This window comes from Seriola lalandi, unplaced genomic scaffold (genome assembly GCF_002814215.2).
Source record: "Seriola lalandi dorsalis isolate HSWRI2012SDOR001 ecotype SW California unplaced genomic scaffold, Sedor1 jcf7180002054929, whole genome shotgun sequence".
Classification (NCBI taxonomy): Eukaryota; Metazoa; Chordata; class Actinopteri; order Carangiformes; family Carangidae; genus Seriola; species Seriola lalandi.
Window position 1 is genome coordinate 969,523 of NW_019525481.1, and position 72,089 is coordinate 1,041,611.

The 72,089-nt window shown below is 41.0% G+C and overlaps 2 protein-coding genes across 3 annotated transcripts; one reads left to right on the forward strand and one right to left on the reverse strand.

The window, feature by feature from the left end:
• Nucleotides 1-8,758: 8,758 nt before the first annotated feature.
• kcna4 (potassium voltage-gated channel, shaker-related subfamily, member 4) lies at nt 8,759-58,332 on the reverse strand. 2 transcript variants are annotated; one of them, XM_087170124.1, is made up of 2 exons: nt 55,067-58,332; nt 8,759-16,155 (listed from the first exon to the last, which is right to left on the reverse strand). In XM_087170124.1, exon 1 carries the CDS (start codon nt 58,330-58,332, stop codon nt 56,233-56,235), a length of 2,100 nt encoding a protein of 699 aa, XP_087026250.1. In that variant the 3' UTR covers nt 8,759-16,155; nt 55,067-56,232. The 2 variants fall into 2 exon arrangements, with proteins under 2 accessions (XP_087026250.1, XP_023248871.1); XM_023393103.2 differs by having other exon boundaries at nt 8,759-18,216.
• An 11,236-nt stretch (nt 58,333-69,568) lies between these two features.
• On the forward strand, nt 69,569-71,630 carry LOC111644337 (gonadotropin subunit beta-1-like). Its single transcript, XM_023393182.2, has 2 exons — nt 69,569-70,115; nt 71,353-71,630. Exons 1-2 carry the CDS (start codon nt 69,957-69,959, stop codon nt 71,554-71,556), a joined length of 363 nt encoding a protein of 120 aa, XP_023248950.1. The 5' UTR covers nt 69,569-69,956; the 3' UTR covers nt 71,557-71,630.
• The last annotated feature ends 459 nt before the right edge of the window (nt 71,631-72,089 follow it).

Consider the following 72,089-nt stretch of genomic DNA (forward strand, 5'->3'; position numbering starts at 1 on the left):
CCAAATATTTGCATAATAGTAGTTAAATTCAGTTAAAATTGTTTTTTATTTGAGTTTGGAGGACATTATAAAGGGCATTTTTCACCATTTCCTCTCATTTTAACTTTTTTATGATAAATATAGAAGCTCAATGGTTTGTTTGGTGTCTTTACTTGAAAAGTGACAAAATTTCTGCCGATTCATTAATCAAATAACCATTTCAGCTCTGAAAATACTCACTTTTGGTCGGCTGACGTGTGAGTTAAAAACTGTATAACAAGACGCCTCAATCACAGTGTACACCAAACACAGTTTAACTACCTGAGATGGGAATCTTTAAGATTTTAATGGTACTACAACTTTAATCGATTAAAATTTGTGCTAATTGTGGAAGGAAACCAAATCAGACTAAGCTGTGTGTCTTGTGTTATCCTCAGAAGGCTCAATGTGTCTTTATAAATAAAATTAAAATAAACTCCCATTAGCAGCAGCAGCACAGAACATTTCTCAAAATATCTGTATCAGTGTATGACATCTGGACGTTTCAAATCTTTTTCCTGCTGAAGTTTTCCTCGCAGCGCGAAACACCCGGCTCGTCTCGCTCCACTTTGCCGCCGCTCTGCTCTGTTCGGTGTTGCGTCATCGCGAGCAGCGGCGGAGAAACTGTTCCCTCCACCTAGTAGTGCTCAGTGGGCCCACAACCATCACAGTGTCTGCTCATGTTGAACAAAATGGACAGAGGAGTATCTAAAGGCTTATCACTGGCATTGTATTACCCACAATTCCTTTTGCCTGTGCTATGCTCATCTCTCTCGCTCCTGATCCACATTTGGCATGGCTGGATGGTCATTTTGCCAGAGGAGAATTGGAAGAGATTGTGTGCAGCCCTTCAGTATGTTCTCCCTTCAAGTCCTTGGATGTTTCGCTGGAGCAGAGAAGCAGCTAAGCAACAGTCTAGAGAGCAGTAATTGCTTCCTGGTGATGAGATGAATTGACACTCACTTGGCCGCGGCGCTGTTTATTTCCCCGTCTGCCCTCTCCACCGAACGTAGAAGCCAAGTCAGGAGTGTGCGCGACTGAAATGCATCACCTCTTTCTTGAATTAATACAATATATGGGTCTGTGACTGTGCGAACGTCCACTACGCTATTCAAATTGATACAGGATCGTCCATCCAAAGTGAAGGAGAGTGGTTTCTCCTCGGCTAACGCACTCTTTGATGGGTATCTCTTACCATCATGCTCCAGTGCATCTGAGCGTTTCTTGCCTCCAGACGCAGTGAAGAGTGAAGAACACATCCTGCAGAACTGACAGGGTTTATTCTTTTTACTGTCAGAGCTATTTGTAAAACAACTATTCTTTGGTGATAATTCTTTGAATATTAAACATGTGCACTTCTGTTTTTTATTTGTTTTTGAAATCTCTGCCAGATGGTTTCATTCTGCACAATGAAAGCTGAACACAGGTAACACCAAAATAGACTGACAGCTTCTTATGGGGGGGTGGGGGGGTGGGTGGAGGCTGCAGGTTGGGCAGGAGGGTGGGGGTAGGGATAAGTTCTTCTAAACATTTCTATAACATTACCTTCACAGCTTGGCATTCATCTGCTTAGTTGACTCGTCATGTCTGCGGCTTCACCGCAATAAATTCATTAGCAGACAGAAGCTGAAATGAAATAAACGTCTTTTTCTGCTTCATCAGTAAGATTCAAACTGAGCGTGAGTTACGTAAGCTCTGCTAAATTTATCAATGCTCATTTTATGCAAAGCCTGAGCTCCCAGGCGCAGACTGTGTGATGTTCAGAATGGGAGGAAGGCTTTTGTTTCCCTGCGAGCCATTTTTTTTTTTTTTTTCTTTTTCTATTTTTGTGCCTGGAAAAAACAAGATTTTTAAAAAGGTCGTGCTAATTTTAGCCGTGTTTTCTTGAAGGGAAGGGAGATGTGTGGCGCACAGACAATCAAAGCAGACTTCAGTCAGTTTACAGCTGCGGTGGCACAGGGGATTACAGTCGAGAGTGAATGGCAGGCACATGCTACTTCTGCATATGCTGCTTTCTTCAGTCACTCTCACTGTCATCTTGTGTGTGTGTGTGTGTGTGTGTGTGTGTGTGTGTGTGTGTGTGTGTGTGTGTGAGGCAGAGACGGAGATTGAGAGTGTGTTTTTCCGGTGTGTACCTTGAAGGAAAAAGGTGTTTTGATTGTGTAGGAATCTCTCTGAGTCTCTCTGTTCCGCTTCATTCACGGTGGAAAAAAGTCTGAGTTGTCGGATTCAAACGTGGAGAGTCCCAGATCTCACACAGGATCTTTGTAGTCAAACAAGGCGGTTTCCCTGCTTTTTGATACGCTGTCTCCTCTTCCTCCTCCTCCTCCTCCTCCTCCTCCTCCTCCTCCTCCGTTTAAACACACACACACACACACACTTGTCTTACTACACTTCTGACGACCTCCGCTGACAACAGTCACCTCCTTGAACAGTAACCTTAAACCCCTGTCTATTCCTAATTCCATGCTTTAATCCCCATCCAAACCTGAACTTAATCCTAATTCTTGGCAGGTTATTTTCCATTTCCTGCGTTAGACTTTGAGACTTTGTATTTGTCACTCGTGTGGGGTTTGTTTTTATCCGTCTATTTATATCACAGTGGGCAAGAGGTGAGGTGAACTGTGGTCTATCACAGGCAGATTTGGATTTTCCGATTCACTTAAGCTGCATGTTTTTGCAGTGTTAGTGGAAACACAGGGAGAACATGCAAATTCCTCACAAAGTCGAACCCTTGACTTTCATGTTTGGGTGTAACTCAAATCACTGTGTCACAGTTTTTCTATTTTAAATCAAAAATACAAAATAAGACATTTTTCATTCAACAGGCAATTAATTTAATAATAAAACAGGTTATGGAGTGATTCTCGTTTCTGTACTTTGTTATAATAATTTGGTTCAAACAGAGAACAGACGTCATTGCATCCACCGATACCGATCATAGATGAGTGATATCGGCCAATACCGATCATTTTTGTCATGTATTGCAGATGTTGTACGTTACATCACGTCTCTCACACCTTTGTAAAAGTTCCACACTGCCGACATCTCAGCCGCAGACAGCAGAGTATTAACCAGGTAATCGGTGACTAGAAGCATTAATTCACATCTACTGATCACGTATTTGTAATGAAAATCAAGACGATCAATCCCTAATTGCTAGGCCTCTACAGTAAAACTGCAAAGTATTTGCTTCCATTAGTCCAAAATGTATTATCCTTTGAGGTACAGGTTACAGGGCAGGGAAGCAAGAATAAAATATCAAAATAATATCAGAATCCATCTACAGTCACTCAGCCCTGCAGAAAATACATTTATTCTGCAGAAATCCTGCAGGATATCGTTTAGACGACGTGAGGAAAGTGTTCAACAAAGGTTGAAATCATATTTATCATATTGAAGTGGTTTTAGTCCTCAGACCATGAGAGCAATGTTTACACTTGATGGTGCTTTAAAGTCTGGCTCTCGCGTTATTCGGTGGAACCCTTACAGTAAATTTTACTGCTGTTGACATTTCTTTCTCTCACCTTTACGCATGGTTTCATTGAAATCCCACACACCACGAAAAGAAATGCCTTTCTCACAACAATTCAATGACTCACCTCCCATTTACGAAGCCCACATCCATCCACCCTGATAGTACTACAGCCGAGTCTCACATATGTAGCTCTGCCTGTTTCCCTTCAGCCCGACTGATCTGTGTGTTTCATATGATTCGCAGCAGCACGCATCATTAGACATTTGCAACACGATCGGCTTTCCCACGTTCAAAATGGAGGAGGAGAGCCGTGCAGCGAGGAGCCGCTGGATCCTGATCAAGCCTCTATGCTAGGGATGTGTTTTTGCTACAGACCACATTGCCTGTTACCATGACAACAAACAGAAATTTCCCTTCATACACTTCACCCAAGTGCTTTTCAACACTAAAACCATCCTCCCCTCCTCACTCTCTCTCTCTCTCTCTCTCTCTCTCTCTCTCTCTCCCTCCCTCTCTCTCTCTCTCTCTCTCTCTCCCCCTCCCTCTCTCTCTCTCCCTCTCTCTCTCTCTCTCTCCCTCCCTCTCTCCCCACTCCTCCTCCCCCCTTGAAGTTACTACCCGCTTCTCTGCTCCCAGCATCCTCGGGAGTTTGGGGAATACACTTCAATTGATCTCCTGCAGATGAGCGGAGCGAGAACTGATCACATGACTAATTCAGATGTCAGCAAGATCCCTGCCTCGTTTCCCCTCTGTTTTCAATTTGAGAACGAGAGACTCAACGAGAAACAAAATGAACTGAGCCGCTATTCACAAACACGTCGCAGCGGAGAGGCGCTCGGCGGCGACCCGACTGTGAGAGCGCCGCGGGTTATCATGCATCACGGTCTGAGGAAGCTGTGTGGGGGAAACGCTCCGTCTGGCCTGCGGTGGAGAAGGACACACTCAGTCACCTGCTCGGGCTCTTCCACCACATTTTTTCTTTATCTTTTTTTTTTTTTTTTTTTTAGTCTCTAAACAGAAATAGACTCTCCTCCACCTTACCTTGGAGACAGCGGTGACGATTGGCAGCGAGGATACACTTACACACCGTGGGAGGCCCTGACACCGAGATACCAGGCCTGCTGAGTACAGACGCCAGGCCAGACCTGGGCCTGTTTTGGACACTTTGCCCCTTTGACCTCCATCCGTCACACCTTGAAGTGTCAGAGATGGATGAAGATCTGTCAGAGGTTCTATTCTTGGAGGAGTGCAGTGCTGAGATTTGACATTTTGACAATGCCTGGCACTTTCTGTCTTTTAAAAAATATTGAACGCCAAAAAAAAAAAACAAGTGTACAGCAAAAAAAAAAAAAAACAAAACAAAAAACATCACAAATATTTGGATTAAACAGTTCCTTTTGAACCTAAAAACATGTCTGACAGTATCCATTTCCTCACTGACTGTAAGAAAGCTGCGAGAAGAGAAACACATTTGGATTGAATTCACACTTAGGACAGTCTTATCAGATTAATAACACTGTTCCTGACAACCAGAACTGTGATTTCTTCTCACTTTGTGTGCAGAAAGATTTGAAACCTAACAAGCTGCTTAAGCCTCCCGACTTCAAAGCAGCTGTTGGGCTGTGAGATAAATCCAATGGAAATCACTGATGGTTTGATGTGAGTTGCTTGATTTGGGATTGCACTGCTGTTTCTTGCCTCCTTCTTCTTCCAGCTCGTTTTTTCCCTCTCACTGTCCCTGAGAATCGATCTTATGCTGCAGTTTGTTGGGATGTTTGCATTTAGTGGATTTAGTAGATCTATTTTTACATTGTTCGATCCATTTATCCACGTCTCTTTGTCAATCTCTATTTCTATCCTGTAAATTCATCATCGCAGACGTAGATAAATATTACAGCAATTGTAAAACGCTACACGTATCCTTGACGACACATCTATCCACTGTCATTGACTGTCAAATTTAATAAATTGAGAGTGAAAGGAGGGATGCCAGGGGAGTAAGTCCAAGGTCAGCGCCACTGGATCTAAGTGCAGAAGCTGGTAAATGTTCCCCTGGGGAGGTCACTGGCCTGAGTCATGCTGAATTTGTCTGGCAGAAGGCCTACTGACATTTCCAGGATGTAAAAGAACAGTTTGTCTATGGCAGCAAACACAATTGTTGCTGACAACTTTTCCGTCCGCAGCCCTGCGACAGGCCTGTTGTTTGTGAAGGAGCGGGGCAGGTACCTTTTGGGACTTTGGGCCGATCGGGTTTCAGGGGACGGGCGGCAGCGGTGGCGGCGTTGGGTTTCCATGCAGAGGGGAAACGGCGAACGCCAAATTCAACGGCATGAATGTATGAGAGCAGCCTCTGAGTATGTGCCGAGATATTGTTCCCTGTCAGGTGTCGTTTTACACCTCTGAGTGATGGGGTCTTTTCCTACAGTAGCAGACACTGACAGAAGCAACAGAAGCTGTGACAAGTGTGAAGCTGAGACTTTGCTGTGGCAGCACTCTGACTTGTTTTCCTCTGTATGCATGTTTTGCATTTATAATTAAACTAAGAATATGATGCTTCTGCTGCAGCTCAGATACACTGCAAAAATGTTAACCTTTGTTTTCAAGTTGAATCAACATGATTCTTTTCACAGAAACAGATTTTTTAAACATGCAGCACTGTATTTTCATATTCCCACAATGTACAAACTGTTACCTTTTAATCAAAAGTGCAGTTTTGAGGTTCCACTTCCTGAACTTGCCCCTAATCACTAAGTCTAAATAATACAAGTGTGGAAACATAACAGTGGTTATAATGCAAGAACACACATAAAACTAGAATTATCTCTAATACAAGATATTTAATGCAAATAAGAAATAACACTTTGCTCATAATCCAAAATAAAAATCTTAAACTGTAAGAGCAAATGAATGATTTTAGACTGTTAGCATTAAAATAGCATTGATGTACTTTTTGTTTGTGGAGAAAATCCAACACGTAACAAATGTTTTGCAACTACCTCAGACTGACTCATCTGTTCATATTCATAGTTTATGTTTTTTTGAAGGTACAACAACAGGAGCAAAACAGCAAATGACATGTTCTACATCACTGCTTCTTCAGGTTCAGTCACAATGACGAAGCAGTCATCCGAATGAGTTGGTCTGGGTGTGTGGCGAGCATTTACTGCTTGTTAGTGTTTGCGGCTGCTTCGAGCGTGTGTGCCTCTGCGATTGTGTCGGATAGACCTTGTGTACCTTGTCTCGTTTTATGGAGACGGCTCTAAAGGGTGAGCTACTATATATATCTTCAACGCTGGTCTAATTTTCTTCACCGTGACCTGATCCGGGCGTCATTCATCGACCTTTCAGGGTCGCTGTCATGCACAAACAAACTTATGACAAACTCCTTTTTAGTTTCTCAAAGGTTTCTGGAGCATTAAAAATAATAAATAATGTTGAGTATTTGTTGCTTCTCTCTGGTCTGTGGAGATTTTGTTGAAGGTGAATAGATTGCATCCTCACAGGACTGTGTGTGTTTTGCAGCGAGGAGGCAAAGCACAAGCCGGCTGCGGTGTGTGTGTCCATCACCGGCTTGATGGATGAACTGGTGCTTGTCCAAGAGTCAAGTAATTGCACACAACGGACCCATTTAAAATATTTAAACAGTGTTGAACATGAATGGCTCAGGCGTCGAGTTTCAAAAGCAACCACCGTAAAAGGCCACTGTGGATGAAAATGCTCTGTCACTGGGATACTCAGCCTCTGCTGACAGAGCTGATTCTGACTGAGGGACACAAGTGATGTACATAAACATCTCCCCACAGTTCAACTCACAGCAAACAGAACTGTTGCAGTGAGGGCGGCAGATATGCTGAGCTTTAACAAATTAGCTTCTCTATATGCAGGCACCAAGGACTGGACTGCATGACATTACAAATATTTACACTTTTGAATGAAACGATGTTTAATGTACTGTATAGTTCTTAATGAATGAATGAAATGAATCTTGCTGCTTTTGCTGTCGTGCTTGGTCGATCAAAAGGATGATCAAATTTTTATCTGAGAAGCCACTACTTGACCATAGAGGAGAATAATCTGCTTCACTCTGTTTTTTTATTTATTTATTTTTTAGATTTTTCACACCATGGTCACACCTGTGTAAAGAAGCAAGGAATAAGAGTATTCCTAAGAGTATAACAAGTTCCCTCTTTTATGAAGACTCAATTTGGCTGCTAATAAGGCTGCTGATACCAGCTTCGCTTAAAGGTTAAACATTGTTGGATCTTTTATTTGAGAAGGTATGAAAGTCCTGTGACTGGACTAAATTTCTCAGCTATTTTATGTATTGTGCTCTTTCTACCAACACTGCTGTTACTTACACAGTCGAAAGGAAAGCATTTGAATAGTGAGTGAAAGCAGTAGAGCTGCCGTCTTACTTTAACCCGTCAGTTGAGAAGCCCTTCAGTTTTTTTTTTTTTTGTTAGCTAAGTCATTGGACACTGAGCAACGCAGGAACTACAGGTGCGACTTGTTTTTCTTTGCTGCTCTGATGTTCTCAGCACAGTTTATGAGTTGCTCATTGTCAGACAGTACAGTCAGCAGCCAATCAGGAGATAGGAAATCTTTATTTTTCACATCACACATGAAAAAGGCCTTAAAGGGGTAATCTGTAAGAATTGGCCAACTGTTAAATTGATACTCCAAACAAATAGGGCACAGCATATTACCTCTCCCTGCCCCTGTGCCACGGTCAGACTGGCCTTTGGGCATACAGGGACAAATCCAAAAAACTTTTTTATCATCCCGCTTTGTGTGCCTATCATTCGGGGTGCACAACACAGGTTTATAGCCGACTACAGGTACTACTTCTTCATTCTCTCATGGTGAACTGAGGGTAGACTGGATACTACAGTGACTCACTATCAGCTCTTGAAGGTACAAAGTTGTATTGCGAAACAGGACGGGCCCGGGGCTAGCTCGTTAGCATGCTAACTTCAGTATCTCATCACTATACATGCTCATCTTTGACATGTCATCAAAACTGTTATTTCTTCAGGTTCATTTGATAATCTTTGCACATTTTTGAATGTTTTAAACTAGGTTTTGGTGGACTCTGTTTCTCAAAGAGGTTTTGAGTATTAATAAAAACAAAAATGTGCACAGATGAATTAGTACAGACTTACTATGCAGGCTTATAAGTGAGATGCCATTAAAACTAGATTCATGTATGACAGCAAACTCTAAACAAGTTCACCCCTGACAAAAAAGCACATCTTCAAACACTTGTTTTCTGAATTTTTATTGAATATATTATATTTTTCTTTAATCAACATTGCACATATTCCATTTTCAATCACATCTCATATTGCTGTCTACAAAATGTTATGAATGTAGAAAATCCAGAAGTTGGAAGGTTTACCAAAAAATAAAAGAAAGAAGAAAACAACAAAGGAGAATTAAGGTAAGAAGTGACAAGCTCCAAAGATACAGAGAGAGAGAGAGAGAGAGAGAGAGAGAGAGAGAGAGTGATAGAGAAGGAGAGGAGCACCCTTAGGAAAAAAATACAAACATACCTTGGGTTAAGATGCATTTTTCTCAAAACAAAGCATCATGCAGAATAAAAGCAAGGCTGGCCAAAACCTCACATGGATAATTCTCAACACCTGAACTGTAGAAATATTATACATGTTCATTAATAGTTACTGTCAGTTTTCCTTTTGTTGATTGATAAACGATTTCCCTCCTTTTTTCTTATGAGTCAAGACAAGGCAGTGGCAAGTGAACAGTTTGAATATTAAACATACACGTAACGTGAAGCAGTAACATTAAAACAACCACCATTGTCCCAAGAGCAAAGCTTTTAGCCACCGCAGCAACATCTATGCTGGCTGCATGGAGATAGTTTACCTCTCTGCAGGTGAGATGATGGTGAGAATCATAATGACTAATGTAGATTGACTTGCACCGTAACGTCCGTGTAATAAATGCGACCGTGGCCTCGGCTGACTGAATCGCACCAGCTTGCATAGACACCTGAATATCGTGGGTTTGAATCCCATCCTTGTTCTGTTTAATTCACATCTAAGTGTATTCTTCATCTGTGTGTTCTTGTCTGTTTTGTGGCCGTCCCTCATCAAGCTCTTGTGGTCGTGAAGTTGAGAAACCACAACAAGAACAATCCACCGCCAATTAACAGCTCAAGATTTAAATGAAGATTATATCGTAGATTTATGAATCGGAGACATCTTGTGAAAAATAAAAAAGGCAATTTACATTAGTCACAATAGTCAGAATTAAACATGCTCAATGATTCTTGGCCCATAAACTTTGAAGGCTTGTTGTGGGGGAAAATATGCCATGCCGCACATGACAAAAGATCTGCTACAACTACCAACTGTCACTAGAGTAATTGGTCTATAACAGGCTAAAGTACACAGCCTCTATTTGTGCTCTGCGCTTCTAAAAAAGAGCGTTTGCATCATTACCAGCAGGCTGTTAATTCAAGAGTTACGGCGGCCCTGCAGAGCTCAGTGCACTGCAGTTAAAGAAACAAATGAAGCAAACAACTCCACCAATTTGATCTTGCACATAGAAACAGAACAGAACACAACCAACAATCTTTGTTGTCAAATTGGTGAAAGTGTTTTCTTCATTTGCTTGTTTTTTGTTGTTGTTGTTGTCTATGTACATGTTTAGCTGCAGTGCGTTTATCTCACAGCGCTTCGAGCACTTAACTTTTATTACTTGTTTATTACCTGCCACGTCACAGAGCAGACATTACATAGTAATACTCTAAAATCCCTGTTGTTTTCCATTGTGATTGTTTTCATTGCTGAGTAATCTGCTAGTTATTTTGTTGATTAATCAATTAATGTCCAAGGATATTTATTCAAGTTGCTTGTTTTATTCGGCGGCCCATAACTCAAATATTCAGTTTTCTATCATATGCGGCAAATTGAAAACGTCAAACCACGTTTTTAGAAGCTGGAACCAGAGGATGTTTTGTCAGTTTTGCTCGAAAAAGAAGAGACTAAAACCATTATCAAAAGAGTTGCCAATTAATTTTCTGTCAATCAACATTGCGGCTCTGTTCCCAAACACAAACGAAGAGATCTCTGTTTGATTTCACTTCCTCTAAAGCTCATATTTGAATGTGCAGTAGCTTGATGAACGACGGCCCGCGTAATTAACGTCTCTGAAAAACAGCAGCCAGGAGAAGCAGTGCTGAAGCAAGCAGAGGCCGCTTTGCTCAAGGAAACTGCGGCAGCACTGAACTCACTGGCTGTTGTGACTCTCCAGGTGCTCTGACCACGAGATGTGCATGATGGTGTGCGTTTACTGTTTTTGTATTTAAACCACACCCTACTCTACACTTAATCAGATCTGATCATTAAATAGGAGGAAATACTAATTCACTCCTTCATGAGCCAGAAAAATTAAAGGTGTTCCAATACAACCAAGTTAAATCTGGGTGATGTTTAAGCTAATGAAGGCTATCATCATTTAATCAATATCATAATCTATGAAAGAATCTGTCATTTGATAACCAAAACCAAAATTGCAGCTTTAAGTATTGATCATCGAGCATTTCTCAGATCAAGTGACCCGTGGTAACCCTGTCATTAACCCAGTAATTCGTGCATTACCTGTATAAACCGAGGCCTTTCAGCAAACATGATTAAACTTTGCAAAGGATTTCATTTGTCTCCTACATGAAACAATTTCCTAAATACAGATGTGGCCAGGCAAACACTGTAATCACTGTATTTGCAGCAAAGAGCTCTAATACTTTTCTGCAGGAGGCAGATGGTGCAAAACAAAACCTGAAATCCAGTCAGCCACGAAACATCCAGCACGAATACAAACTGCGTCACCGTTCAACAGCGTTGCAGTGCTCCTCGTGAGCCACCTTGTTTATAAGGAGATTAAGACATAAAACGGGTTCCTGGTGTTATCTAACGCTGAGGATAAAAACTAGAGTGTTTACTGTAACATCCACAGACGAATGCATCAGTTTTATTTATGTAAATGTACGTAATATCAAACTGAGCCGTACGGAAACGTCTGCAGTGTGAAGATACTGGGCTTAGTCAGGTTGTTTTTAAATCATCAAATTCAATATATGGACAATTAATTCCGATCAACACGTCCCTCCTGATCACTATGGGGGGAAACAGCAGGAAGTGGTGCCAGATTGGGCAGTTTGGTTACTCGATATTTGATTGGACGGGTAAAGTTTGATGTTTAACAGATAACAGATAATCATTAACAACATTTCAGTTTATTACAGCTGGGTTGAGACTTTTTTTTCTTCCTATCCAAGTTAATATTCAGTTATATCACCAATAAAAGCTTAGTCTTGTTTTTTATAAGTGGAAATTTTAACTTTTGATACCTGAAAGAAACTTTTTCATTGTTATAAGCTTGTTCTGGCGGTTTGGGGTTTTCCTAATTGTACAAATAAAACAGAGGAACTTCCTGACACTCCTTCCCAGCACTTATTTTATATATGGAAATTAAAACCTGGACGAAACTTCAGGATCTGGTGTGTGTGTGTTCTTCAAAGCAGTGCATGTACGTCGCTAAATCTCAACACTGGGCTTTAGATCTGCGGTCAACTTGGTTGTTCTCTGGCAGAAATCCTTTGTCATTGATTAGGGGAGGCATTCATTTTAAAGTTAATCTTGCCTAGTTGGTCTGCGGGGGACTGGAGGAGTCTCAGAGTTGTTCAGGCCTCAGAAATACATGAGCTTCAACATAACAGCAGTTTCTCACAATGTGGACACATCCAGTGAAATCGCTTCCCAGCCAGAGTTTCCTTTTGAATGAGTTCAATTCTTTTGAAAATGATTTCACATCATAAGTGAAAATGATTAAACTGTGTGTTTGGTGAATCTCCTCCTCGTCCTCCTCAGGCCAGTAGCTATGATAGTGAGAAACATTAGACATGTAGCCCCAGTGCGTTTTCCAGCTCAGAGGTGATCATAATTAGAATTTTCTCCTCTCGCCTTGTTCTGTGTGTTATCTAATGTCCCCACACAGACTAACTGTTAACATCCCTAACAGCTTTTTAAATCTACTCAGTGGCCATGCTGAATCACAGCAGTTATCTCAAAAGGTCCTACTGCAGGTAATTCTAACATCCACAGGAAAATCTAGCACTACTAAGTCCAAGAAAATTGGATTTGTTGTCAAGTCTTTAGGATATTTTTCCACTCATCCTTTTCCGCTCATGATACGACCCGGATGACCTGAAATTTTGATAAATATCCACGTGGATAACTCTGGATTATGATCTTTTTTATTTAGTGTACAAGTCTCATTCAGCTCACACAAGGGGATAAATTTATTTTCCTTCCTACAAAATTCAATCTGCTTCAAAATCGATCTTTTATTATCTTCTGGCTTCATACATCACAGCGCACTGCCCCTCACTGGGTTACTACTGATCTCCTGATGAAAGCAGATTTAAGTGAGGGCACTGTGTCAGTGCAACTTGACATAATTGCAGCCTCGAACCAAATAAATTATTTTAATTAATAGATTGAGGAAAAGGGTTGCACTGCCCAGCTTAACAGATTTCTTTCAGTCCGCTTTTGTTCTAGTTTGTTCTGCTTGATTGGATGCGGTGGCCTCGAGGATCAATTCTCTGGCTGATCCACTTCCCGCTCTCTGTACTAACCTGTGGGCATATTCCTCTTTGGCTTAGCTTCTTCAGTGCTGCTCTGTGATAATACGGAGCTGTAGAGGAACATATCACTCGACAGATTAATTTGTCTATTACAACTCTATCAGTATTGTTGCAGTGCAGCTTCTGGCCACTGCTGGCTCCTGGTATGATAGCTCTGTATCTGGGCTAGCTACAGCTCAGATCTTTATGTGGGCCAACATTCAGCCTGAAATCTTCAGGAACAAATGGAAACTCCAGGCCAGAACTGAGACCTCTGCCCGGGATCTAATCTGAAAATGTACTTCTACACGCAGGTTTTTTATTTCATCTATACCTTAAAGCAGTGGTTTGACAGTTTGGAAATACGTTTATAAATTTTCTTACTGAGATATTGAGACAACAGGATCGATCACGCTCTCATGTCTGTGCAGAAAATATGTAGCTACCACAAGCAGCTGGTTAGCCTAGCTTAGCACAGAGACTGAAACAGGGGGAAACAGCTAGCCTGATCCCAAAGTCTTAACAACAAAAAGTTATGTTGGACTATTACTTGGCAGAACTTTTAAAGTGATAAAATGTTGTTATGAAAAGTGTCTTTATGCTAAGCTACGATATCCAGCTGCAATTAATCTTATCATCTAACTTTTGACAAGAAAACAAATATGGATATTACACAGAATATAAATCTATTCCTTTAATCTGAAAAGTTAAATTGACTTCTGCTGTTTTGTGTTTGTTTGTTTTTAAATTTTGATTTACTTAAATCTTCATATTATCAAGTGTTTTCTATTATCGGTTGTTTATTCATTCTCAAGTTATTTGATTAAAAAACTGTCATTGAGGGAGCAGTTTTGCATTTAATCTCTCACTGATGATTTGACTCAGCTGTTGAATCACCAGAAAAAAATGCTGATAAATTGTTGTAAGATTTGTTTGTTTTGTTTTATTACTTTATTACTTTTCAACTCTCAGACTTATAGGACTAATACTGCATGTTTACATTCACCTGATTTTTAAACAATTGCTTTCCAAATAAACATATTATGTTACAGCTACAACGTGATATTAGAATCCAAGTTTCCTTCAGCTTAAATATTTATTCTGGAGTATACTGGTGTTCCTGGTCAAGCTGCTGGTGCTGGTCCTTCCCATTAACACCCTCCCCATAAAGGATTTCTCAAGTAGAGTATTGACATCTATTTTAAAAGTACTGTGGCTATTTTGTTGGTGCATGTTTTTCCGACACTACAGAAATATCTGGAACATTCAGTTAACAGCTTTTCTGAGGGATACTATTATTGAGGTAATTACAGATACGAATTTTTGGATTTTCTTTAGACGGTGAGGAAACGGAAACTAAGATAAGGAGCTCTAAATTTAAGTGCTATTATAGCTAACACAGTATGTAAAGGGTATTTTTTTTTTTTTTTTAAAGGAAAATATAGGAAAATAAAATCACTGTCTTAAAAAATATTGTAACTGCTTCTGAAAACTAAAATAAAACTGGCATGTTAGTAGATATTTCTAATCATTTCATTCATGGGGCAACATCACGGATCTAACAGAGGTAAAGAAATCCAATCAGCACATACATCATCAGCGACCTTATGGGTGGGTTTTCAGTGGGCAGCGTGTAACAACAAAAAAAAAAACAAGAAGAAGAAAAAAAACGGCGAAAAACATGACAATGAAAAATGTTGGAGCAGCATTCGCAACAATACGAAGGACATGATTGTATCAGCGAGGACGAAACAAACACATCGTGATTATGGTTGATGGTCGTAACAGTCAAAGAAAGTAAAGTCTCAAATTACTCTATCTGCAACACATCTTAGGACACACAAGTATAAACGTCTGTTATTTACATTTTTTTCCTATTCAGTGTGCATCTATATCACAACATTTTCCAGAAGTCCACAACATACAATAAATTCAGGGTTTCACCTTTGGTTATGTAATTATCAAGGCTAGGTTTAAAAAAATATAGAACACACGTCCATGTTACTTTTGCATACAGTTAAATTCAAAGAGAAAACATATCAACAAAGCAGCTGGTCAGCTCTAAATTTGCATCTGAGAAAAAAACCTAAGGTATTTCATCTTTACTTCGATGACTCTCTGGGCGGCGGAAGCCCGGCGAGTTTCATCCGCTGTTTTTCTGTGATAATAGAAAGTGAGTGTGGCAGATATTTTATGACGGTGTTTATGTGCCTGACATCTTTGCTTTAGTGTAAGTGGGTCTTAATGTAAGAGGATATTCTTCTGATGTATTTCATTGTGTCGCATTGAGCCAGTCAATATTTGTTTCCCAACCCTCTATACACTTTCTGAATGAGGATTTTCGTGTGTATGTTTATGACATGATGTGACTTAAGTTTTTAAGTTGCCAGCGTTTGAGTGAGCAACTCAGGCCAGCCTTGTTTGGTTGACAATATGAAACAAGATAAAAATAGATTAAGTCGTACTGCTGACTGCACATAAGCAGAGAGCAAACTCACCATTTAGTAACCAATGACGCCTACGAAGCCGACCCAACTAAAACATTATGTCGACGTTACAACCAAACATTAACTCTATCATATTAAAATATTCACATCTGTTCCTTACAAGACACTTTTTCACATGTAAAGAAAACATCTTTGAACTTGTATAAGTCTCTTAAGTTTCATCACTTCATACATCTGTATATGTGTAGTAATTAAGGCAATCATTTTGGGCCACGACTTACTCATTTGCCAACTTCAGTCTCAACCCTCCGGGGTTTTGTTCACTGACGTCACACAGTCGCTCTCGTCTCCGCTCGTCCAAACGCCGAGTCCTGTCCGGTCGATGTTGACGTTGTCGTTGTTGTTGTTGCTTTTCAGTGTCCGCTCGTGCTCAAGATGACCGGTCACTATGTTTTCGCTTGTTCTCTGCAATTTCCAGAGATGTGTGGTGCTGTTGGTGGTGGTAGTTGTGGTGGTAGTTGTGGTGGTGGGGGGGGTACTCCCTCTCCCTGTAACTGGTAGCGCTGCAACACACAGAGGGAGAGGGAAACAGGAAACGGATGCAACTCTATCATCATCATTCTTGAGAAAGTGGCACCCTGAAGATGGAGCAATTTTGCCCAAACGCCAAACTGATACTGCGCATATTTTCCTTTCCCACCCAGTGTTTGGGGCCAAATGCATCCCACTCCAGATAATCATCAGGGTCATTAAGCAGCAGCACTCTGGGAGGGGATAGGTCTGAGGTTTGTTAAGCACATACACAGTGGAGTAGTTCTTACATACAAGTTTAATTACATGATAAATAAGTTGTCAGTTTTACCCCTTAACATAAAGTTTGCCCATTTGTTTCCCCTTAAGTAGCTGAAAGGTTGTTAAAATCATCTTATCTCACTCTGTCTGACAGTATCTCTGGCACCATTTCATAAACATATTGTGTGTCTCCACTTGAGTTGAGATGAGTCTCTGTTGGTTTGAACAGAGTGAGGCTGTGCAGCTTCCTGACGGGCAGCTGGATGGTAAAATTCGGTTCGTTTCCATAAGAGGAATTAGTGCTGAGTTGTTTTTTTTATAACCTGGTATCTGTTTACTAGAGCCTCATTCAACCTGTGCTCCTTTATTATCCTTTAGTATATTACATAGAAGGCAGTTTTGTCCGTCAGCATGTATATGACTCCCACGGTTCATCTTTTATGTTTGAAACTAGCTATAAATATGAGTTTTTATAAGCTTTTTTCATATGTTTTATAAATAGTCTCAGTCTTCCGATCATTTAGATACACTGGAATGATGTATATTGTATTGAAGAAACTTCCTTTTATAGAAAATGTTTTGTTCTTACTCTACTTACTCTCTACTTTTTGAATTTTGAATTCTATTTTATTTATTCTCACACAAAACATTAGAAATACATTGTACATGTGTTTTGTTTTTTTTTTGCAGGTGAGGTAAGAAAACCCATCGAGGGCTTATGTTAAACCTCAACGTAAAAATAAAAATGACATCATACAAAATGAGAAAGGAAAGAAAGACAGGAAGACAGATAAAAAAGAAAGAGGGAAAACAAACAGCATAAACAACACAATATATACAGTATCTAATTAGTTTGGTCACTTCACGTCATATCGACTCATGTTTTCCACTGTGGACAAACCTTTATTTTAAAGCTTTTATATACTGGATACTTTTGAGCCCTGTATTTTCACCTCTGGTCACAGATGTTCTCTAGGACTGTCTTTAACTCCATGTATGACATGTAAAATACTATATTATACTATGTAATATCTCTTATTGTGTAGCAGTAGGAGCTGACTGGGGGGAAAAGCAACTGTTAATCATAAAGTTAAAACAATCAAAAGCATTGAGCTTAAAAATCACATGTAGAATTGGTAATAATATATACATAAAAAAATAGATATCTCAATTAAAGGAAAATAAAAAAAAGCACAGTGACCCTCTGTAGCTGTTTTATCTCAAATGTGAATTCTTTCTTCATAAAGTGTTTATGTTATTCCGGCTACTCCCTGCAGGGCAGAGCATTTCACAGAATAACTGTACTGTGTCATAGCTATTTGTGCTTATTAAGATGCAGACTATTAGAGACAAGCATCCTCTTTAAACAGAGCAGCTGTTGTATAATTCTCCACCTCAATAATCTGAGGATTTCCACATAGTCTCCCAGGAGCTGAAGACACCGTGTATGCAATCATAGCTGTAGCAGGCACAAGGCAATTACGACAAACATACAGTGTTTTCCTTTTTTGGTTTTTGGTTTTTTATTGAATTCCCTTATTAAGACTTAAGGAGCTAAACCTGTGGTTGTTTACATGTCAGGGTTTGTTTGTTTGTTTGTTTGTTTGGGAGCTGCTTTAGGGAACGCACACAGGTCCTATGTCCTGTATCTACCCCTCAAACATCAATGCGCTCGTAATGATAAGAGGACAAATATAGAATTCAATATTCAAGTTGGCACAAACACTGAATATACAGAGTGTTAGAGACGTTTAAATTGAATTCAGAGATCAGAGGATAGCCTTGAAATGATTCAGTGTCTTCTTCCGAGGCTGAAATGTCACCGTGTGGCTCTGAGGAAAGAAAATGAAGAAAGTTGTTTACATAGTGGTTTTCTCTGCACCACTTTATACTCCCACTGTCTGTCTCAGGTGTGTGTGTGTGTGTGTGTGTGTGTGTGTGTGTGTGTAGAAGTAAATGTGTGTACAGTTTGAAGTAGGCAACCTACAGCTGGAGGGAAACAGGGCAACACCACGACTACAGACTACAGCAGCAAAAACACACCTGAATAAAAGGTTGATACGTGCCACATGAGACACAGGTGACCCTTCTCTGTTATTACCTTAAAGTATGAAGACGTTTTAAAAAAAAAAAAAAAAAAAAAAAAAAGACCTGTCTGTGATTTTTATGAGCGGATATCAGGGCAACAAATTAAGTGTAATTTCTTTCTAATGCGAGGCTGTGGTGCAATGAGTTTACTAAAGATGATTAATGCACTGACGGGCCGAGGAGTTTTAGTTTCGGAGCCTGGCTGGTAAATTTTAGTTGCCAAAGTTGACACTTTACTAAAGTGAAATAATTGTTACTGAAATAATAACGATTTAATAACGAGGGCAAATATTTGACATTAAAATGGTAAAAGGTTCAAATTTATGTGACACAAAAATCTTCATTCTGTGTTTTTATATTCCTGCACATGAATAGAGCCGTAATTATTTTCATTATTGATTAACGCAGTGATTTTTGTTTTCGATAAATCAGTTAATTGTTTGGTCTCTGAAACATCAGCTGGCAAATCTCTACGACCCGCTGTGCAGACGACAGTTTCTCATTAGAGCCTCAGTAATAAACCACCAGCGGAAAGAGAAATGTCTCCTCGGAGATCTCCTGACGTTCAACGACCCAAACCTCACACCATGTTTGACTCTGGCTAAATACCTCGCTGTAGTGGAGCTGAGAGTCTAGACAATAAAGAGAGAAGTGACTTCATTCATTTGCTTTCTAAGACTACAACAGGAAAATCCACAGAATAATCCCCTGAGCCATAACTGTCGATCTGCAAGTCCTGTACCTGGCTCACCTGCTGTGTGGCTCAGCGGGAGGCAGCGCTGCTTTCGGTGCCACATGCACAAATCCATTCATCCCACAGTCCCCTCACTTTAGGTTACTGACTGCTCAAGGCTAAGCCAGGAGCACCAGGTTAAACCTGTTCAGATCTGCAAAAGCACCTGCTACCCAGAAGCTATCACTATTCACAACTCCAGAGCCCAGGAGCCGTTTCTTTCCACCGGCCTGGATTTAAAATCATTATGGTGTTTGCAGAGAGCGGCCAGTTGAGACTGGAACTGCAGGTACAACATTATGTGAGGGAGGATTGCTACAGCCTCAAAGCACAAAATGATATTAACATAACTGCAGGGGGTTGATGGAGCTGATACAACTCCACAGTTATTCCTGAAACTCACTTTACGACTTTGGGACAAACACTTTTTGATTCCAAACGATCCCCACGTTTTCTCTCCATGTGGTCTGAGTTTTGTTTCATGCAGATGTTGTATCAGTGCGCACATCTCATCCTACGTCCACACGACTCCTCTGTTTTCAAGCACCGAAAACTGAGACTTTTGAAAACTCTGCGGTCGCTCCCTGGTTTTAGGTCTCATCAGCCTCGACTGCCAGTGGTGAATACAACACGGATAATGAACTACAAGTGTTGCTGAGCTTGTTGTTTTTGCTAGCAGCTGTTGAGGAGTTAAATTCTGTATTTTAACACCACAACTGTGTTTGTTGTTCTTTATTTGTAGTATTTTTTGCAACTTATTAACTGCTTCCTGTTTACACCGGTGTATGTGATTGCTCAGGTGTGTATGTGTTTTCAGGTGTGTTAGTCTTGATGGTGATTGTTCTCGTTTGAAAATGCTGTTTTCAGTCGTGTGGACGTAGTATCAGGTTTGTTTTGCAAATCATTCAGCTCTGTTATTGTGGGGAGGCATTAAGAAAAGGGTCAACTTGTATTCATGAAACGAAACAAGAGAAAAACTGAAACAAACATGGATGGGATCAAGACAGCTTCATTTATAGAACGATACAAGTCTCTCAAATGTGAGAAACACTAAGTGAACTGCTCCAAACAACAGCTCCTGCAGTGTCTGTGTATTGATGGAACTGACTTGAGCTATAAAATAGTTTTTCAGTATGATTATCAGGTTATGTCTGAGAGACTCCCTGTGTGACATTATGTTCCTAAACTACAGCAGTTATTGGTTTTGTGAGCGGTGCAGGCCGAGCCGAGGTCTCTGCGTTGTTGTTGCTCAGAGATAGCGGTCGACACAAGTGACCGACTGCTCGTGGCCCCTTTCCAGGAAACAAACAAAGGTTAAACGTGAGCGCAAGAGCACGAGCGTGACTGCAGAGATCTACCAGGCTGAGAGGGAGCGGAGAAAAGGATAAAAGAGCAAACTCTGACTGAAGGTACCTTTCAATACCTTCCCCCATGTTTCATAGTGATGACTGAGATATCACCGCTGACGATGTGATTCATCAATGGATAATTAATATAGCTGCTATAAATAGCTGGACATAGTTGGTGTCCATATAAGAACAGCCACACTGTCCCCTGGGAATTACATTTATAAACAGCTAATGTGTGACAGGAAATCCATTTTGAAGGAGGGGACTGCAGCATTATTAAACTTTAATGGTTTTGTTTAGGCACTGGCAGCACTTAGATTTAGGTTAGGGAAACATTAAGCTGCATGACTTGACACAATGACAACCAAACCCATGGGCTTTCCCTATAACCATCAGCCAAAGGACTTTTAAAAAGGAAATATTGCCTGTGAATAATCCAGCCAGCAAAAACGTCCGTCACCACAACTTCATTAGGAAAACGATTTAGTAATATACAAGTGTAATTTCTAGTAGACAGGGTTGCACTGTCAGGTCTAAAGGCTGCGGACAGAGACATATTGATATGCAAACAGGTGATCTACAGTGTTTATGGGTCAGCGTCTGCGCCTGGAACCACGGCAGTGCACAGATTTGTGAGTTTGTTCGCTTATTCCCTGTCAGAGTTTCAGCCGTGAGCCTACGCAGTTTTCTGTGCGAAGCAGAAAAGTTTCAGAGCGGTAATGTCTGTGCCCCCCAGACTGGAACAGACTTCTCCTCAGGAGGACTAATAGGTGAGGACATTGGCAGTAAGTTCTATTACTGCTGAACCAAGTTGGGAAATGAGACATAACAGCTTCTCGTTACTTATTACGTCGCCTGCACATCAACCCTGCAGCCTCCTGCTACACATGAGGTTTTTTTTACAAGGATAAATCTATTCTTATACATCATGGATCTTATGTTTAACAAGACTTTGTGTCAAGTTTCACCAAGTGCTGCACAGTCTCAGAATCAGCTAATTATATATGTCACTCAAAGACTCCTGTACAGTTTAATAGAGGTTAATAGCCCATAGAACAAAAGGAAAACGGAAAGAGCCATAATAAAGAAGGAAAATATCAACACAGAAAGTTGTACTTATTAGTTTCAGTTGTTCTAGAGGTGATTAGAAGTTTCTGTCTTTATCTGATTGTGACTTATGCTCGTTATCTGGAGGTGCAACACCTCTGCTGCACTAAATATCTGACTGCTCACGTCCTTCTGTCTGTTTTCTGTCTGCGCTCTAAAGACGACGTGATATTGGGAAGCGTAGACGCTCCCACCTGTTCTTGTGTAGCAAACACAATATTCACAATAAATATTGCAGCTTTCGATATAACGGGGTGTTTTGGTTTTTTTCGCTCGTGCCCAGCTGGTTGTTAGTGCTGCAGACGTGTCGGACGCCATAACTGTGATATGAATAATACCAATTTGTACTGGTGCAGTGATGCGTCTTCTTTCAATTTGAGGTTCACCTGCTTCTTTAACTTGGCACAGTGCAAGTACCAGTAAAATTCATATTGCAATTATTTTGGCAGATATTGCAATTTCAGTGAGAACGGTTGTTTTTTTTTTTTTTTTCATTTACTTTACTGAAAAAAATATAAAAATGATGATGTGATGATTTTTCTATTTCTTTGTTGGTATAGTGGCTCCTGGTTTTCAGATCCTAGTAGTATAAAACACACACACACACACACACTGCACTTCAGCGCTCCCTCCCTTCACAATATCCTCTCTGACACCTCAGTGTTTTCGTTAATACTCATCCAGATCTTCTGATCTCTGCGTGTCGAGCGCTCGAGTCTGTCGTCATCAAAGCAGCAGCAACAGCTTCACAGGAAAGTCACCTGGTACATTTTTCAAAGACGCCTCGGTGCTGTCCAAGAAACAGATGTTTCTTAGACGATATTACACTTCGACTTTGCTTCACGTTATTTGTTATTGTGGCGGTGTTGGTGGAGAAGAGGAGGTCAGATGATGAACAGTTATGACCCGTAAAACCTGCATATGCTGCTCTGTCTGTGTGTGTGTGGGGGGGGGGCGGACAAACGTTTACAGGCTGGTCAGGAAGTTGTAAAATCACAGATTAACCAATCGCTGCAGAATTTGAACTTCGACAATGTTGTATGTCTAATCGTAATAATGATAACAAGCTTAGTTTATACAGCACCTTTCAAAACACGGTCACAAAGTGCTTTACAAGACGAGATAAAATCAAGGCCAACATCGGGGGGGGGGTGACAGTGAGGTTCGGTAAAACTGGCTAAAATGATTAAATCTATCAATAAGAAACAGAATGATGACTCAATAAAATGAGAGATTTAAAACATTAGTAGATTCAGACCCTGAGCCCTAAAGCACACCCATGAAAATACGTCTTTAAAAGAGATTTTTTTTTTGGAATGAAACTGCAGGAGCAAATGAAAATAGCAAAAATTGTCGCCATCTTTTTTTTTTTTTGTATAATTCATTAAAAATTGAAATACAACTCGTACCAGTGAGAATAAGTCCAGGTCAGTTCAGGTGGTGACCCAGTGTTCACAAGAGATTCTGCTCCTCTGCTCTGTCTTCATCACAGAGAGCTCATCTTTATTATAACCTCATCACTTTATGAATTTGTTTTCTTGAGATTGACGTTTGGAAGTCAATCAATACCTTAAATGTCAAATATGACAAATTACATTTTTTTTCGCTTTAGTGATGATCGAACCGTTTAAATTGTAGATGAATATCAACCTGATTGTGTGAACTGTAGATATTTTATTTCATCTGGAGGGAAAAAAGGAGGGATACAAAACAATTTAACACCCGCTCTCATGCAAAACATCGGGGAATCGCTTTACACAGGTTTTAACAGTAATATTTGTTGGTAAATGTGAGACGTTCGTGTCACACGTGTCTGCAGCTCCACAACATGCTTCAACACCAGAAACAAAGAAGCGAGTTCGGTGACGTAGATCAAGGTTTTGCGCATGAACTGGTGTGATTGGTTCAACTCGTGGTGATTGGTCAGATTTGTGGAAAAGTTGCTGTGATTGGACAAAAACGTTCGTGGTCGATGACGCGGATTGGTTGAATTTACGTTACAATGCAAGTAGGTTTTCTGTTTTTCTGTCAGAATAAAGGCAATATCTGAAAAGTTGCTGCTAAATTAGGAGGTGTTACAAAAAAATAATAATAATCCTGGAGGGACTGACTTTAGGAGAGTGCACATGCACATGTAGCACGGTGCTCGGCTTCCTGCTTGCTGACACTAATCCAAAGGCAGCGGGGATTTTCTGCCTCTTGCTGCTTCTTGCCTCACACCCCTGCAGGGCTCTCAGATCCACACTGGCTTTCCCAGTCACACACACACACACACACATACACACACACAAACATACATAGATGAACGCATGATAGACTATAAATATTCAGGCCAGGATCGGCGGTATGTGCAGCACAGTGTACACCGGGGACATAACACACACTGTGCTCTCTTCAACCATGCCACCGAGCTCTCCGTCAGCACTCTTCTGCGCACATCTGCTCATCTGATGCTGCTCATTTAAAACCGCCTTTATCTGTGAACGTGATCCGCGGAGGCCCGCAAAAGTCGAGCGGCCCCCGTCGCCGTTTTCCCCGTCGGCTCGCACAGTCCTCGTGAGACGTGTGAGCCGCTGCATGGCGAGCCGAGCTTCAGGTGCTTGTGTGTTTGTTTGTGTTTGAGTCTGAGGGGTGAGAGGTGCAACACAGAGAGCCACATTACACCATGACAGACTGTCACGGTGAATTAAAGGCAGGACACGAATGGAGGCAGTGGCCATTAATGCCAAGATGCTCTTCGTCCGCTCTGTAGGCGACAGTATCGACTGAATTGCTGCAAACAAAACAGTTTGCGTTCAAGCGTTCCCTGAACGAAGAGCTACCCAGTCTTACAGTTACATAACCGACGTACAGTATATGTAGCATGATATGGGAAAAGCAGAAGCAGCTGAAAACTGGGTTAGCACCAATTACTTCCATGCCAGCAGCCAAACAATCTATAAGTTTAGATGCTTTTTCTTTTCTGTGACGCTGATAAAGAGAGACGGCAGCTCTTATCTAATCTTTTACTGACACAACGGAGGGTTCACAGTCCAAAATGTCAGTTTGCCGTCCTGGAAACACATCTTGACTGCTGAGATTAATAGGATGGGAGAACAAGAAGACATGAATACGACTTAAATCAAATGTTGGTTGCAGTTTTTTAAATAAGATATGTGAAGTGTGTCTGAGGAACTATATGGGTCAGTCCCAATCAGTATTGTGTTTAATGAATTTCTATCAAGGATGAGTCGTTTATTTTTTATCCATGTTGAGGGTGGTAAAGTCCTTCGGTCCAGACTGAAATATCTCAACAACTGTTGTTTGGATTGGAAGAGAGTTTGTAGACATTGACCGTCTCCAGAGGATTAATTATAATAATATTCTTAATATTAGTAATTAGTCTAATGCTACATGGACGCAACCCTGTCGGATAAACTCCAGGCACCAGATGCATAAAACTAAGTGAACGCACAAAACCAGAAATACGTAATAAATATAAACAGTCTTTTCGTGAGAAGTATAAAGCCGTGTGCTTTGTTCCACCTTTATAAATCTCACTCACATGTGCACAGGCTTCATTTCCACAGTTAACCATAAATGGATGAAGACACTTCCTCAATCAATCAGTTTACATTAAAAAAAATACACTGTCTCCACCACAAGTGAAAGACGAGACAGAAGAATTTCACTGGTAAAAACGTGCATCAGTTTACTTCTGTACAATCACTGCGAAGTCCTACTCTGAACTTCATTTACTGGGACTAGAGTCTTAATGAGGCTCCAGACAGACTCCAACACTGATTAGTAAATATTGAAATACAGTTTACAGAATGACTCACAATAAATAATGATGTTAAACGATGGAACGAAGGAAACACTGAGCACTAACACAATTATTTCTGTTACTGAATTGTAAAAGTGTTATTTCTGTGTAAACGGTAAAACCTGTGTTGATATTAATGACTGAGCTCCGTGAAGTTAAATTACGTGTCTCGGTTTATTTCGTAGTTTCACTTCACTGTAACTTGAACTGGATGTGTGTGTCCAGTTCAAATGGTGTTTTCACACACTTTTATCTGTTACTTTTAGCTCAGCTAACTGTTTCAAAAATGATGACATTAATATCTTTAAATTATCAATTACCTACATATCAAGTGCAGTAAACAGAAAAAAAAAAACTCAAATCAGTATTTGCTGTGACCGCACTGGGGTCATAACCATCTGTTGCAGGACTCCTTGTTGTTGTTGTTGTTGTTGTTGTTGTTGTCGTCTGGCTGCAGAATGACACTGAGACCGGTCAGGCACTTCCCTGTTTTTACTGCGTGATAAGAATCTTAACAGTACCGTGTATTTTTTACCAAATTATAGCTTTTATTCTTTCAAATCACTTGAGCTTAAGTCCACCTGTAGTCGGGAGTCACTTCTACTTTTCTGCTTCTTAAAGTTTGGAACTTCCATGATACGGATGCATAGTTTTAATTTCTCACACTTTGTTATCTCTTATTTATTTCATGTATAGATTTTTAACTGTGGTCGCGGTGCATTAAGCACAATTTCATAATTTGCGTGAACAAAAGCACGGAGCCATTTAGCCAAAATGAAAACTGTCATTATCTGCTCATCCCCGTCAGTCATGTCGTACCACCTCCAAACCAGCCTCCCCTATCTCGTGCCCCCGCAGGCATTTCTCACACGTGCACTTCAACAGCGACTTAATGAAACGCCTACAATCGCTTCCCAACAGCAGATGTAGATGCCTGCCAGTTGTGCTGCCAAGCATGATCAAAATTACCATGTTGTTTCCCTTGATAATGGTAGCTGCTGGCAATATATCACCCAATTTACAAACTAAATTACAAACCAGAGCTCATTTTGCACAAGTGACCCACTGTAATAGTTTTGAATATTTGATTATAAACCTCAAAACACGGTTGGTACTAATCTCCTGCAACAACATTAGAACTACAGTGGAGTTTGAATTCAAAACAACTCGATGTCTATAATGTGGCGTTCAGTGTCACGTGTGAGGTGACGAGCGAAATCCGCCGGGTTTTCATTTGAAAAATTAGTTTGAAGCTAAAGTCTGTAGATTGAAAATGTTCTTACAAACGATGCAGGAGTGTTTTTTTTATCACATATAAAATGCATTTCTCATGTTTGTGATATTTCATGATTTTCTGACATTTAATGTGTAAAAATGATTTTTTTAATATTTCAAATGTAAAACATAAATCTCACTTTTGCCTTTTTCATAATTTCCTCCTGCCCAGTTTTGTATGTTTATTCACCTTGTGTCATTAGTGGTTATCTTGTTTGCTTTTGACCCCACAAATGTCGACCTGCAAGAACACGTTCATTTTGTGTCGCAAACGAGAAATCATTTTTTTCTGTTTCTATTGTGATAATCATCTTGCAGGTGGGAGGTCCCTCTCTGTTATAGACGCAGAGCTGCTGAGCTGCGAGAAGCCTTTAAAGCAGCTATTCTAATATTTGAATAAGGTCATGTTTCGATGTTTAGCTGTTGGGCCTGTGGCTGTAGTTTTTGGTTCTCTCTCACAGCTCTCAGAGCGTTGTGTTCGGACAGATGTTTTCAGTGGAGAACTTCTAAAAAGCCACTGAACATTACCAAACAACAGACAGACGCAGTCAGAGACCAGCTGGTGAACACAGTGGAGCATTTAGCAGCTAAAGATCCAAATATTTCCTTCAGGAGTTGTTAGAAGCCAAAAACCAGAGTTAAAAGAGAGAGAATATTGGACATAATGTTGCTCCATTATAGCTATGATGTGTAAACAAGCTGTTTGCTAACAAGCTCACAACTTTCTGTTTCTGCTTCCTACAAGTGACCAACAAAAAAAAAAAATCAATTATTACAGGTTCAAGGATTGTTTCCCCGTGCGATGATTTCTTGACTTCTTCACAGGGTTCAATAATCAATTGTTCTTGTAATCCCAGGTCAGGGTTTGATCAGACAGAGCGATCCTATCTCCCCAGCTCGCTAAATTAAACTGTGCTGGATGAAAATTGATTTAAAAAAAATAAATAAATAAAAATGGTTGAAACAAGACTTGATTGTATTTTGTCAGAGGTTTGGTCAATACACCAGTAACAAGCAATTAGTTTGAAAACTGCAGCATGTTTATCAGCAGACGATCTGATCAGTTTATCAATCTGCCAAGTGTACACACGTCTGTGGGGCTGCAGTTATTTTCATTATCAATTCATCTGCTGATTATTTTCTCAATTTTTCATTTAATCTGTGAAATTTCGAACAGTTGTTAAAAAATAAACAAACCCAAAGAAGCTCAGTTCACAATGTGGTCAAACTGAGAAAAACTGAAAATCCTCATATTTTAGCAGCAGACACCAGAGAATATTTGGCATAAACTCACTATTTTTGCTTGAAAATCAATAGATCAACCATTTAGTCCATAAAATAAATGATAATTTCCAAAAGCTCAAGGTGACAAATTCAATAATATCACATTAGAGTAAAGAAAACTACTGCTGAGAAGCTGTTAGTTATTTTTTAAAACATTTACTAAATTAAATGACTACTCCATTATTTTTCCATTCTGTCGATCAACAAATCAATCAGCTGACTGATCGTTTCAGCCGTGGTTTTATGCTTCTAGTCCCGGTTCTCTGCAGCTGTAAAATGTAAAATCAGTGCATTTAAAAAGTGATACACTGATAACACCGCTGAGCTTTTAAACGTTAAAGGTGTGGTTTTATAAGACTAAACATCGCTCCGCTGCTCAGACACTTTGAGAGGAATGCAGCAGCTCAATTAACCAAACAAAACAAAAAGTGGAGAAAGACACTTGAGCCACAGAGAGCGAGAGGCCTCTATAGACACTCGCATTTCACTGGCTTCCACAGATAATTACCAGCCATTAGCAAAAACAACCGTCGATTTGACAACTGTTTTTTTTTTTTTACAGACATAAACTGGCGTAATGGCCACTCACTGCTTCAGAAGCTGCTTTTCATCCACAATTGTAGTTGTCCAGTGTGTTTGAAAGCAACAGATAATTGTGTTGTGAAATGGCCCCGGCATGAGTCAAAACAACAAACGGTGTGAGCCAAGGTAAACTCAACCTGACTGACGCTCACGCACCAACTTTCACGTAGTTACCATGGCCACCGTAGCCATGTCCGTGTGATCGGCTGAGTCTTAACGCTGCGCCTTGTCAAACTGCTGGATTAATTTGTCCGCCACATCTCCCACGGCGCCTCCTGTCTCACTCCTCTCTCGGAAATCTTTATTTACTTCCTGTCACATGAAAATCTTAATGAGCAGTGTCACTCAGAAGTCTCGTTGTAAGTTAATAGTCAGTTTTTCTCTCTGCCCCTTCATTTGCTGGGAATGTAAAATGTAAAACGTGCAGCCTGGAAATCCAATTAAACACACAGTCAGACTTTATTTAAAACTAGGGTTGTCTGCCTCCGCCACTCGGACTAGTTTCAGGTTACATCTCTTTCATCTGTGTGAAATTCTGTCATCATTTCTGTGTGAAGTCTTAAGTAATGGCTAACAAGTGTTTTCTGAGGTCAATGTGACCTTGACCTTTGACCTTTAGCCACTCAATTCAAACCAGTTTGTCCTTGAGTTCAAGTTAACGTTTGTGCAAAATTTGGAGAAGTTCCTTCAAGGCGTTTGTGAAATCACCACACCCGTGACCTTTGACCTTTAACCCCCAAAAAGCAAATCACTTCATGCTTGAGTCCCAGTGAATGTTTGTGCCAATTCTGAAGAAGTTTCATCGAGGCGTTACTGAGATACCGTGTCCACGAGAACGGGACGGATGGACAACCTGAAAACAATAAGCCTCCAGCTCTGACTGTCGCTGGCGTGGAGGGATAAAAACATCTCCAGAGGAAACATGGCAAACCCACTCTTTTTCTAACAAAAATCAAAACCTTTTACTCAAGTCTTTCCCACAATCCTTGGCTCTATCCCAGATGGCCCAACTTCTTATTGTCTCCCGGCCAACTGGCTCCTTTTTTTCCCTCTCTCTTCTAACTGTGGTCACACATCCATCCACGCCGAAACACGGAGGTGATGCAGAAAAAGGGATAATTCCTATTTCCTAATCCTCCCAGTTCGAGAACTCGTGTCCAAATTTTGCCTTCGAGTATAACAAGTGTGTGCAAAAAAGCAACTTGACATATTTTAGTTATTACAAATCTGTCAAAGTGCCCAACATGAACATGAGTGCGGTGACTCACACGTTGGCCCCGTTCACCTGTTTGGGTTGACTCAGCTCACCTCAGAAACTGCACTTGGCAATTTGCAAGGATGAATAATGAAGCAATAATCCACAGCAGGCCTCAGTGCGGCGATATTAAATCTGTCGTAGTGAGACACTGACACACAGAGAGAGAACAGTTTACGGATTCACAGGAAATGGGTTGTGCTAAAGCAGTTTCACATAAACCTCCAAAGAAATTAGAGAGACTGATGATTATCGTCATGGTGCCTCCGACGGTCGGAGCCGGACGCCATGTTGTTTTCAGGTTTGTCCGTCCAAACCGTCCCGTTCTTGTGGACACGAAATCTCAGGAACGCCTTGAAGAGACGTCTTCAAATTTGGGGCAAACATTCACTAGAACTGACGGATCAACTGATTAGATTTCCAAAGGTCAAAGGTCAAGATAACTGTGACCTCACAATAGGTAGGCAGGTGAGGGAATTTCTTGATATTTAGTAAAAACTTTGACATGGACTTGAGGACAAACTGATTAGAATTTGGTGGCTAAAGGTCAAAGGTCACGGTGACGTCACAAAACATGAGTTTGTCCTTGTGAACGCAATATCTCCAGAAGTCCTCAAGAGCATCCCTTCAAAATTAGCACAAACGTTCCCTTGGACCCGAGGACGAACTGATTAGACTTTGGAGGTCAAAGGTCACCGTGACCTCATAAAACACTTTTTAACCATTACTCAAAGACTTCACACAGAAATGATTAATTATTTTCACAGAAATGGTAAATATGACTCTGGATAAACAGGGATGTAACCTGAAACTGAGTGGCGGAGGGATACGACCGCGAGGAGGTGATTCTAGTTTTCGATAATTTTCTCGATTAATTGTTTGGTTTATAAAATGTCCGAAAATAGTAAAGAATACCCGTTATAATTATTAAGCCGATGTCTTTAAATGTCTTGCTTTGTCCAATCAAAATAAAAATAAAACAACTTAAATTATAGATTTTCTATCAAAGAAAAACAGCACGAAGGTGAAACCAGTAGATCTGCTGTTTGTGGCTGTAGACTGATTTATTCAATCATGAAGAATGGAGTATTAACAATGATCATGATGCTGTGATTATGCTGCATCTGTTCCCTGCACTGAAAACCATATTTTCACACAGTTTTGGTGACATTATTTCACAAACACTCGTCACAGCTAAAACATAAACCAGAAAATAATCCACGCTGTTTTCGAAAAGAGGGAAAAAACTTCTCAGGCTGCTCCGGCTGAAAACTTTTCTCCGGTAGTGTTGTTGTTGTTTTTGTTGTTGTCGTTTTGTGGTTTAGTGACAACTAAACTTAAACTGTGATTACTGTTGATAACTGGGAACTGGTCTTGCATTGTGTTGAGTATAGGACAGTCAATTATCCTGCAGTTTCAACGTCAAACCTCTGTCTGTCTGTAGCTCTGCCTCCTTCACATAATCCTTTCATGGTTAGAAAAGAAAAGTCATTTCTGAGTTTTCCTGCACGTACTGTATTTGCACTTAAGTCTCGGCTTCTTTCATGAAATTGAGGGAGATACAGCTCCTCACAAACACCTCTCTCTCTCTTTGAACTGTTCTGTCGACATCCGTGTGCTCTCGTTTCAAAAAGCCTTTTTCATACAGGTTTGTATTCTTCTTTTACTCACCTCTTTCTGTACTGCACACTCAATAATTGCTACCACTTCTTCAAGGGTCTCTGACTGCCTGAGACAATAGATAGATAGATAGATAGATAGATAGATAGATAGATAGATAGATAGATAGATAGATATTGTTTTCGGGTTGTTCGTCCATCTGTCACATTCTTGTGAACACAATATCTCAGTAACACCTTGAAGGAACTTCTTAAGATTTGGTAAAAACATCTACTTGGACTCAAGGACAACGTGATTAGAATTTGGTTGCCTAAGGTCAAAGGTCACAGTCACGGTGACCTCACAATGCATCATTTTGGCCTTGTGAACGCAATATATCCAGAACTCCTCAAGGGAATCCCTTCAGATTTGGCACAAACATTCACTCGGACTCAACATGAACTGATTAGATTTTGGTGGTCAAAGGTAAAAGGTCAAGGTCAGTGTGATCTCACAAAACACTGCCGAAACAACGTTTCAACGGTTTCAACGTGAAGCTGTCCCAGGAAAAAACAGTGTATTTGTCACAGAGGTTAGCGCTGACCACGCCTCAGAGATGTGTCCACAAAGCAAAAGACAACAGTGATTCTTGGCATTAGTCATCAGTAAATCAGTTTTAAATACCACAGGCAGCGACGGAGAAAGAAGCAGCCGCTGCAGTGAGCCGGCGTCAGGCTGCACACAAGGTCACAAGCTCACCGTGTCCTCATGTTGTGTGATGGGAAGCTACTTGCGCCGTACACACAGTATGAAATCAGATTGTGGTCGCTCATGGCACGGTGGAAACAAAAAAAAAAAAGCCAATTATTGACTGACTTCTTTATTAAAACAACATGAGTTTGTTTGGTTGCACTGTAAACAGATACACCAGCTGCTCCTCTTCCGCTCACAAAAGGCAGGCACTCCATTTATTCCATAGCTGTATGTTGCATTAATATCACTGCGACCACAAACCAAGAATACGGAGCGAAATTTACATGTTTCTACTTCTTTTTCAACTGTAAGGATTTCCTTTTACAAATATTTGATAGTGTCAGGATCGTGTTGGATTTCATTTCGGTATATGCCGTCACAGCAACCAGCTGCTCTGTTCGTGCTCTTGGTTATCTACATGCATAGTGCACTATTTGCTGGATTTATAAAGGAGAAAGGGAGGAATTGTTTGGCGTCCGGTCAAGGCAGCTGATTCAGACATTTGGACTTCATTAACAAGAGAGAAAAGGTGAAAGAGGAAAAGACGTGCTCTGCAAATAGCTGATGAGGAACGACCGAAAAAGGTTTTCCTCCGTGCGCCAATTTTGCTTGATTAGACACTTGAGGTTAATTGCAGTGGTGTAAAGGTAAGCATGATTACTAGATTGATTATGGGCCAGCTTCCCGGACTGTCATTAAACCTCGTTCTGGACTCAAAAGTGAATCCTTCAGTGGAGAATTCGCCCCTTATTCAGCTGCTAGAACCCAACGATATCCTTAAAATCAAGTGCACTTTCCATTTCTTTCTTTCTTTATTGTTTTTTTTATCTGATATTGATATCCTTCAGAGGGTAACATCTGTCTTCACTGTGTTTCTGCACATCAAAACACCTTCATCCATTGTTTTCTAAGTAAGTTCACAAGTCAGGTGTGAAAACCTGGCGTCCGACACTTCCACAGTGTGCTGTGACTGTCAAGTGACATGCTCTAAATGACGGCGTGTTACACTTTATTGTGATTAATGAGAGGCTTTCAAATCAGATACAAAAAGCAGATTTATATTTGAGCAAGAATTCATGACACTCAAGTCCGGCTTGTTATGTAACGCTGCAAAGATAAGTCAATTAATCACTTAGTCTATTTACTGAAAATTAATAACATAACTGTTTAATTACTGGATTCATCATTATTTTAAGAAAATAAATGCTGAATTTCTCTGGTTGGATGGTTTCTTAGTCTTTTTATAAGAGTAAACTGAATATCTTTGGGGTTTGGACATTAAATAATGTAGGTCTATAATTAATAATTGTACATGCCTGAAACAGCTGGCAGCTTCTTATGTGATCTGTAACTTGACACACCTGTGATTGTGAGATTCTTGTACATGTAATCAAACCTCACTATGTGGAATTGAAGTAGATAGTATACGCAGGCTTCATGACGTCAACTGCCAGACGTTACAGTTGATCTAAAGCTGTTTTCAACTCCAGGCTTTTAACACGTGGCAAACAATAAGCCGTCAGTTACCGTCACAATCTTGTCGTGGAACAAATACTGACACTTACGATTACAAGCTGCACAGAGGAAGAAATGGTTCAGATGTGCAACAGTGTCAAAGTCTAGAAGTATAAAGTATGCGTTAACAGTGAGACTGGAAACTGTCCATCAAGGGCAGAGGCAGTCTATAGACATAAATAATATAGACGTAACTAAAAAACAAAAAGAAAAGGAAAGAGAGCAGTTCAGGTTATGATGGTCAGCAAAAGACAGACCTGTATCCTAGAGCCCACCCATCAGGGAGCCACTGGTCATTAAATTAAATGCACGACTACAAAGAGCTCACAGACCTGGAAGTATGAAATGAGGAGTGAAGAAATAAAACCGACAGATTCTTGCATCTTGAACATCTGTAAAACCGCACACAACCTCCACAAACAGTAAAAACTAACAGTAAAAAAAGAAGTTTAAAGGAGCTATCTGGAAGTCGTGCTATCGCTACATAGCTATTGTTAGCGTGAGAAGCTGTTTCTTTAACGAGTCTCGAAGAATGAAACATCAAACTTCCCTCCTTTACTCACCAAGAGCTGTCTCTGTTTCTATCTTTTACTGAAGTTAGCACGCTAACCAGCTAGCTCGGGCCTGGTTGGCCTGTCACATCACTTTCCGATACCGAGTCACTTGTAAATGCAGCTTATAAGTAAACAGCCATTAATGCTAACATCGGCTATGTAGCTATAGCGACACAAATAGAGCATTTAAGGAATACAGCACATCTTTATAAACATACAGTAAAAACTCACTATAGAAGCACAGAGGAAAAATCTGCATTAAATACTGAAGCTTTTATTTCTCCTCTCCTGCACACTCTCCCTCTTCATGTGGCATCTACAGCTGAGTAGCTGCAGAAACAGTGTAGGCTGCGAAGACAGGACAAGAACTGCATTTAAATAGACATGGTGTAACATTCACAGTATAATGCATAATTCAGCCCCGCACTGTGGATTAAACCCTGTGCTCCCCAGCTGTTACAGAGAGTCACTTAAAAACAGCATGTAGCACGACAGCCAAGACCCTGAAGTGTTACTGATATCACGAGGTTTCTTTCTGGCGTTCAGCAGCCGAGTTTCGCTCCAGAATGTGCAGCAGATTGAGTCGCAGAAGAAAAGTCGCTGGTATAGTTTAATAGTTTTTTAAGTCCTCGTGTTTGCCAGTGCTCTGTTTGGAAAAAACTCTGCTCTCTCCAAAAACACACATTTTCCAAACCGAGGGTGAGACATGGAAAAAAAAAAAGAAAAAAGTGCAGAATTACAGAAAGCGCAAATGTTCACACACAGATGTTTTTTTTTTTTAACGCTTAACCAAACCTCACACACACACACACACACAAACACCAACACACACACATACACTTGAGGATAGTGTTTTCCATAGACAAATAGCCCCTATCAGAGATTCCAGCCCCCGTTGCCATGACGATGATTACATTTACCCCAAACACGGGTTTCTTCCTTATGACTTACGGTGCCCTCCACCCCGTCCTCGGGGAGAGTGTTTTCAACATAATGCATGGGAATGCAACGCTGGAACAACATTACATGGAGCCAATTGATCAAGTCTGACACACAGGGAGGAGAGGCCGGTGTGCACGGGGGGAGGGGGGGGATAACAATAGACCAAAAAATTAAAAGAAGAAGAAGAAACAAAAAGCACAGACCTCTGTCAACACTGAGCGATTTCTCAAACCAGCAGAGTCATGTGAAGACATTATACCTTCTTACATTTGGATTTAAAATGGAGTTTCTGTCTGTTAGTTTGATATGAACATACACACCTCAGTGATCCAGAGCTCCATTAAAACCATATTAATTGCACAAAGGAAAGCCACTAAATTTAAAGTTTACTAAGATAAGATAAGATAAGAACTAAGACAACAGAACATCTGATGCAGCAGCACTTTGTAATATCATTAACCAACATCTACTGCAAAATAATTGCCACTATGATTGATTTTTAAAATCCCTCCTTACGGTGTCATAAATCACCGTCAGCGTTTTAGTGTCTATCTCCTGGATCTGTTGTTCAAAACTCGACTTCCTGGATTGTATTTTATAATCTCAAATGTTCCTTGTTTTTCCAGTGTTGTGCTCGTTTCAGTTTAAATGTCCAGGACAGTAAAAATAATTGATAATCATGTCGAGAAAACATATCATAACATATTCCTGAAATGTTCTTTAAGCTAAAATCTAAAACTTGATTTTCCTATTACTGCTGCCTCGAGTCTCTATATAAAAGTTAATATTGTGAGGTGCAAGCAAGTAACACACAACCGCGTCTATTTGAATGTGTGACATTATAAATAGTGAGTAAAAATATCTCACTGGGGTTAACGTGAACGTTTGCTTGAAGAGCGTACTGGGTTTTACACCTGATTTTGATTTAACTAAAATTATAACAGTGCGAAATGTATCACCCTCATAGTGCCAGACTTTCACTGCCAGGTCTGAGCCGTCTCCACTAAAGGTCGGGCTGAACACACCGTCAGAATAATGATGATAGTGATCATTTTCAGTATTTTTATTTTTCTTTTCTTTGTACTTGATAAAATCTGTGAAGAACAGAACAGCGAGGGCAGGTTCATGTGTAGTTCTTCTTCTTGTTTTTGTGACATGCAAAAGCTTTAGGCACTTTATAAGGATACTACTATTGATTTAAATGTGTTGAAATGTCGCTCATGATACTGTCTGGCAGGTGCATTACTTAAATGCTAAATGGGCCGCCCTTATGTAAAGCTATTCTACTCTTATTGACCACTCAAAGCGTTTTACGATTCATGCCACATTCACCCATTCCACAGAAAAACAAAGTGTGTTAAAGTCTGCTTTAGTATTCATAGTGATTTTTCAGTTTCCTGCTGTTGCATTGACTAAAACTGACGATTTAGTCGACAGATTTCTGACAGTTGTGTTTATGTTACGATACCGCCTTTTTTTGCATGTTGTATTTTGTTTGCATTTGTGATTTTGTTTTTCTGTTTGTTTTTTTGGGGTTTTTTTATATGCAGCAGCTTCCACTAGAATTAACAAGCAGAAGCAAGGTGGGGTCTCTCTGAAACAAATCCTGTCCCTGGCACAGCAGGAAATGCTGTACCTATTTTTAACCACAAACATGCAGTTTTTCAGCCGGGACACTGGGGAGGGCTCCAATTAGCTCACAGGAAACCCACAGAGGCAAACACTGAGATAACTAATAATATGTCTCTCCCCACATGCTGACACACTGCACCAGAAGGAAAGAGAAAAAACAACTCATCATGTCTAGAAAGGTCTCGGTGACAGAGGAAGGTTTTGGTTATAAGACGAAAATCAACATAAATCTTTATGTGTGACGACAGGGGACGTTATCATGTGTTACACAGTAGTTTAGAAGATAATTAAGTTCTCTACTATTCTATTCTCTATCTATTTTGAATAGTTTCGATTAAACTCAGACTTTTTTTTTAGATACGAAGCAGCTAATGAATTAATACGTCAAATCTCTGACTCGCGTTTTCTTTCATTCACTGTTTAACTAACAATTCGCTGTTTGAGTCATTCACTCATTCATTCTTTTGACGCTCTTTCTCATCCGTTCATTGACTGAATCTGTCATTCACAAACTCAACGACTGACTGATTCATTCTCTCATTCACAAGCTGATCATCGAATACCAGGTCACTCACTCACTCACTCACTCACTCATTCATTGGTTGGCTGATTGATTAATTATTATTTATTTATTGATTGATTTTATAAACATTCCTTTACACGCAGTCCCTCATTTACTCATTCTTTTACTCATTTATTCACCATTTATTTATTCATTTATTCAATGATTCATTGACTCATTGATTAGTTACTGTATCAATTCACTCTCACCAGAATCATAATGTACAAATATATAAATAGGTGTTAATTAATATGAAATTGGCTGAAACAAAATTCTGCTGTGAGATATTCAGCTGTTGATTTAGTGCCGACAATGAAGATGTTTAGACAGTGACGAAATAAAATGCGAATAATTTGCAAATAAATAAATAAATACATGGGAAATTTCCCCGCTGTGGGACTAATAAAGGATTATCTGATCTAAAATCAATGCCAGATTTATTATTGTTGTTTGTTTGCAACCTTAATAATGCAAAAAAAAAAAAAGTGGTGGAACATACTTTCAAATATTCAAGTGCAAATAATAGAAAATACTAAAAACGACTCTGTTCTTAATTAATGTGATTATTAACATTCCACTCATCCACTCAATCGACTGAAGTGACCTCCGCAGTTCTTTGAACTTTAGGAGCATTTTAAAGTTTAAAAAGATGTTTGATAAGTAGTTTTTATTTTTACATTCTCTTGTCTCTGTAATTCTGCTGAACTCTGACGCTGTTAATTCAAACAGAGTAAAATAAAAGATCAAACTCCTGGACTCTGAATAAACAGCTGCTTAACTTCAAATAACCTCCTTTCTGACTTTTCAACATCATTTCTGACAAACTTGGCGTTTGCATAATTACTTCACCGCTGCCACTTCCACACATCCTCACGATCCCTTTCAAATGAATTGAATTTGGTGCCATATTTCTAGCTAAGATTCTTAATTAACAACAAAGGTGTGAATGGAGAGATTAAAGTGGAGGTATGATATTATCTGCGCTGATGACGGATTACCTGAATTGTCTCAGTCACAGTTGAAGAAGGCGGTTTATACCTCGAGCTGTTAAAGGTGATAAAATTCAGTATTAACTAAAGTGTAGAGGTTGTTCTGAGATGTAATGAAAGCATGTGCTGGCTGAAAGGAATGAAATATTCACTTTTGACTTGTTCTGTGATGATTTGTTGTAACTGCTTTCTAACATTTAAGCACGACCGTAATTTTCTGTGCGCCAGATAGTGTGTGCGGAAGATCTCAGGCCCACACACAGAGATACTGTGGCTGCAGGAAAAATCAACAAATCAACCATTTGTTAACAGTAAAAAAAATTAAATGGAAATTTCCATCGGTGCTGCGGTAGCAATTTAAACCTGCCAACTGCCGAGTCGAACGTCTAACGAAGAGGCAGAAAACCATGACTGTATAAAACCAGGAGTTGGCCGGAGGGAGAAAGGATTTACTGTTAGTGGCCTGAGAAGTAAAACAAAAATCCTAAAAGAGGACGTTGTGGTTTCTCTGCATAATCCAACAGACGTCATTGAAAGTCGGTTCCAAAATAGCTGCGTGGACCTGGACCAAGGAAAATGAAAACTGCAAAGTCCCTCGAACATAAAGAGGTTTTTCACTCTCTGAGGTTTGAGCGAAGCCAAAACTGGTAACAGTTGTCCGCCGGGAGAATCATTTCCATGTCCGTGTTTTTAATAAGCATTTACAAAATCAACTGCTAAATGTGTAAAAACATAAATTAAATCATTAACTGATGACAGTTTCATGAGACAGGAACCAAATAAACACTTTTTTCCCCTCATTCCACAGTCACATTATATTTATCCCTCAACTTTAACATGACATTTAAAGTGTTGAATGTGTAAAATATATTCACCGTGATGCTGGATACCTTTAAACAAAACTACCTCTAACAAAAGCCTGATCCACACAGGCGAATGCACTGCCCACTAAACCTAATTTAGATGTTATTAATTTACATAAATTAGCACAGAAAATATAAATAACCACACTTCTCACCTCAAAAGAAGCCATCAAGAACACACTAATTGGAGCCAAATTGGATGGGCTCAGCAGAGAGAGAAAGGCCTGATAACAAATTATCAGAATGAGAGGTAAAGCAGCATAAATAAATTAAAACCGACCTACTGCAGTAAATGAAATCAAAAGGCAAACTGAAGCTGAGGAAGCCAGTAAGAGAGTGTGTGTGTGTGATCAAAGAGCGAGGGAGGGGGAGGAGGAGAGGGGAGGGAGGGAGGCTGCGACGAGCCACTGAGCGAACCAGTCGAGCAGTTTGGTGAATCACTCCGGTCTCCAGTTTACATTCAACAGATATTTGCAGACGACGGGAGGAGAAGTTATCGGAGCAAACGTAGCAAAAATACAGTGGAATCTGTTCAAACGCCACCGCTCCGTTCAGACGTCGGCGCAATATAAGCTTTAATATCAAACAGGAAGTCCTGAGTAGTGTGTCCAGTGTATGGCGCTTTAACCCTCTGAGGTTTTCAACATGTTTCTGTTAATATCTTTGCGATAACACAGCACAGAAATGTGGTTTGAATGTTAGAATTTAAAGACTCTGGTTCATATTCTTGCAAGATCATATGTGACTCAAAGCTATAAAAGCCAATAAGCCTACTGTCTCCTATTTTACTCATATTGTGCTATTTTTTAGGAAGCTAAGACCCATTCTTTTGATAAACCCATTCATCCACATCAGTAAAGGTTTGTTTTCACAAGAGATTTGAAGAATTTTTAAAAAGCCAGGCTTCAATTTTTTTTCATCATTTGGGGCAAATTATGTGTTTACACAGCGCTGTAGGACAAAAGGGGGCCTCATTATAAAAAAGAGATTGTTCTGAAAATTGTGATATAAAACACTTGGGTATTATGTTAGGCTATGCAAGTAGCTTTTAAGAAAATCATTTAAAAAATGGAGAAAATACCCTTAAACCTCAGAGGGTTAAATACTGCATCTGAATCAGATACACTGATCAACTGATAAGATATTTTCCAAATATAGAAAAGAATATTTCACTCGTTATTACAACACACCACGATCATTTCCCCGCTTCAATCAAAGTAGGAAGTTTAGAAAAAGTGAGCTATCACCATGGACATCGGGTCAGGATGCAGGGGAAGAACGAAGGCCTTGAAACATCAATCCAGTCCAATTCAACAAAAAGTTTATTCTCAAATAATTGTTTCGAACATGGAAGGGAAAACACACGGGCACAAATAAAGAGTAAAGATAAAATTCAACAAATCAAAATAGTCTCATTATTTCCTCCTTAAGGAAATAAGGATAAAGAAAGTTCCCCCGAGGAATTATAAAAACTAAAGAGTGACAAACTTCTCTGACCAGGTAAAAAAGAGTGAAGCCCTTAAATTACCTGGTGGTGCCCAGGTGAGCTCAGTCAGGTACATGAGGGGTGGTAAGGGTGAAAACGAGCCAATCAGTGATAAGGAAAGAAAAAGGAAGAGGAAAGATAAAAGGGATCTTTACTACACTGATGAATTATTAAATCAATAAGTGTTTTTACTTAACTAAGTTTATATGTTTTCCCAATATACTTATCAATTATTTTTACTTTGATCCAGGAGGTTTTGCTCTCGTCCTGGACATTTATACTGAAAACATCTGGTATTTTTGTTGCATCGTGACAGTTGCAGAAACAAAACAAAACCTGGAGACGATAAGAAATGTATGTGAATAAAAGTCCAAAAACTCTAAGAGGCACTAAAAGTTTTGTAGCTTAACGAAACTGCAGCATCGAGTCTCTCCACAAATCTGCAAGCGGCGGGAATCAGGAGTAATATCCACAGGCTAACAGGCTCTGAGTCAACGGTCTGACTCTGGTACATGAACGAATCTGTGGAGCCCCGAAGCGAGTGCATGTAATGTCGAGGGCAGCAGGTCTGCCTGAGAGCTGGTGGAGGTTTTTGTCACGTCGGACAATGCCGTGTAGAATATGGCTATTTCCTGGAGGCAGCACGTACCAGTGTAAACTCGACTTATATCAAAGTAGCCAAAGCATCAGTATCAATATCATCATTTTCTGGAGTCCAAGTGCTGAGCTAAACCAGGCAGCAGTTACATGACTGGGAAAACAAATTAGTAGTATACAAACATAACTTCTTGGAGACAGAGTTGAGTGTAAGCGGTTGGCAGATATTTCAGACGCGATGATTCACTCGCCGTCCAGCTGCTGCTTTGAATTAATCTTTCTCTAAAATCCTCTTCCTTCCCCTCGACTCTCTGTTTGTGTTTACAGTGACACGCTGCCCTGTGGAGAGAGGCCACTGTGATGTTTCTCTTATAAAGCTACTGTAACCTCAGCTAACCGCTGAATAATCACCGCGCTAAAGGTGTTAAGCAAATACACCGTGATGAAATTGGTGAGAATCGGCGCAAGGGCTGAGAATCCCATCCACGTGCACACAGCAAAGATAAACAGTGAAAACAAATGGCCACAGACACAGTGACCGTGATGTGCACTCTGTGTTAAAACATAAGCTCCGGGCAAACCAATATCTGCTGAGTAAATCACACACATAAGCCGTCCAGCCGTTCATTATCTATCCCAAACCAAGGACCTCCATCGCTGTGGGATGACGGTGTTACAGTGTTGAGTGTCGCGCGCACACACACACCCACATAATGATCGCTGCACTGTGGGCGTTCCTCCAGAGCATCTTAAAATAATCATTGATAGAATAACAGACGAAGGAGCAGTGACAACAATAACAATCTTTTTTTTTTAAAATCATAATCATTTCCAGAAAGGGAAACAGGGGTGGTGACATCACAACAACCTACAAGCACTGCAACAGTCACCCACAGAATCACTTCCTGTTCAGCGAGGAGCCATCGTCAGGCAGTGATGAAGTTTGGTCGTGGTAAACATTTAAAAACTAAACAAATCTTTCTTTATTTCTAAACCTTCAGACACAGACTTCACTTCAGTCTCTGCTGAAGCCTCTTCTGCCTCATCTCTGTCTAACGTCGCCGTCGTTATGACAACGACAGGTTCAAACATGTGGAACACGCTGGAGGAGTTGGCCGTGATTCAAAATGGTTTTTCAAAATAAAATAAAATAAATTCCTCTGATTAAAAGCTCTGCTTCATAGAAATGTAGTGGAATCGAAAGTAAGAGTAAAAGTCAGAAAAATAATACTCAAGTAAAGTACAAATACTTGAAAAATATACTGAAGTGCAGTACTCAAGTAAATAAATACAAAGGCAAAGCAAGAGACGCCATTTGCCAACATTTCACTTTAATTCATGAATCATGAGGAGGTTTCAGTGACAAGATAAAGACAAATCACGGAGCACACGTGAAGATACTGTCGCCTCATCCACTGTCCACCTGTCGAAATTCCTACCCTTTATTCAAAATAACACCTGGGCTCATAAGCAGCATCATTTCCCGCCTCTCTCAATGTAAAACAGACACACACAGATAATGTTGTTGTTTGTGGCGATCTGCGCTCATCGTTCTCACCTCCAACCTCCTCCCTCTCACTGTAACTCTCATCCCTGCGTCCCTTCAATGCGCATGAATTGTCATCGCAGCGGTACACAGTAACTCCTATGCACAATTACAGATCAACCCATTTGCATGGATTGAGATGAAGTGTGTGTGTGTGGTTGTGAGTGAGTGAGTGAGGGGGGGGAGGGGGATCTCAGTTGTTGCAGACCATGAAACTGACTCATCTTCATGTAAGCTTGCTGCGTACACACATGCACGCACCCGCACACACGGCGAGATACACCCCAGGCCCTTTTAGAGCGAGCATTAGTCATTCCACATAAAAGCATCTAGTCACTCCAAAGCAGGAGAGCAGAGAGAACGAGTGGGAGACGAGGTCTGTGGAGGTCTGGTCATGGCAGCCATTTTCCTGCACGTACAAAACGCCGCTCGGTTCCGGCAACAGAAGCCAAGAAAGTCGGGTTCAAGTTTTACATAACGCTGATCGATACAGGAGGAGACACCCTCCGATCCGGGATTTGTGTTTTCCATGTCCGCGCCGACCGACGCTGACCACGGGGTGAAACCTGAGGTCGTCTGACTGTAATTGATGTTGACTCACATGTGGCACTTACATAACCGCATATAACCTATCAGCATTTAACATTAACGGGTGTCTTCCTGTCTCGAACTTCAGATAAGAGGCGTGTAGTCGTGGCGATGAATTATGTTCCGCTTTGATCTGAATTTTTAAACCTAAGTTGTATCTTCCTCAACAGCACCGCGAGTGTAAGTGATGTACCATGTCTGTGTAATGTCTGTTAGATAATGGCGATACATTACTTACTGACAGCGTTATCAAACTGTGTAAGATGTAATCACTGAAACATTTTGTCAAGCTGCTGATATCTGGCAGACCGAGAAGAAAAAAAAAAAAAAAACACAAGACGACCGAACAGGATGGGAGCAGACGAGGGATTGTTGGACTGTGCAGCGTAATATTGTGGGTGATGAAGAATCAATGTAGTGTTCAGCGCACTGAGATTTCCATCTAACTGCAGACTCAAAGGTTTTGTGGGAAAAGTGAGTAACACAGCTGACGTACAGCCGAGTGCATGTACCTCTGGAAAGTTCCTCAGTGGACCGTTTGTCCGTCGGCTGGTTCGATCGGTGTGAAAGGTGCTGGGAAATAGTTTGAGTTGATGTGCGCTCAACTGCTGCACAAACTTCAAGCTGCTTTAATGGATTTTTAGTCATTAGGGGGCTGAAGGAGCCCGAAACACGTTGACAGATAAACCGGCCCGTGTTATTAGGTCGGTGTAGCTGATGTGTTGTCGAGCAGGAGACGAGAAGCAGCGTGATCGTCCCTTCAGTCGTGTCTCTCCACAGAAATATCTGCGTCTTTAACGTTGACTTTCTCCACCGTCTGTGAGCTGTTTGTTGTAGGACACGTCTTTGGACTTTACTTGGATTTTATTTAATTTTTATTGACGACTTTTACTTTTATTGACAACTTTTTAATTTTTGATTTTATTGGTTTTCACCATAGACTGTGAATAAAGATGGACGTCACCTCTGGGACGTCACCCGCAGGTTTCTGAAGCTCAGAGTGAGCTGCTCCACCGTCGCCATCTTGGCAGTGCCTGACTCCGCCCCCTAACTCCCAGCTAATCCAAAAATGGACAAAGAGGAGGGGCGTGTGTGGAGCCGAGACTAGTTTGTGGCCACGCCCTCAATCCTCCATAACTTTAGTCCTTAATAAAATGTAAACAGGTGAGTTATATAAACAGGTGAGTTATATAAACAGGTGAGTTTTATAAACAGGTGTCATGAAGGAGGAAATTAGCTCTAGAGACCAAAACAGTTTTTGTACCAGGCTGTAAACATGTTTATTTCTGCTGTAAAGTTGGACATTTTAACATGGGAGTCTTTGGGGACTGACTCACTGTTGGAGCCAGACTCTAGTGGTTGTTAGAGGAACTGCAGCTGTTGGTTCTTCAGCGTTGGATTCATTTATGACGCTTGATTTTTACTGATATCTCTCTTGCTGGTGACACGTCCTTTGGTCTTCTAATACTAAGACACTTTAATTGTGTTTCTGATTTGCGTGTTTTAATTGTTGCCTTATATGACCTGCATCATTTCATTTTTGCTGCCTTGTGTAATGTGGGTTTATAAAAGTGCTCTATAAATAAAGGTTATTATGATTATTATTATTATTATTATAAATGGGGTTGATGAAAGCAGTGGAACCATGTAGTGAAATCGCAGCCTATCCAACCAAAACAAGGAGCAGAAAGCTGCACAGACATAGTCATACTTCCCTGCAGCTTTAGTAAATACACATCATTTGAACCGATACAAACAGCATTCATTAATGGGCCTTCCATTTTACTCAATCATATTCCTTATCATTAAATTAGATTTAAAAAGGTCCACTAGACTCAGTTTTTAAAAAAAAATAATGTTCACAGGAATGAAAATCTGTTGTATGATGTTATTTAGCTGGAGTTAAGGCTGCATGAGATGTGCTGTAGCCTAATATAGCAGGTCTACATGAATAATGTACATAATTTGACTGATCATTAGTCAGAGCCTCTGTAAAGCTTTCTCCTGGTATTTGGTCGGCGTATTTCAGCAGATTTTACTTTTTTTTTGATTGAGAAAAGCTGTAAAGTCTTCGTTGAGCTTGTGCACAGCGACCGTCCTCTCTCTTCTGTTTTAAAATGGCACAGAGGGACTGAAATTCAAACGTGCCTTGCAATAAAAAAAATAATTAGTAACTGCACAAGTGTCACGTCACATTCAGACTAATGTTGTACAGTGTTGGGGGCGAGGACGGCACATTAATGTCACCATCTCCACGTCATCAGGTTTGGTCTGTCCTACACGAGCCCTCGGTGTACAGACAGGAGAGTTTGTCTGTTGTCTGATGCGATCACGAGTCGCTCGAGGAAAAAACTGTTTTATCAGCACGTGGTCGGCTTTTAATTGCAGTTGAGCCGATGAGAAATTATAAAAACAAAGAGTGAAATCAAACGAATCAATAATAATTACGTCAAGGAAAACACACTGTGCTGACTGTTGAGGTTTGAGAAAAACAAAAGAATGATTAAATTATTATTTTTATTATATGTTTATGTATCCAAAGGCCGAAAGAAGAAAGTCTTCGTCATAAAACATTAAGTTTGATATATTACAAACTAGTTGAATCATTGATTTGACCAGCTGATACGACTCTAATGGAATCCTTTTATAAACATCATTTAAGTTTGTGTAACTCAGCTGTTTATCTTCCATGTTGTGCATGTCAGTGATTACAGCCGACTATGATTGATACGTGTGCATCAAACGAACCTGATGAGTTGCTCATTTATAGTCACATTTATTATAATTTATGTCTGAGGCTTGTTTGTTCTCTCATATCTGATCAGACAGAGGTATGCGGTTCAGATTTCACCATTTTAAACATCTTAATTGTATTTAAACATCTGATAAACTTTTTATTTAAAGCTGCCCTCTAATAGTCGACCAAACGTTCAGTCGTTCAGTCAAAAATCATTCACAGCTGGTTTTTAGATAGAAACGTAAACAAGCATCTTGGGTTCACCTAACTGGGTATTTTTAGCAATAAAATAATACAGTATATTTTATTGCAATAACACAATTAAGATGAAGATGACATGCAAACATTCACCTGTCATTCATCCACCTCAAGCTCACCTCAGCTAACGTTAGCCACTTAGCATGGCGCTAACTGTGACGTTCTTCTTGCCGGTTGTTGTGACACATTCAGGATCGTTACTGCTTTTTCCCGATGTCGTTAACAACCCTGGAGTGAAAACCATTTTCTGAAATATATATATTTAACTGATTAAATGAATTAATATCATAAACGACTAGTCAACGAACGGCTTGAACTAACAACTACCAGTGGGCAAGGAAAATCTCTGGTCGGGTGCAGCCCTACTTTTTCTTTTTACATACTCTTAACACCTCACAGTGACAAAGTGTTATCCACAAACATGATCTGCTTTTCTCCGAGCTGTGAATGTCCTGCAGTGACCAACGTCACAGTCAAGGAAGCTCATCCTAATCCTCTTTTTTTAAACCTTTTTTTATTCTTTTTATCCAAGACTGGGTTAAATGATAAAATTCATGTTAATTTGTGGCAGCTGATTCACTGATAGTATTCCTGCTCTCCATCCAGATTGCATTTTACAATAGATAACTCATGCATGTCTATCGACTTTACCCTCCAGTGATTTTGCAGACACGTACTGATGTGTGTGTGTGTGTGTGTGTGTGTGTGTGAGTGTGTGTGTGTGTATCTTGATTCCCGCAGCTGATGATCAGCATCTGCGGCCCCTCAAAAGTTTACAGGACCAGCAGGAAGCTCGTCCGTCGCTCACCAGCTCGTCTTCCCGGGGAGCGGGAGAGAGAAAACTTTTTTATGGTTGAGCAGCTGCTCCATTTAATCAAATCTCAAGCTTGTTCATAAAAAGCTGCAGCGCTGTGGGATTTTAGGAAGCACACTGAAAAATGATGGGTGGGGAAAAAAAAAAAAAAACCCTCGACGTGATATGACAAATCTTTGAAATGCTTACCTTTCCCAATGCCATAACAAATCTGTAATCCTCTGTTGCCCCAGATTGTCTGTGTGTGACAGCAAACTTAATCAACGTTTTGACCACACACACCTCTGCGAGATAAACCCACAGAACAGGATACCTTATCATATTCTGGATATTAATTTGTAATCGATGTTATATTTCCCGTCGTTTTGGAATCTATGAAACCAAATCAGCATTTTTTTTCCTTTAAGACATTTAACATGAACTGTTTTCTGTTTTTGTTTTGTTTTGTTTTTTTAGCATAAACAAAGAGAAACCCAACACGGAGACACGCGTGTAATTAGCAATACAATCTACACGTCTAGAATGGAGTAACATAATAAAGCCGGGGCAGCAGACAGATTGATGCAGCCAATTAGAAAGAAGGAGGGAAACAGTGGCGGGTGCAAAGACTCAGGTTGCTCTCCGTCAATAGGGGGACATTATGTAACTGCTACATGGAAACCACGAGCTGGTTTAAGCTTACACCAGAGCTGTAATCCCAAGTGTGCTTTATTAAACACTGTGTTTACATGGAAAACTGGAGGTGACAAACGGTCTTTGTCAAGTACAAGATGGCCCCGGGCAATTAACGATGTTGAGGTGGATCACTTAATTGGTCAACGAAAGGGCAAGTTGTCTGATTATCTGTCTATAACCATAAAGGTGCCTTTTTCTTTTTCTTTTTTTTTAAACAATCCAACCTTGATCTCAGACGCTGGTAAACATTAGCACGTTCGTTATATTATTTGAGCTAATTAAGGTAATATTAGCTCCATGAGTCTGTGACGTTTTAATGAGTCGTTTTAAAGTGAGAATCTTTTTAAAAGAGGTTTTACACAGTTGATTATTACAGACAGATCCCAGGAAAAGACTCTGTATCCTCTCCAGGAGATGATCCACACAGAAGACTGATGAAATAAATAAATAAACCGCATTGTTCTCGTGTTGCTATGTAGAGCCAGTTAATCCTGGCGTTATAAATATGATGAGGAAAATGTCTTAAACCGGCTTCAGGGTGAAAACGAACCAAAGTGTTACGTCATTTCAGGTAACGTTCCCCGAGTGTAGAGTTCCTAATGTTTGCTAAACGCCACGCGCTAATGATGTAATGCAGTTAGTTGATGATGTAATGCAGTTAGTTGATGATGTAATGCAGTTAGTTAATGATGTGCTCTTTAGCCTTGGAAGTAATGGGTAGTTTTGTGTTGCTTTTTGAAGTTCTGATGAAAGAAATCCCAAAAGCAAACAACAGAAAAGAGTTATTTTATTATATTCTACAATATTCTACTGTTATAAATGTGTTGAATTTTCAATAAGGTTAAGTGGCTATTGTGTTAATAAGTTACGCCAGTTTAAAGATTAATTATATATGTGCAAAATATAAGAATTAAAAATTATAAAATTATGAAGTTTGCCAAAATGTACTTCATCTTTTCACTTTAGTTTTTGTTGTAATTGACTTTTTAGGTTATTAACTATTTATTTATTTTCAAAATGATGTCATGGCAGCCATTTCACACTGCAGTAAGACAAACAAATATAAGTTCATCTTGAATATATTATAGAAACTTCTGCTGTTAACAAAAGACAAAGTATTTTGGTGTGAAAACTTTTAATAGTTAAGTTTTCTAAGCTGTTATTGGCCGATCTTTGTTTAGGGGCGGGGTTTAGTGACAGGACCTGGTGATGTTATTTCTCACCTGGTTGACAGCCTGTTATCTTGACCTCACTCCTCTGTGTGTCTCTCAGCTCAGCAATAACCCGGGTCAACTCCACTCATCTCGAGTCAGAGCTGATGGATCCGCCCCGTCCTCTTTGAACCGCCGTTAATGATTTTTACAAGAAGGTAGCTCGGGTCGGCTCATTTTTTAAAAACGGGACAACAATTATCATAAATACTCGCAGGATGACAACAGCCAGGATCGTCTGCTGTGTGTGTTGGCAGCGCGGCGAGCTGACAGGCCTTTATCAGGCCTGATTAATGCATTGGCAGGACATTCCAGCCTCATGAAATTCCACTCTGTTTTTTCTTTTTTTTTTGTGGTTGTTTTCTTTTCGTGTTGCCTCGGTTACTTCCACGGAAAAGATTTCTATCATCCAGGCATGACGGCTCATCTATGAATTCATTATTTACAGTAATTACTTAAAACAATCCCTTTCAAGATTCTTTTTCTCACACAAGCAGCTGTTATTATCATTATTATTGTTATATTATTATTATTATTATGTTGTTGTTCCAGTCTGTGTAGTTATGCTTGATTAATGATTTTCCCACATAATCGTTACAGTTGGATCACCGGAGAAACTGTTTAACATTTAACCATGTATTTGTTTTTACACACGATACAAAGGTTAAACTTTCTATATGAATGATTGGAGCTACACTCGGGACTGAGTCTGAGCACCTACACATTGATTTACACCTTTAATAACACTAGTAAACATTGAGCGAATACACACGACAGGAGTTACAGCCATCGTGCAATCCCTTAGAAAAAACATGGAAAACAGCAGAATTAGTGAAGAGCTGTTAAATTTCCTGTGAATTGATTAAACAATTCAAGTAATTATTCAGCAGCTCTCCCTGATAGCAGCAGTAGTGGGTCTGTTAGGACACTTAGTGGTGGTCGGTGTCACATTAGAGGTTCCCTGCAGAGATGTCTGACCACTGTGGAGCAATGTTTTCATGCTTGGGTCCTTGTTTTGCTTCTCTCCGCCACACACACACACACACAGACACACACACACACCCACACACACACACACAGACACACACACATGCCGGTGACTTAATACTCAGTCGTGCCAACGGTTTCACACTATTCCAGCGCTCGGCACGTGGTGGTCGTGGTGATGTGGCAAGAATAGTAGCAGCAAAAGGAAGAGGGCTGCAAGCCGGCGAACGTGGACGTAAACAACTCACAGTTCAAAACAAGATCAGTAAACACAACTAGTGCAGTCATTACGTGCCCTGCTGTACACCTGTGGCTTCAGGTACAAAGGAGGGCATAGCTCCACCCACCTCCAGCTGGAGCAGAGATCTAATCCGCCACCTGTTGGTGTGCAGACGCTTAAAGATTTACGTTTACATTCAAGGTCTAATGTGAAAAAGCTGAGTCTTCCCACAATGCACCATTATTACCATTAACAACCTGCTACTAAATCCCACCATCAATGCCCACCTTAATACTCTTCATCACTTCCGACACCATATTCATAACCAGTGTCGGTCGCTGCTGCATGTGTTATGGTCTAGCAGTAAATACGCTGTGCTCTCCAGTTGCTTTCAAGATGTTTTCAGCCTTTAATGTGCTAAAAAAAGAGAGACTGTCTTAAAAGTTGGGCAGGAGGATCAACAGTGAAATAAACCGGTTTATCTAACAGTTGAATCATTATGTTTCCTGTTTTATTAACTACACCAATCTTAAACTAACACAAAAATATCTAATATATCTAATTAAATAAGCTTGTCTTCCTTCAAGAAGGTTGTAATGTTCAGTTTTCTTTTGTAGAAGTTGATGCTGATTCAAACTTAACTGTAATTCTTCAGGTTGTAGTTTGTGCTGCTCTTTGATTTTATTGTGTTACACTGAAAATAATAGAAACAACTCTCCTAATAACACAACGCACTACGACAAGGCCACAAACTGCAGACGTCGAAATGAAAACAAAGTTAGTTAAAGTGAGTCTGAACTAAAACTGAACATATAATCTTCATGGAGGAAGGATTTATTGCAGGTTTTTGTAATAGCCTGCATTAGTTTTAAGGCGTACAGCAGTTGATGTTATGTCATAGTCGTTAAAGTTTATTGTAAGGTCATCCTTAACTCCTCTGTTTGTGCTTCATGCAGGTCAGTCTTTATGTTAGCTTTATGTTGCCCAGTGCATGCTGGGAATAGGGCTCCAGCCCCCCCCCCCCCCCCCCCCCCACCCGTGACCCTGAACAGTTAGGAGTGGATGTGAAAAGATGGATGGGTGTCTCAGGCTGCAGCTCGCAGTCATTTTCTGAGCAGCTAAATGGGCCATTTGTCAGCGGGGTCAGCTGTGACTTTGACCTACGGTCGTCAGCACAGTTCTGCTGCTGTTATGCAGAGCAGGTTGTTTCAATCTGGAAGAGTCAACTGAGACATCAAGTGTACAGTGTGCACTGTGAGGAGCCTAAGTCAATAACACATGAGTAAGAAGCAGATAGCCACAGTCTGGTGTTGTCTGATCGTTCTGTACAGGTACATACACCTCTGTAAGACTCAACACGATGTAGTGAAATATGCTCTTTTCTAAATTAATTCAACTTTTATTAATATGTTGGTATTTTAGGGAATGTGTTTCCATGATACATTCCTCAAAACGTATGTTTGAACATTGTCAAACAAGCGTAAATTACAAACTAATGAGAGGCCCTTAATCAAAGCTCTGGCTGAGTCCGACGCAGTTAAAGGGATAGTTCGGGTTATTTGACGTGGGGCTCTGTGAGCTAGTCATGAAGAGTCGATGTGTCACCTGCAGTAGATTGTGTTTTAGACAAACGCCCACAGAAACAATCCGATATCTGTTCAAATGTACGTTTCATGTAGAATATTTCCAGCGGTTTATCTTCCCATCAAAACAAAGTGAAGCTCAGCTCTCTCTGATTCACTCAGCTGACCTGCGGCTGCGGCGTAATACAGTGGAGTAGGTGCGCTTGTGCGTAGGAATACAGTAGTTCAGCAGTTGAGAGAAATGTAGTGCCAAAGGAAAGTGACAAAGAGATAAAAGCTGGAAATATTCTACATGAAGCTTCATTTAAACAGATATCGGATTGTGTCTAAAACATGTTGTTCCTGGTGGCCCCGCCCACAGCAACACGTGTTCCTGGACGCCTCTTACCTGGCAGCGCACTGATCTGAATCTGCTGCAGGTAACACACTGACTACACACACACACACATATTCTCTTAATGCATTTTGTCCAGACTCCTAGAAACCAGCTGTAAATCTAACCTGAAATACAACACGAACTGATTATATTTTGGTGGCCAAAGGTCAAAGGTCACGGTGACCTCAGAAAAAACAGCTTTTAGCCATTGCTCAAGACTTCACAGCAATTATGACCAAATTTCACACAAATGTTTAGTATTTTCTGTGACTCTGGATAAACGGGGATCTAAGCTGGGACTAGTCTGAGTGGCGGAGGGATACGACCGCGAGGAGGTCATTCTAGTTTTCTACGTGACTCTGTGTTAATTACTCTGTAACAGCATTAAGATAAATGCAGGAGCCACCTTCAGGTGCTTACATTTTCACTTTTTAATTGTGCTTTAGAGTTGCATTATATCACCAACCAAATTTGTAATTAATTAAAGTACAACAAAGTAATTGCCACTGGGCATTTGCCCACGTTTGGTAATCCGGCTTTGGCTCTAATAAAAATAAAACCACTAGAGTTCATTCTACAAGAAAATCTGAATCACTGCAGTTTACTATTGTTTTACACTGAGCACTGGAATGGATCGTTGTGACAAACATTTATCAACGAGCATTAATCCATAAGATCTGAATATTGAAATATCATGTGAAACTGTTTATTTTTTCTGACCAGAAGAAGAAGAAGAAGAAGAAGAAGTCGTCCTGTATCACTGGACTGGAACGGAGCAGAGCAACAAACACAGCGGAGAAGCTAAAACCTGCAGGTCAGTGACTCAAACTATTCACTGATGGATCAAACAGGTGAGTAACTTTCTGCTCATTTCTACTTCCTGTTGTTACACAACCAGGTCAGACACCATCTACCGCACGCACTCACTTTCTTTCCACGTCTCCTCTACGTCCTTTGACAAGCATGGGATACCTTTTGAGGAATAACCATAAATAACTCTCACTTTGTCACGTGGCCCGGCCATATGGTCTAAATCTGCACTACAAAGACTCCGGCGTGCACGTGACAACAGGTCGCCGTGAACGGTGAGAAGTATTCAGCTGTGTTCTGTGGCTCAGGATGATACGGGCTGTTTTCACAGTCGGCTCAGCAGCTACAGGCCTAAGAATATGCCTGACCCACACACTTTGCTTAAAAAAATGTTTTGGATTCCGCCTCTTGCCATAAGCCATATTATGTAAGTGCTAAAGTGTGAGGTATCAAGAGGAGATGGCGCCGTGCCAGGACAGCGCCGTGTGTGTGTGTGGGGGGGTTGTGGGTGCAGGTGTTGAAAGTATCTTGTATGAATAGTTCCTCTGAGGATACAAACACACAGAGCAATAAATTATTATATGCTGATGCAGTGATTATGTGCTGGGGGAAGTGAGCATGGATTTACTGTATTAATGCAAATGTCTGTAGATTGTGACAAAAGTTGGAAACTTTTAAATGGAGCTGTGATGCTGTTACTAATGCTCAAAACTCCACAACAATTTGAATGTTTCCTCAACTTTTTCCAAAAGTTTTTAAGCCCAAAAACTCTCATGACAGCAGCTTTATATAGAGATGTTTAACACACATCTAACAAATGTTCTTATTTCTTACTGTATTGTTTATTTATTTAGAATATAAACCTGTTGTATCTTAGACCCCATCTGCACATCTGGACACCTTGACCTTAAATACCCATCCAGAGATAAAAATACTCTGCTTTTAATAATAATTTGCATTTAGTTTGGGTTTTCGCTCAAAAAAAGTTCAGTTTATCTGTTTGAATTTCTTTAAATTACAACTAATCCTCCCTCATTGAGTCTATAAATATGCAATATGCAACTTCAGGCCTCAAGAAGCCTCCTGCTGTACTTTACTGTAAAGTATTCTCACTGTTTGTGCACCTGAGGATTCAAACTTGTGTAAGTCGTACACCGCAGCTCAGGTGTCTTTATGTTGTGATGCCTACACGTCTTTAACTGAGGTTTAAGGTGAGCAGAGAGAAACTGTCTCCAGCACAGTGAAGCTCAAACATCCAGTTCAAGTAACACAAAAGCAAGAACTAAAGTTTTGCCATATCTGGAGAAACAACATGTAAAGATTAATGCAACTGTGAATGATAAAAAGTAATGATTTAGTCCATGTGCCTGTCACAATGTCCTCATGCTACACTGGCTTTGGAAGGTGAGACAGCAGAGACGAAAACAAGGCAGCTCTGGACTAAAATCACTTCTCTCTTGCTGTAAATACACCGTCCAACAAAACAGGCAAAGCACATTTCCAGAGTTGAATAAAATAGCTGCTGTTCTCAAGCTGCTTTTGTAAACTCTCCACACAGTCTATTAATGAGCCGCAGAATCCAGAAACCTTTGTCATAAACTCTCAGCAGGCTGACTTGATGTCACGGCAGATGACATCATCACAGCCATTGTGAATGAGAGGGCGTTTTTTAATGTCGATGGATATGCAGCATAACCATCACCTGACCACATGTATTTAATGCGCTCTTACGCACGCGTAATCGTGCGTCATTGTTTGGTCAAGGGGAACAACTGAGGGATGAGGATGAAGGTTATAGGTGAAGTATTATAAAGACACAGAACAGTGCGTGCTGCATGTGTTAACCATCTTTCAGATATTCTTTTGTTTTCATCATCACCGTCACACGCGAGCTGCAGGCCACGTACCTTGGAAGACATCCACACCCCGGAGATCCTCTGAGCTCGGAGATAATCATAGTCCTCTTGAGAAAAAAAAAATTTTGTGCACGAAGTCCAGCGGACAGGAGAGGAAGTTGCTCGCACACTCCCCCTCCGAGGAGTTTCCACAACAGAGTCATTTTTGCTATAGCTTTCCATCTGCGTCCGTGTAAAGGGATATTGTCATTTTTGAGGTGGTTTTAAATGAAACTGGGGAAACTGTTTGTCGCCAAGGCTCCGAGCCCTGTCCTGTTACAAAAACCTGGCGGGGCAAGTCTTTCCTCCAGCCATTTTTTTATTTTTATTTTTTTTAAATCTGGTGATTCATGTGCTTAGCTCTCATGGTGGGTCTACGACACAAGGCCTGTTGTGGAAAAGCATACTCGTGTAGATGTCATAAAACTAATTCTAGCCCTGGTTTATTTGATGCTAAATGCTTTAATGAGCGTTTTGTTAATATTAAGTGTTGGAACAATAACAAAACTCTTTCTCTTTTTTTTTCCTGTATTGGACTCCAATTGTCAGTGGCAGCGAATGAGAGGGGTTATAAATATCCTTACTTTGCTCTCTGGGTGAAAGTTGCTCAAACATTCTTCAGCTAAGTGGTCAGAGGATTACTAAATTATTGCCACTTGCATGGCCTACAGTTTTTGTCTCTGAAATAAAAATCTGCCCAAACCCAGCGCAAATTCTACATTAGTGCAAACAAATTTTTTTTTTTTAACTTTATTGCATAACAGCAAAAAAAATAACAAAAACCGATCATCTCCTATCTGTTCTGTTATTGACAGATGAAACTCATAAAGTGCGAATGCATAGGCTGTCTTCTCTTCAATTTGGATTTGATGTCAGATTCGGAAGCCCGCGCAGGTCGATGAACTCATTAATAAACCCATAATTGTTCCTAAAGAAGAGGATTTGGGATAAACTACTCTGAGATGGAGAGAATGAACATTTGCCAATTGGTGACTTGTGTGTGTGTGTGTGTGTTTCTGTGTGTCTCTCTGTGTGTGTGAGTGTGTGTTGGGAGGGGGGGGGCTCTGAGACGTGCGTAAAACGTGTGTCATGGGGACCACCTGCTGTTGGGCGTACAGTGTCTTAATAGGGAATATTCTTCTTCAAACAGAAAGAAAAAAGGGAAACTCTACTTGTAATCACACGTCAGTCTGAATGGATTTTGAGTTAGTACTGTTTTTTCTGCTTATGTCTGTGCCGTTTCCTTTACTGGGGCTTTTGTCCAGACCGCAGAGCGACTCAGTGACCCCCTCCTCCATCTCCATATACTCCGCTTTGTCACCCAGCGAGGACCCAGAGGGCGAGCCTTTGAATTTCCTTAGAAAGTCCGGGAAGTAAGGGCAGCCCGGGGGCATGCTCTCCACCACCGGCGGCTGGTCCTCGTTGTCGGTCTCCCTGTGGTAGAAGTAGTTGAAGTTGGACACTATGACCGGCACCGGGAGCGCGATGGTTAACACGCCGGCGATCGCGCACAGGGAGCCCACGATCTTCCCGCCGACAGTGATGGGCTTCATGTCGCCGTAGCCCACCGTGGTCATGGTCACCACGGCCCACCAGAACGCGTCGGGGATGCTCGTGAACTGAGAGGTGGGCTCGTCCGCCTCGGCGAAGTACACCGCGCTGGAGAACAGGATGACACCGATGACCAGGAAGAAGATGAGGAGGGCCAGCTCCCTCATGCTGGCGCGCAGGGTATGACCCAGGATCTGCAGCCCCTTGGAGTGTCTGGACAGCTTGAAGATGCGGAACACCCGGACCAGGCGGATTATTCTCAGGATGGCGAAGCTCATCGCCTGCTGGCCGTTGCCTTGGTGCTGCGCCAGGTCCGTGCCGAGAGTTATGAAATAAGGCAAAATGGAAACAATGTCTATTGAGTTCATAATGTTTTTAAAGAAAGCGGGTTTGCTGGGACTCGCGAAGAAGCGGACTATAATCTCAAAGGAGAACCAGATGATGCAAACCGTCTCCACGATGAAAAACGGGTCGTTGAAAGGAGTAAATCCGTGGTCAGGTTGAGAGGAGTTGTGTCGTGGCTGTAGATACTCTTTTTCATCCCTGAACTCCGGCAGCGTCTCCAGGCAGAAAATGACAATAGAAATGACAATAACCAGGACGGACACCACTGCTATCCCCCTGGCCGGGCTCGAGCTCTCCGGATACTCGAACAGGAGCCAGATTTGGCGCTTGAACTCGTCCTCCGGCAGAGGCTTTTCCTCCTCTTTCACAAAACCCTCATCCTCCCGAAACTTCAGTATCGCCTCCTCCCCGAGTTCATAAAACTTCACCTCCTCGGAGAAGATGTCAAAGGGGACGTTGACTGGTCTTTTCAACCGCCCCCCTGACTGGTAGTAGTAAAGAATGGCGTCAAAACTCGGTCGGTTCCGGTCGAAGAAGTATTCGTTCCTCAGCGGGTCGAAGTACCTGATTCGCTTGTCGGGGTCCCCCAGGAGAGTGTCCGGGAACTGAGTGAGAGTCTTGAGCTGAGTTTCAAACTTCAGCCCCGACACGTTGATGACGACTCTCTCGCAGCAGCCGCACTCGCTGTAAACGTTCTCGTATCCGGACTGAGGGCGCCGGTCAGTGATCGACACCGTCTCCTCTTCATCATCCATGTTACACAGAAAGCTCGACCTCTTGCTTCCCCGCTCCCCCTCCTCCTCCTCCTCCTCTTCCTCGGCTCCCTCGGCCTCTTCCTCCTCTATCATGATGTCCTCCTCGGATCCGAGCAGCGCCAGCTCCGAGTGGCGCAGATCCCCGCCGAGAGTCGTCCGGCTGCGTCTCCACCGTCCGACGCCGCGCTGCTTTTTCCGCTCTCTGAGAACTCTCTGCTGCTGCTCGGGCTCCTGCTGGTGCTGTGGCGGCTGCGAGGAGGTGGAGGAGGAGGAGGAGGAGGAGGGGCGCGAGGCGGTACCGCCGCTGCTGATGTTGGCGTTCGTGGAGGAGGCGGCGCGAGACTGATGCTGGCGGTTGTTAAGGAGATGAGCGCTCGAGGAGGAGGAGGAGGAGGTGGAGGTGGAGGTGGAGGTGGAGGTGGACCCCCCTACGCCACCGCCGCCGCCGCCGCCTCCTCCTCCCTCCACACCGGATCCACCTTCGGCAGCGGCCGCTGCAGCCGCCGCTCTAGACTGTGCAGCCTGGCGCTCCCTCTCGCGCTCCCTCTCCCGTGCGCGAGCTTGGGCATATCCGTAAGGCAGGTGACTATTGCACCCGCCGTCCGCGCCCACCATGGCAAACTCCATCTTAAGTCAATGAGCGGTTCGGTCCGTGAGGGCTACGGCGGCCGCCTCAGGGCGACGTGGACGCGGGCCAGAGAATAAAAGTTGCAGCTCGGAGCGCGCAGAGGAAATGAGACATGAACCGCTTCGACCAATCAGTTGTGAATATGAGAATGTCAGAAAAACAAACGAACCTCAATTAGGTCCATGTTGCGTGCAGTCCATGTGGCTACTTACATGATAGGAGATATTGATCAGCCTATCCTCCCGTGTCGGCTCAGGCCTCTTATGACATCATTACCATAACCCAAAGATGTGAGGGCCGGCGGCATCGCCTGTTACGCAGACGCTCTGTGTCAAACTTGCAGCGCCCTTTTATTTGTTCAGCATCATAAATCACCAAGTCAACAAGCGACACCAAAACAGTCTCCCCGCGGTTCCTCCGGTGCCCATCAGGTGGTTAATTTCTCCACGACCAGGGCTGGTGCCCAAATGCGTCTTTTGATCCTCCGTGGTCACTCATGGTTGCCATTTTATGTGATGAGATTAAAAAGAAGAAGAAGCTGGATCTTTGCTGTTATATTATTATGGAGCTTCGGTGGATGTGAAAGACTTTATCCTTGTGTCGCTCTGGAGCTGAGAGAGGGGAGAGAGAGAGAGAGAGAAGAGGAAACAGCAGAAAATAAATGAATTCATATTCATGTCCGTTGTTTTGGCGACTGCACAGTCCAGGATTCTACGCATCTGTTACAATATGAGGCGCTGAAACTTAATTGGCATATTATTATTGTCATTATTGTCATTATTGTTGAGTTATTATGAAGCTATGCTGTTGGGAATGAATGCAGGGGAGACATTTATGTCTCGCACGGACATTACGCACGAATTTTCAGCTCATTAAAATCGCCTCCCTTCATTCTGACATTCATACTTACATGTGAAAAGGGGCCAAACGAAATCGCCTCAGCCCCCCTACAAACAAATCGGCTGGAGGAGAAGGAGGAGGAGGAGGAGGAGGATGAAGAGGAGGAGGAGGAGGAGGTAGGGTAGGTGAGGATGCAGTTCTTCCTCCAAATTCCCCACTTGATTTTTGGGGGGTAATATCACAAATCCCTCGTCGTATCCAACCAGCGACCATAACATCCACTACATACATCCGCGGTCTGACGCACTCTGAGGAGGACACTTTTTTGGCTGCGTCTCGACGTCTTGTCTCAATTCAACAGGATCTATCGCCACTTCAGCCCCCGTTTGTGCTGCATCGCTCCCGGTGTTTCGGCAGCGATAATTATTTAAGGGAGGGAAAAAAAGAAGAAGAAGAAGAAGAAGCAGGTGTGCGAGCAGCGAGTTGGCATCAATGACAGCTCCGCACGGTCACGGCGAAAAGATGCGAGGGGGGGTAAAAGTTTACCTTCACGCAGGCGAAGGGAAATGGCCCCATGGTTGAGTCTGAGCATCACACATCTGTCTGTCTGCCGCTGTAGCCCTACCTATATTCCTGTATCCCTCCCATTGTGTGTGTGTGATGATGGAGAGCCTCGGTGAGAAAGTCATTCATGTACTGCAGCGCGTGCAGGCGGTGCTCGGTCCTCCCCCAGTGGATGCAGCCGGTCACTGCGCGCCGTGCTGCAGTCTCTCAGCCCGAGCCTCCTCTGCCCTTCATCATCACTGCTGGGGTGGCAACCGGTGTCCTTACACCCCCACCCCCCCAAAAAAACTAATGCATTGCTCTCCATTCACTCCTGAAGCAACGTGGTGTGTTTACAATTTTCAGATAAAATCATCCCACCCACCAAAACACTGGCTGTTTTACCTTTAGAAACTATTCCTGTCAGAAATCCTTAGTTATTTTCAGTCGTTTTAATCCCCACGTGACCAGAAATGGAAAGATTTCACCTGAGCCTGCACAGGTGTGAGTCACAAATAAGAGTTTACATCCAAAATGTGTGAATTTACTTCCTAGATATAGTTTCTCCACAATGTCTCTGCACCTAAATACAGTTTTTTTTAACATCAATTCATGATCAATCAAGCAAAAATTACCAAAATAAAAGCTGTTTTCTTGTCTCTCAAAGATTAAGATTGTCTGTTTCCCAGTTTTATTTTACCGTAAACTTAATATCTTCTCTAACAAGATATTTGAAGCTGTCACCTTGGAAGTGGGATTGATATTTCTTTTTCTCTCTTACGAAATTTAACAGACTAAACGATTGATTGATCAATAATGAACATAATCGTTAGCTGCAGCCTTAATTATTAAATATTTCTTTGACAACCCTGAAATAGATGTTTAGCTCTGCGCTTCAGCTGCGATACTACGTCTAATTTCCCCTGTGAGTAAACAGGAAAACCAAACATCATTAATATCCATTGTTTCTGCCGTTACTTTGATATTTAATTAAGTAAAGGCAGCACTTAAAAGAGAATACCGCCCCGGTTTAGAAGTGAATTCATTTACGTAGTCCGTTATCCTTTTATCGTGTCCCACAACAGTTCAGTCGATGGAGATCGGAGAGAAAACCACTTAATTTCTGTCGACGCTGCAGATTACAGACAAGTAATCAGCTGTGACAGAACAATACCTTAGTGGGAGTTTGTTTGGACGTCCTCAGCAGTAAAAACACAAAGCAACGTTTCACTTCTTAGACATGAATGACATCAAATCCACAAGTGTCCCTGACCTTCACACTGTAACCCAGGAAAATTACAGTTAGCTTATCCAGAGTCGTATTAGATATTAACTATTTGTTGTCTTGAGCAATGGCTAAAAAGTGTTTTGTGAGGTCACACTGACTTTGACCTTTGTCCTTTGAACACCAAAATCTAATCAGTTCATTATTGAGTCCAAGTGAATGTTTGTACCGAATTTGAAGGGATTCCCTTGAGGAGTTCTGAAGATGTCGCTTTCACAAGGCGAAAATTATGTTTTGTGACCTCACCGTGACCTTGGCCTTTGACCTTTGACCCCTGAAAATTCTAATCAGTTCATCGTTGAGGCCTAGTGAAGGTTTGTGTCAAATTTGAAGAAGTTCCGTCAAGTTGTAACTGAGCTAATGTGTCCGTGATAGTGGGACTTACAACCCGAAAACAATATGGCTGCTCAGTGTCGCCGGCACGGAGACGTAAAAACACTCCTCAGTGTTGATGTAGAGAAAGATTCATTCTATAAACCAAAAGAAAGTGAAGCTTTTCTTCTGTTTCTCCCTTAAAGGTCCATTCCCCAATCGTAATCACCCACCGCCATCAAATCCCAAACCAGCGGAGTAAGATCTGCCGTCCCTCCGGAACTGATTTAGAGATCTGTTTAGCACTAGACAATCACTGAATTAAAGCTAATCATCATTTCTAATCTGTTAAAGGTTTGTTTATGTCATTAATGTGTCAGTGCAGCAGTAAAATGGTAAAATGCAGATTATTAATCATTAAATTTACATTCAGATTAATGTTTCTTTGTAAAACAAGCCAGGGTGGCGTCACAGAAATGTTCCGTTGTTTTACTGTTAACGTCAATAATTTCCTTGTAGATTGAAACAGTAAGTGATTTAACAAAATTAGGGTTGTACAACCATTAATTATGGGCCACATGCAGAAAAAAGAAAAGGACTCTTCACTAACTCAACCTTTTATTGTTTTTCTCTCATCTTCATTCCACCTTCCTGTTTTTCCTCTGTCGTATATTGTAAAGAAATGTCAAAGCTGTTGCAGATTTCAACCAAACCTTGTTAAAAAGTGGTGGGAAATAATAGCATAAAATATTCCTAAATCTATACACGAGGATATAAAAAAAAACGACCCTCTCCTCCTCCATCAGGTCCCTGATAAAAAACAAAAACAAAAACAACAATGCACAATGTGCCCTCAGTAAATGTCACCCAGAAATGACAAAAATATAATGAGCACAGTGTAACTACAGCAGTTTCAGACACTCCCCTCTTTAATTTGAATCATATAATTTAAAACATCAGTACGCTACTTCATACAGTGTATAATTAAAGGTCATCCTCTCGCTGGAGAAAACAGAGCGACACTGTTCTCTTCATGTTCTTTACATTTCACATGAGAGAAACCTGATTTTATTTATTTATTTATTTATTTGACAGCAGGAGAAAGTGGAGTGGCCACTTTGGAGACTGTAACACAACAAATTACTGTGCTCAGGTATTAATGAGTCAAACAACACATTACTACCGAAAAAGCAATTAAGAATGCATTATTTCTTTTGAGTAATGAGTATTGAAAACATCAAGACAAGCCAGTGTAATGACTATCGTGGTGATTTTTCTTTAATGTAGCCACATTAGCTGCTATTTATATACAGGTATAGTGTGGAAATGATGATGCTTAACAAAAGGAAGATGGTTTTTGGCCGTTTATACTTTACCCAACAAACAATTTGAGGATTAGTGACCAGTTTATTGCAACCGACAAAAACTAGAATCACCTCTTTGCAGTTGTATCCCTCCGCCACTCAGACTAGTTTCAGGTCACATCCCTGTTTATCCACAGTCAGAGAAAATATGAACATTATGTGTGAAATTGAAGACTTGAGTAATAGCTGAAAAGTGTACTTGACCTTTGACCTTTAGCCACCAAATTCTACTCAGTTAGTCCTTGAGTCCAGGTGAATGTTTTTAACAAATCTGAAGAAAGTCCCTCAAGGCGTGACGGAGATGTCCAGTTCACACGGCCAAAACAGTGTTTTGTGAGGACACTGTGACCTTGACCTTTGACCTTTTGACCCCCAAAATCTAATCAGTCCACCCTTGAGTCCTAGTGAACATTTGTGCCAAATTTGAAGAAGTTCCCTCGAGGCGTTTCTGAGATATCGTGTCCACGAGAATGAGACGGACAGACAACCCAAAAACAATATGGCCTCCAGCTCTGACTGTCGCCGGCGCGGAGTGATAATAATACGTCAGCGATCTCTTATAAAGACTTCTGGGCACCTGGCGAGGTGACTGTCGAGTCACCGTTATTGCCACCACAGATTTATTTGGGTCGTTTGGACAGTAAAGGTCTCGTTCATTGAGCCTTTGAAACCTCCTAGATTTAATTTGATTGTGCAGATAATTGGCTCTCCTGCAGGTAACGCTACACGATAACAACCATCAGTAGCTGGAGCTCGTTCAGTCCTGTCCGTTTGATTCAAAAAAACTCTAATTAGGACAAGAACGAGCCTGTTATTCCAGACCAGAAAACGGATACATTATTCCTCTAAGGAATCCTAATCGTTCCCTGAGGGGTTTCTTTAAATCTCTAGTTGTAAAACTCCTGTAGGGATATTTTTGGTTGCTTGTGCAGCCTCCTTCTGAAATGTTTTAATACAGTCACTGTGCTTCTTTTTCATGAGAGGAAATCTGAAACAAAATGAAAAATCCAATGCAGAGGCTTACACTTGTGAAATAATCAGTTCTGCTGACAGAGCAAATATCACTCACTGATTCCACATACAGCTCGTCCTCACAGTCTCTCTCTGTGTTTCAGATATTTACCTCAGACATTTTTTTTCAACATGTTGGAAATCCTCCACCCACCACACACAGATCATGCACACTCACCCCTTGCACTTCATTGAGTATCCACCTCACTCAGCACCAGGGGGAGTTGCGAGGTCAGTAATAATAAGAGGTGATGGAGTGAGGATGGAGGGCACCTTATTAAACACAAGTGTGGATGCACTTTGAACTGATGCCAGGGCTGCAACACGGCCACGTCTGTTGAGAGCATCCTTCTGCATCTTATCTAAACATACACAGAGAAGAAATCCAGCTTAACAAATCAGTTTATTTAAAAGAAAACAAACATTTAGAGGTGAAGTAAGCCAGAACGTGCATTTATCTACAAGTCACCCAGTTGTTCACCGTCACAGCAAAGTAAAGGGAAATGACAAACCCTGCATTCAAAGGTAATTATAAATATTGTTGTTTAAGGAGAAAAGAAACTAATGTTCTCTGTAAAATTTAATAAAAAAGCATCATTTCAAACTATCGGAGGAAGTCTGAAACATTTTAGAGTAAGAGTCAATGATGCAATGATAACCTTGTGACCTTGTCAGTATGATGGAAAATCAGGTTTTGCATCAGTGGAGGGCAGGAAGGTTTCCTTTAGCCAGGCACATTTGTCTCTGTGAGACTGAGAATCCCTGAGAACGAAGTGCCTAATACTGCATGAAAAAGTCATTCAGCTAAACTGCAGTAAATGGTAATATGGTTAAAAGCAGTATCAGTATCTGTAATGAATATTTGTCCTGTAACGACAAATATCATGATTCAGTAAATATGTTTAATAATCTGATTTAAAGAGCGATTTATCACCCACCAAATTCAGTGCAGGTGTACTCCAGGACCCTGTGGCGTCACTGTTGGGTGAGCGTACAGGTGCAACAAAGCAAAGGTGCGGTCAGAGATGAAACAGAACGATCCAACGATTTTTAAACATCAAACGCCTCGTGGTTGTCTGCCTCCGCCACTCAGACTAGTGCCAGTTTTTAACCATTTGGTTTGCTGTGTGAAGTCTTGAGTAATGGCTAAAAAGTTTTTTTCGAGGTCACTGTGGCCTTGACCTTTGACCCATGATCCCCAAAGTCTAATCAGTTTGTCCTCGAGTCCAAGTGAATGTTTGAAAGGATTTCCTTGAGCAGTTCTCAAGATATCGCGTTCACGAGGCCAAAATCATGTTTTATGAGGTCACCGTGACTTTGACCTTTGACCTTTAAAATTAAGTCACGAAATTCTAATCAGTTTTTCCTTGAGTTCAGGTGAACGTTTTTACCAAATTTGAAGAAATTCCCTCAAGGTGTTACGGAGATATTGCGTTCACAAGGGCAAAACTGGGGTTTGTGAGGTCACCACGCCCTTGACTTTTGACCTTTGACCCCCAAAATCTAATCAGTTCATCCTTGAGTCCCAGTGAATGTTTGTTCCAAATTTGAAGAAGTTTCTCCAAGGCGTTACCATGAGTGTGAGTCGTTACTAACAGGTGGACCGAGTGGTTACCTGTAGAGATGGTCAGGTAGAAAGTGGTTGGCGTCTTTTCTTTTCTACAAAGACTTATGACCATTTTGGGTTGTACGTTCATCCGTCCCATTCTCGTGGATCTCAGTAACATCTTGACAGAACTTCTTCAGATTTGGCACAAATATTGACTAGGACTCAAGGATGAACTGATTAAATTTTGGGGGTCAAAGGTCAAAGGTGAAAGTCACAGTGACCTCACAAAACATGATTTTGGCCTTGTGAGCGCATTATCTCCAGAACTCCTCAAGAGAATCCCTTCACATGTGGCACAAACCTTCACTTAAACTCAAGGACGAACTGATTCGATTTTGGTGTTCAAAGGCCGAAGGTCACAGTGACGAAAAGAAAACACTTTTTTAGCCATTACATGACTTCAATTTCACACAAATGGTTAATATCTTATGTGACTCTGGGTAAATGGATGTGACCTGAAACTAGTCTGGGTGGCGGAGGGATACGACCGTGAGGAGGTGATTGTAGTTTTAGGGCCAGAATGTTTGAAAGCAAAACATTAACAAGCTGTAAATGTAAATCCAAACCTGTAACAAGGGACAGTAAATGAGACAGTAAATGATCCCAATATACAGTATTTAAAAATCCTGAACCATGCAGTGTAAGAGACCACATGAGATATTTAAATACAAAATAAAAGAAACAAAACAACAGATATGGAGTGAGACTGGAAATAAAAATGGTGAGGGAACAAAACCTACCACCTCCTTCCACACGGAAACATCCAACACCGTCACCACACCAAACACAAAAGTCTTGTCCTCGGCTGTGCTGTGGAGGCGTTTGTTTAGACCTGATAGAAGGAGGGAGTGTGTGTGTGTGTGTGTGTGTGTGTGTGTGTGTGTGTGGTGGTGGTGTGTGTGTGTGTGTGTGTGGGGGGGGGGTGATGCAGTGCGCTCAGGGCCTCGGCGAGTGTTTTTTGCATGCGACACAATGATCTTAAAGGAATCTGTTTCTGTGATCACGAAGTGGTTCAGTAGCAGATGGAGCGGAGGAGGCGAGGCTCTGCAGAGAGGGGGAGCAAGGTGTGACTGAGTGGGTTTGTGGATGTTGTCGGTCCCGTTATGGCCGCGTTTACGACGTGTTGATAAAAAAAAAAGCGAGAGGATCCTCTTCCAGAGCTCAAAACCAATGACCCGAGACTTAAATTTGTGATGTCAGCGAGATGTACGGCTCCGCACTGTTTTATATGTGCCTTCATACAAAGCTTGTTTGAGCTTTTGCGCCCATAGGAGATTTCATGCGCAGAGTTATGAACCAGAAAATCATTCTGGGCACTGAAACCATCACCTCGTCCATCATTTCCAAATTGATTCCCAGTGGACGTTAATGTGAAATTACAGCAGGCCCTCTCGTGTTATGGCTGTGGGAAACAGAGATGAGACGCTCACCAGGGTAGATTCTGTTTATTTCAAAGCTGCTTCAAGTATTGTTTTCTCTTAGCTCGGCGCTGCACAAATTAGCTATTTTTAGGAGCATAATATTGACATGTACTTGAAAGTCTTACCTGACTCCAGGTCGACTGTAAATAAGGTCTTTATGGAATTTGCATATCAATGCGCTGCAGGCAGGGATGCAGTGGTTTCAGCTCCATACTTAATAAATCAATTTTCAGTACAGATGCGCTCGTTTTAAGAGGAATTACCAGCCGTTACACAAACTGCTCCGAAAATGACTAATGATGTGTTCTTCTCTGAATACAAGATTAATCTTTTATGACTGCCGTTCATTAAGGACAGAATGCATCGCTAACAATGATGTATTTCAGCTGAGATTCTTTTTTTTTCCTAAAGGAAGTGGCGCCTTAGAGGACGAGGGCGACACTCTATAAAAGTCCTTGTTAGGCAGGTATGGCAGTTCAGTCCCCGGTGGCTGCAAGGGCAGACGGAGCAGCAGTCGGATGAACTGTGGCTCCTGCCCAAGTAGTTTTATGCTACTGTCACTGCAGCCTGTCCAGCTGGTGGTGCAGTGCTAACTTTTTTACTGAATGCAGCAGAAGACAGAGTTTCAGACCTGGAGGCTGTTTCAGCTGCAACGAAAGGGAAGCGAGCAAAAAGAAAAGTTTTTAGGTACTTGTACTTTACTCCAGTACTTCGTTTCTATGTTACTTTATACTACATCGATATATACAGCAGAAATCTTGGTGTAATATTTCAACCTTCTCGTAGAAACAGTTTGTGCAGTCATGGATTATACTGCAGCTGTAGACTAAGGTCATATTAGTCCCATTTTAACTTCCTTACAGCGGCTACTGTGTCTTTCAGGATCAATTTTAAAATACTAATAAACTGTGGATTTGCTGTTAGAGCCTCCAGACTTTGGCGTGTCCTGTCTGAGGAGATCAGGCCGCAGTTTAAAACATGATTCAAAACATACTTGTATAAATCAGCTTTTATTTCTTGATGTCAGTGATTTTATCTTTGGTTTTATTTTCTTTTGTCTGCTCTATTGTTTTAACACACGTATTTGTAATTCTCATCCTGCTAATCGACACGTTACCTCTTCTCTGTCTTTTATTGCTTTGTTTTGTTTTTTTATGTTTGTGCAGCACTTTGTTTGAAAAGTCCCATATAACGATAAATAAAGTTATTATCACATTGATCCTTTTTACTCTGCACATTAATCTGACAGCTATGTTTACACGTTACTTTGCAGAGTCAGATTTTACAGACAAAACATTTGATCATCTTGAAAATGATAATGATCCAATAATAAACAGTAAATACTGATAAAATACTCTGAAAGTACTTTTGTTTTTGGTATTTGCGGAGACTTTAACTTGAATTCAGGGCTTTGATCTGTAACAGATTATTTGTTCAGTGTGGAGCTGCTGCTTTTTCCTCCGGATCAAAGTGAAAACTGAAATCCACCTCATTAATAAAAAACAGAAAAACTTTGGAGGGATTCATTCAGATAGATTATTCATACAGATTTATTCCTGCCGATGAGCTTCCCTGCAGCTGTAAATGTTGATGTATCAGTTTTTGGATCATGCGCCAAAAAATCTGAAAAATACTTAAAGCCACTGTGGGAAACTGTTTTTTTTTTTTGTTTGTTTGTTTGTTTGTTTTCAAAAAAGAAAGAGAAAAACGTTTCTTTAATTGCCGTGAATACATCAATCATTGACTTCCAGATGATTGCCCTCAGTCTCAGACCACCGGTGTGTGTATGTCCTCTCTACACACACCAGAAAGTAATGGAAATAAAGCAAATCAAAGCAAATGTCAGTGTTTTCCCTCTCGCTGTGGGGGCAGACGCATGTTTACAGCCGTGCGGTCCAGCTGAGCCTTTCACTCCCGTAACCTAAACAAGATTTCTGAAGATACCGACTCGCTCCTCTTCGTGATGCGTAGGAGGAAAAGGCCTTGAGCCGCGGGCCGCCGCCGAACCGCTGGGGGAAAAGAGACGAGGATTTGCTTTCAAGTCTAAACAGGTGGGAAAAAATATCGCCGAGCCGAGGCTGAACAGATTAAACGGATTTATGAGCAGCAGTATTTAAGTAACGGAGAGGAGAGGACGGTCACAGGTGGAGCAGGTGTTTACAGAGGAGAAGAAGGAAGGAGACGTGAGACTGAGATTCAAAGCAACAAGGTATACCTTCTTAAAACTGATGTAGTTTACATGCAAACGGCTGAAACTGTATCAATGATTTATAGGTGCAGCACTTCCTGTGAAGAATTACATTCATCATTATAGTTTTGTTCAAAAGTGAAAGTCTGGATAGAGGAGTTAAACTGCAAGAAGTCTTAAAATATGTAATTGATCATTCAGTCTCTCTGTTTTATCCCTGATCACTTTCGTTCTGCTGATGTTGAGGGATATTTTTCTAACATGCATCTTGATGAATGTGTTTTCTCACTGGAGTTAGGAGAGATCCATCTCAGAGAATTCCTCCTGTGTTTAATGTGTTAAAAAGATGCATTTTAAAAAATCAGCAGACGTGTAATCAACAGAACAAACTGTTTTTATTTTTGAATGTGGAAGTTCTCGACCTTGGAAACTGTAACAGCATTTTGACAAAATGTGAACTGAATCTAAACTGTGAGAAAAAAGCCAGTTAATGGACTTTAAGATTATTTTATCCTTCATCTATTATTATTTATCCGTCATTAGATCAAAGGGAAACGGCTCACAGTTAGGTGTGTTGATTATTTAGAGGAACCAGCACATTGTTTAAAAGACGTTTTGCTGTTGAGTTTTAAAATGTAAATTTAAACATTGAAGCGCCACAAATATAATTCTGTTCTCCTCAGTTGTGTTGAGGTGGATGAATATCTCTTAACCTTGACATTTAAACCCAGAACTTACTGTGTGGCTGATTAATGTGTAACCCAGGGGAATAAGAATATGAAGATAAAGAAATGAATTTCAGTGAATAGAGGCTCTAAAAATACATTTGGAACAGTTTGCTAACAATTTATCTTCTTGTTATATATTTCATTACAGATTTTATTCCATGATTTATACTAGTTTTCAAATGTGACTTCTGAATATCACCTGGAGATAAAAACCACCATTAAACGCACTCCTTTAATCCACATTACCTCTGATTTGGTGTAAAATCTGATGTGAGACTTGGTCCCCTCTTGTGGCAGGAGTCTGCGCTGCACCCAGCAGAGGATGCAGCTGGTTGTCATGGCAGCAGTGCTGGCGATGGCGGAGGCGAGGCAGGGCTGCAGCTTCGGCTGTCACCCGACCGTCGTCAACATCTCTGTGGAGAGCTGCGCCGGCCCCGAGGTCGTGCGCTCCACCATATGTGCAGGACAGTGTTACCACGAGGTAACGGTCGAGTCTCACTCCGAACACGCCGCAGCGAAGTTACAGATCAGCTCTTCGTTCATAATAACTTTAATTATTTAATCTGCTTATGTGTATGAAAATGTGAAGCTCAGCTCTTACTGATCATGCTCCAGTGTCCAAAGTGTCACAATATTAATGCTATAGGGTTGAAAACAGTATTGATTATGTTTAATAAGGGAGAATTTTATTCAATTTCACCATTATTATCATTGTGAAAACAACAGATTTATTAAAGTTACACAATTAAACAACAGGATGGAGAGAGACAGGTCAACACACGGGAAGGTCAAAGGATAGTTTTAACGTGTTATCTTAAAACAAAAGTCAGGTGCCGTGTGAAGCAGATTTTGCTCGCTGTAATTATTCCTCCAGTGACTTTTAAACGAATCCTTCCTGAAGCGCGTCCAACGTAACTGATGTGAGACAAAAGTCACAGTCCATGTTTTGTCCTTCAAAATTAAATTAAATTAAATTAAAGGGAAGGGGAGGGAAGAGTTCAGTGAGCCACGGCTGTTTCAGTCTGTTTCATATCGACACCTGAAACTGAACTGACTTTGTTTCAACTGAAAAATGTTAAGGAATATATGATAATTAATAATAAAGCCCAGGATTATTAAATTATCTCAATTAAGATGAACTAGTCTATCTGGATAACTTTATCAAGTGAAACTCAGAATCTTCTCAAGTCTTGAACACAGACTAACAAAAAGCCCTGTTGAATGTTTTATTTTGAAAAGTTAACTTACTTCCTGAAGTCTGCAGGTCAACTGCTGAATTTTCCAAACTTCTTAAATAAACCTTTAACTGTGACACATTAGATTTAGTTGTGGTCAATATTTATTCATTAAAAGTAAAGATTATAGCAAGTGACAGATTTTATTGATATATTATCAGCTTGTCAGTCATTTGTAAAGTGCACTGCGAACCAAAAATAACCATATACAGTTTATACATAGACATAAATTCACAGGGTTTACAGTGGACACACACAGAATAAGTCACAGACATACATTAATATTCGAGTACAACGAAATGAGAGAAGAGAAGCTCTAAAATAAAAATAAAGTTTGACAGTTTTGACCATTTGTCAGATGAATTTCATTTATAATTTTATTTAAAACTTGAGCTGCTTCTGGATTAAAGAGACGATCATTCTTTCACTTGTTGTTTTGAAACCGAACTCATTGTGTTTGTGTCCTGCCCCGCTGACGAACAGGACCCGGTCTACATCAGCGACTACGACTGGCCCGAACAGAAGACCTGTAACGGGGACTGGTCCTTCGAGGTGAAACACACTCCTGGATGTCCGGTGGGCATCAGCTACCCCGTGGCCAGAAACTGCAAGTGTGCCGCGTGTAACGAAGACAACATGTTCTGTGGGCGCTTCCTCGGAGACGTGTCCAGCTGTCTGTCCTTTTAGAGAGCGGGTTCTCCATCCTTACATTTACTATGTCACTGGACTTGGGACTGAAATAAACAGGCATCACTTACTGTTTTTGGCTTTTTCTAATTTGTCTCGTCTTTTAATCCGAATAACGACAAGGAAGTGTCTGTTGCTGTAAATGTAAATAAATGTCCCACCAGCAGTTTCCCTGTTTGTCCGGACCGAGGTGGACGACCTCTAAAAGCTCCATGTGTTCATGCTGAAAGCAGGAAAACAACTTTGCTTCCCTTTTTTTTTTTTTTTGACAGGTGGAAATGAAAATATAGAGTTTGCAGTTGGTCGAGAAGCTCCGCTCTAGTGCTCAGTGATCAGTGGCTTCTGCTAGAGTCAGAAATACTGTGGTTTGCTGCTTCTTCTTTACGTTTTCTGTTAGAAGGAAAAGTTCGACATTTTTTGAAACGTTCCTCTTCACTTTGTCGCTGAATGTCAGATGAGAAGATTTATGCCGCTCTGTTCTGCCTGTGAATATATGCACCGATCAGCCACGACATTACAACAAGTAACTGCTT

Bases quoted from the DNA above. Each gene is read 5' to 3' on its own strand.
- kcna4 (XM_087170124.1), bottom strand. From the start codon at position 58,332: ATGGAGTTTGCCATGGTGGGCGCGGACGGCGGGTGCAATAGTCACCTG.
- LOC111644337 (XM_023393182.2), top strand. From the start codon at position 69,957: ATGCAGCTGGTTGTCATGGCAGCAGTGCTGGCGATGGCGGAGGCGAGG. The intron at 70,116-71,352 runs GTAACGGTCGAG...GCTGACGAACAG, and splicing joins CAGGACAGTGTTACCACGAG to GACCCGGTCTACATCAGCGA.